Source organism: Grus americana, chromosome 26 (assembly GCF_028858705.1).
Source record: "Grus americana isolate bGruAme1 chromosome 26, bGruAme1.mat, whole genome shotgun sequence".
NCBI classification, from domain to species: domain Eukaryota; kingdom Metazoa; phylum Chordata; class Aves; order Gruiformes; family Gruidae; genus Grus; species Grus americana.
In genome coordinates, this window is record NC_072877.1 from 4,190,337 (window position 1) to 4,259,082 (window position 68,746).

Genomic DNA, 68,746 nt, shown 5'->3' on the forward strand with positions numbered 1-68,746 from the left:
ACCCTTCTCCTGCTCTGGTTTAAAGGGACCCACCTGCCCCCACCCAGCACAGGGCTCCCTGGGGGTGGGTGCTCTGCGGGGGTGGTTCTGCCTCCCCAGGGGGTGGGCAGGGGAGCAGGGGTTTGCTTTTGGAGCTGTTCCTGCTTTGCAGACAGCAGGGGAGTGGTGTGGTGTGGGGGGGCATGGCATCCTGGGGTGCCCCCAAGCCTGGGAGCCGGAGGAGACACCCCCCTGCCAGGTCCTGCTCAGAGCACGGTGGTCCCAGGTAGCAGCGCGGGGCTGTGACAGCTCACGGGTCAGGTCACCAGCAAAGGGGGGGCTGCGCCCGGGTGCTCCTGCCCCCAGAAAGGGAGAAATGGCTCCGTCCTGCCCGCGCACCCTGGGAGCACGCTGGGGCTGCCCCGGGCTGATGCCTCCGTCTGTGGGGGTGGGCTGCTGCAGACCTGCCCCCACGCACGTCTCTGAAGCACTTCCACAGGCCTTGTCCCTCGGGGATGCTCCTTTCCGGGGGTGCTCCTTTCCGGGGGTGCTGCAGGTCAAACCCCAGCCCTCAGCCTGCTCAGGGTGATCTGCCCCACGCAGCCGATGGACCGGCAATACCGGGAGATTCTCCCACGGCCACTCAAACGCTTTTCTCCCCCTCCCGAGCGCTGCAGACCTCTCTGCCCCAGGTCCCGGTGCCCGGGGAGGCTGTCACTCCTGCCCTGGTACGGACGGGAGTCGGGAGTCAGCCGGGGAAGAACAAGCTCCGCCAGCGAGCCCTTGGCCACGGAGGGGCAAAGACACGTGTCCCCCCCTCTGCCAGGCTCACAGGAAGGGGGTGCCAGTCCCGGAGAGATCTCAGCCGGCACCTGGGGACCCCGCATCGCCCCGAGCCCCTCTGCATCTCGGGGAGGGATCCCCTCCCGCTGCCGGGCTCTGCGTTGCACGGGGCGGTGGCAGGCCTGGCCGAGGGACAAGTGCTGCGTTATTCTGGCAGCCTGGAAAGTTTTCAGGGTGTTTGGAGAGTTTGGAGTTGAATTTCAAATTGTCAGGGGCTTCTCCGGTCTCAGTACAAGAGGTAGGCAGAAAATTACTGAGATAATACCCTTAATTTCCTGCAAATGGGTAATGTTCCCTTGAAAGTCTGCCACTCCACTAGTCCTTAAATACATCTTTGGAGAACATCTTATACCACGTAATACAGGATAATGAGGGAAGTCGCGTTCTCCCGCCCGGTGTTCCAGGCTTGCGTCTGCTCCAACTTCTGAACCTGGCTGAACTCTTCCTGGCAGTGCGAAGCTTGTGGTGAAATGATAAGGCAATAGCTCCTGCGGCGGCTGCTTTGCCGGTCCAGAGAGGAGCAGCAGGTTTGTCCAAAAGGTCCAGCAGCTGTTGAGCATCCCATGTCGCTCAAGAGATGCCTCCTGGCTGCAGATGGCTCCGTCTGCTGGGCTCAGGCATCCCCCAGCCCTGCAGCCATCTCGAACTCACCCACCGCCGGCGTCCTGAAGCGGGGGCCCTCAGCACAACGTATTTCCTCCGGGTAACTGGAGATCCAGGCGAGCTGCTCAGCTCCGCGGCCCCAGCAGCTTCACCGGGGGTGTCAGGACCTGCGAGTTACCCGGCCGAGGCGCAGGAGCATGACGAGGGCTGTTCTCTGCTGGTTTTATGGTCATTAACAGTAATTAACAAAGGAAGCAGCCCAGGGCCACGGTGGGAATGGGAAGCCAGCCCTGGCGCTCGGCTCAGCCCCCATCAGCTTGTCCCCGTCCCTCCCTGCTCCCTCCGGGCACAGATCCTGCACCAGTTCCCGGCAGCTCCCTGGGGACACTCCTGCCTGGCAGCCCCTGCTCGATGCAGAGGGAGAGGAGGAGGCTGGCGGGGTGTCCTGGGCGGGATGAAGGCAGAGCCAGCCTGCGCCTGCCGCAGAGGGAGCAGCACATTCTTCTGCTGAGAGGTTTTGCAGATGGAGAGCGAAGAGGGGGCTAGCGGGGAGCCTGCGGCATCACCTGGATGCTGCGCTTCGGCCACCCGGCCGTGGGCGAGCTAAGGGCGAGCGAAGGTGCTCCCCGCAGCCCTGTGCTCCCGGCTGTGCTCTGCCGTGACCACGCCACGCTGGCGTGTGTGCGAGGGGTCGCTTTGCGTCCGTTTTCCTCCTCTGTTTTTAATTTAGAAAGATCTGGAAGCTGGGGCTTGCTCTTCCCGGGCTTTGCCACGGTGACCCCCCCCCCCCCAGCCGCACGGCAGAGTCGTCAGGTTCAGTGTTTATCCTGAAAGCGAGCACAAATCGTGAGCAAACCCACCCTTCTCCCGGGGGAGCTGGGTGCTGGAGCCGGGCGGAGGTGCACGAACCCTGAGCAGTCTTGTGCCACTGAGACATCTCTGAACAAACCCATTTTTGGACCAAAAAGCCCCTCGTCCTCCCAGCAGCTTCCCCCCAGCCCTCACAGGTCCTTGGCTGCCACAGGGTTTTGGGGGGGGGGGGGGGATGAGGTTCAACCTCTCCCCCACCCCAGCAGGCAGCCAGTCCCGGGTTTGGGAGAGGCAAGTCCTTCCCGGGTGGATTTGTGCCGCAAAGCTGCGGAGAGGAGCTCTGGTCCCCCGTGCCCCTCAGCAGGAGCCTGCAGGGCTGGCGGCACGTGCCCGAGTCTCGGCTCTGCCCGGCATTCCGGGACCCCAGGTGCCTTCCCGGGACCCCCGTACCTGATAGGCGCAAAAAGGGCAGAGTCAGCAGTTTTGCTACATGACCCCCCCCCGAGCGAGCGGAGGAAACAAACCCAGCAGAGCCCCATAAATTACTGGATTCTGTTCTGCAACATCGGGCAAATTAAACGGTGCAGAGATCCAAGGCCGTGTGTGCTTTGGCGTGGGGAGAGCTTTTCCAGCCATGCCGGTGCCAAACCCCTTTCAGCCCTCCCCTCGGCTCCGGCTCCTCCACCGCTTTATCCTTCCCCCGGGCATCCCCGCGCTATCGCTGCTCCCAGCTCGGAGCCGGGCTTTATGGCACCCGCGTCTGCCGCCCTCCCGCCAGCGGACGCCGTTCCCGGGACGGGGGGCAGCGCCTGGCCCTGGAGACGGGGGATTTCTGCTGGATGCTGGTCAAGAAACGTCTCCTGTGCCACGGCCAGTCCTGGTCCTTGCATCAGCCTCTTCCCCAGAAAGCTGTAGGGGAAAGATGCACTGGTCAGCACTTTTATAGCAGATTAATATTCAGAGGGAAAAGCACTGATTTAGTGAGGCCCAAGCACAACAAAGGCTGAGATTTATAGCCTCCTGTATCGGAGCATTGCATTCCTAGCAGGCTTTCTGCCTCTGTTATAAATTTGTAACAAAGGAGACGGAGCCTTACACCAGCTTAAAGTAATGTAGAACAAGGGCTCGACGGCCAAACCTCGCACGGAGCGTTACGGGGCGCAGGCGACATCGTTCCCCGGGTTGTCTGCCAGGGATGGTCCTGTCCCACCTCTGCCCGTCCTCGCAGCCCCACGGCGCACCGGATGGAGCCCCGGCTGCGGCGCAGGGGTGCTGGGGGGGGGGGTGCTCATCCTCTGCCCGTGCTGCAGGGCTTCCCACCGCCGCTGGAGCTCAGCCGCGGTGCTGCCACCGGCCTCGGTGCGGGCTGCGCTCGGGATTTGGGAGCATCCCAGCCCTGGAGCCGTGCCGCGAGGTCAGCCACGGAGCGAGGCGGCGCGCAGGGGAGCGGAGGGTGCAGGATGCCTTCAGAGCCCACCGCACAGTGGCAGGGCTCGGACAGGAGCAGGAATTGTCTGCGGCTGCCCCGGTTCATAACCGATGTTTTGTTTGGATGAAATGAAGCCGATCCGCAGCGTTTGACAGGGTCTGGTGCGCGAGCTGTCAGGGCGGTGATGTGCAGCAGGGGAGAGCCTCGCCGAGAGCCCAGCCAAGTTCCCGCCTCGGGAGGGCCTGGAGCGGACGGTGTGACGGGGCCGGGACGCGTGCCAGGACACCGACAGCCGCCGGGCAGGGGCACAGACCCCCGTGGGCGAGGGGTCCCTGCCATACCTGCCCTCCTCTGCCCCTGCGGATGGGGCTGCGAGGCGGGGGCACAGGGGCATCCGCTCCTGGACATCCCCGGGGTTTTGGGGAGCCGAGCCCCGGGTAGATGATGGCTGCCGCGGGCTGCTGCCAGCCCTCCCCGGGGGCTGCGGCCACAATCCTGCTCCCGCTGAGCTTCCTGCGGTGTCCCCCTCCCCACCTCCCGGAGCGGGGGGAGCAGGGTTGTTTCCTCGCAAGGAAGCAATTTACGGCTGGAAAGCTGCCCCGGCTTTGCCGCCACGACCTCCCTCACCATCGGCCGCGCTGCGAGAGGGGCTGTGCGGGTCCGGGGGGTGCCAGGGGCTGCCAGCACCCCTCTGCCCACCATGCCTGCCTGTGGGGCTGGGGGGGGGGCTGCCTCACTGCTGCAGCTCCAGGGCGCAGCGAGGGGCTTGGGGGGAGCCACGTGCCCCCTCACAGGTTGCCTCCGCTGCAGCTGTGCACATCTGGCTCCATCTTAGCTCAGCTGTGGGTGGCCAAGGGGGGGGGGCTGGAGCTGGACCCCCGGATCCCGCTGCCTCACGTGGGAGCTGACCCCACAGCTGGGTGGGACGCATGGGGTGGAGGGGTGGCCGGGGGCGGCCGGGAGCGGCGTTGGCCCTAGGCGAGGGGGGGGTCACTCCCCACGTGCCTGCCGAGCCGTGCTCCAGGAGCCGGGCCGTGGGACCCCGCGTCAAGGTGGAATCGCAAAGAAGGTTTCCTGCCACAGCTGGCAGCCGGACAAAGCCCAGCTCAGCGCCGAGCGGAGCAGCCAGGTCCTGGGCCCCGGCCAAGAGATTGTCTCGGTCCTGCACAGCCGGAGGGCTTTAAAAGGAGAGAAAGAGGAAGGCGAGGAGTGGAAAAGACAAAGGATGCTGTGAGAGCCAAATGTGCCGTCGTGGGCCGAGCGCTCGGCGGCCACCAATGCCCGACGCCCCCGGCCACCCGCTCGGGCTCCCGCAGGCAGCGGCTCCGGATCCCCCATTGCTTTGGGGTCGTTTCCCGAGGGACCCCATCCCATCCACCTCCTAAGTTCAATTGCAGCGGGGAGGGCTCAGTGCTGGGCAGCGCCGGAGGAGCCACACGCCGTCCCCTGGGCAGGGACCCAGCAGCACTGGGCGAGGGGGATGGCTTTGGTCCCGCAGGTCCCCGCACAGCCCTGACCATCCCACACAGGGCTGGTGGGATGAGTCCCAGGCTTGCTGGAGTCCTGCTCCGTGCGGTGTTGCGTGCTGGCTCTGCAAGCGCGGGGTGCCGACACCAGCGTCGGGGTATCTCCATCTCCTGGAGCTGCCCACGTGAAGAGGATGCCGTACCGGGAAGAGCAGAGACGAGCCAGATCTCCCTGCTCCGGGACCAGCATCTGGGCAGCTCGGTCCCTGCAGACCTCGATGGGCAGCGCAGCATCCCCAGGGCTCTGCAGGAGGGACTGCCCACACCCAGGGCGCTGCGTCCCCGAGGGGATGCGAAGGGGGCACCCGGCTGTAGGTGCCCGGCCCTGCAGCGTGCATTAGCAGCGCTGCTGGAGTCACTCTACCTATTATCATATTTAATTGCCCTCCTGGTAACCCCAGGAAATGAGCAGAAGATTGTGATAGCAGCAGTTTCTGATGATGTAAACACGAGCTCCATCTCTCCCCGCCGCCTTGCCAAGTCGGTCCCAGGGAGAGCGGTGATTTATGGAGACCCCCAGCCCCGCTCCCCCCGCTCCCGGCTGCCTGGGCTGCGAGTTTAATCTAGGACTGTGAATTCAACATAAATCACTTGATTAAAAGCTCTACTTAATTTAGGAGGGGGGGCGGAGGGGGGGGTAGAGCGCAGCCGATCGATTTAATTTACACAGGGAAATAGCAACAAGCAGATGCTTTTAAAAGGGCCAGTGAGGCGGATGATGCTGCAGCCGTTTCATCTTAACCATTTAAGTGCTCGGTAAAGGGGCCGGCAGCCTCTCGCCCCCCCCCAGCTGAGTTGCCCCCCAGCACCCCTGCCCGGACCCCACATGCCCCAGCAGCTCGGGTGGGCCGTGGGGTGCAGGATGTCCCCAGGATGCCCCGACCGAGGGTCCTCAGCAGCATCTTTAACAGCCCTGGGCTTCTCGGGCAACGAAACGCCTTTCCCAGGGCCGGCGGTTTCTGGAGGCAGCGGGTCAAGTTTAAATGCAAACAGGCTGGGGCTGGCACCAGCTCCATCCTGGGAGGAGAGAAAAAGGCAGGAAAAGCGGAGAGACGGAACCAGAGCCGGCAGCGGTTACATCAGGAGGGGAGGGCTGCCCCAGCCCGGCCGTGTCACCCCGAGCCCATGGGACCGCAGCACCTTCCGCAGGGTCCTCAGCTGGGGATCCGCAGGACCCGGTCCCTCGGCGGGGAAGGGACCCACCAGGCGACACATTCTGACACTGTCACGGTCGTTTTGGTAGCAAAAAGGAGGCACGTGGTTTTTGGGTTGTTGAATGGGAGAATATTTCGATGGGGAATGGCGAAGCCGTGAAGAACAGAGTTCCCACAAAGCCAGTGCCCATTCCTCCCTACCCTCTGACCGTCGCTTTCCCAAACCACTCGCTTGGATGAGCTTTAGTCCCCGGACCCCTTGCAGCCCCTTTCCCACCTCCCACCGCTCCACCCAGGGACGGGGCCACGGCTGGCAAAGTCTCGGTTAAAGTCTTTAATAATTACAAGAATTCCAGATTCATTACAGAAGAGTTTACAACAAATAATATTTCTCCGTACAAAGGCAAAATAAACTTTTCAAGTAATAGCGTCCTGGCTCTGGAGTCTCACTGCCAGTGACGGGGAGGGATGGGGGCACACGCAGCCCCTTCCCCAGCGAGGGGCTGCCCCCGGCCAGGGAAATGCCCCGACCTCCCCCCCCCCGGCACCGCAAACCGGCACCAGCTCCGTGGAGCAGAGCTCGGGCAGCCGGGCACCGCAACTGCCTCCGGGATGGAGGCCGGCGGGCACGGACGGGCAGAGCCGGACGGCGCGGTGCCCCGGCCGAGGACGCTCCCCCGGTAAGGCACTGGTGGGCATCGCCCGGGGAGCGGGGCTGCGCAGGGCACGCGTCCCCCCGGCCGGGGCACGGCGGGGCTGGGACCATGCACCGAGCCGGGCTGGAGGGGTTGGTGCCATACGGCACCGCTCCGGTGTCCCAGTGCTCCGGTGTCCCAGTGCTCCGGCGTCCCTGTGCTCCGGCGTGGGACCAGCGTGACCCCAGCCCCCCCCCCCGCTCCTTCCCCAGGGAGCCAACCGCCGGGGTGGGGGCTGCAGCCCCTTCCCCAGGGCACCGTCCCGACCCCTCACCGGCACTGCCTAAAACGCAGGGCACACCCGCGCCCCGGCACCCCACGCACCAATATGGTGCCGCAGGCGCTTGGCAGGCGGTGCCCAGCCCCGCCAGAGCCGGGGGGGGACGGGACGGGTCGCGGGGGCCAGGGAAAGGCCAGGCACGTAATGACAACGTATTCCCAAAAGGCATCGACACATTATTATTGTTGTTTAATACAACCCCATATAAAACTGAAGCAGCAGCAGCAATTCTTATTGAGGGACCTAAACTGAAATAGGTTTAGAACATAATTTAAAAAAATAAAAACAGCAAAAGTAGCAAAATATATGAACTTTTTTTTTTTTTTATAGCAACTGATATCTACCAGCCACTAGTACCTTACTACCAAACTGGTATATCTCTGGTAACAACCCTTTTAAAAAGACATGTAAATATATATTCATATTTATACATATTTTTAGCTATGTACACAGGACTTTTGTGTTTAGCACTGGTGTGTTTGGCTGCCTCTATTATCAGTGCTGAGCAACGTAGACGCCGCGTCTCCCACTTTCGAGGTACCGAGGGTTTGGTCAGCAAAACCCATCTCGGTGCTGGCACTGCTGAGCTGCGGGACCAGCCCCGGAGCATCTCCGGCAACGAGCGCCGCGCCGGCAGGAGTCCCCGCGCCGCGAGGCTTCCAGCACGCCAACGCTCCCCGGCCGCAGAAACCCGGCGCTGGCCTCGGCTTCGCGAGTTCTCCACGTCGCAGATAAACCCGGCTCTCCGTGCCCTGCCAGGACGTGCCGTCCCAGGAAGGGTGGCTGGCTCCCGCACAGGGTGCTACCCACGGGAGAGGATTTCAGCTTAACCAAGTGGAAATATTCCAAGCACAGATTTGATGGAAAAGAGGGGTTTTTTTTTAGGGGGGGGAAAAAAAAAAGGGAACACCAAAAAAACACCAGAACGAAACCTTTGGGCTGCAGAGAGCTCACAACTAAGGCGGCAGGAGAAGCTGGCATGAGAGGTGGGTGGTTTTGGTTACGTGACATGCTACGGTTGCGTCTCTGAACCCTTTCTGCAATAGCTCAGCACGACCGGGCTGCGCAGGCAGCGCCCGCCAGCGGCAGCGGGCACGGGCACGGGCACGGCACGGCAGTCCCCGCTGGCAGTGCCACCCTCAGTGTCGCTTCAGTCCGCCGTTGGTGTGCTGAGGGGGGAACTTGGGAAGGCACGGCTCGTCTGGAAGAGGGTCGTGAGAAAAAACAGAGTCCTCTCCCGAGGAGCAGGTGGAGCTGCGGGTGTCCGGGAAGCCGGGAGAATACTGATCCAGCGGCATGGAGAGGTCCAGGTACTCCTGAGAGGGACGAACCCCGAGGATGGGCTCAGGTGGGGAGCGGGCATCCCCGCGGGAGCGCCCAACCCCAGGCAGGGCGAAGGTGGGTGCGGGCTCGTGGGCGCTGCCTCTCCTACCTGGTTGGAGGTCATGGCCACGATCCTATCCAGGTCTTCCACCAGCTGCTTGAAGGTGGGTCTCTGGGAGGGGACGGCGTGCCAGCAATCCCGCATCATCATGTACCTGGGTGGGCAGAGGGGAGGTGAGGGCTGAGCCCGGAGCCAGCGGCTGGGGACCCCCCACCCACGGGAGCAGAGCAGCACCACGGGGGATGGCGTCGGCGCTCGGGCTGGGACCCGTGGTCAGCAAAGACGCCGTTCCAGGGATTTAGGGCTAATCCCCTGCGTTGGAAGGAAGGGAACTCCCTGCCCGCCCTCCCAGGGGCACTGGGAAGGACACGGGGCTGTTTGGGGAGGAGGACGTCCGGGGAGCTAAGCTAGTCCCTGCTCTGGGGTCACCCTGGGATTCACTCCTGCCGAAGGGAGATGTTGATTATTGCCAACAGACTGAGCCGGTGTTTTTGCAGGGCTGGGAACCGCTGCGAAAGTTAACTCCGAACATCTGCCTGTCCCCCCCCGCACCTGCCTGCTCCCCGGAGCACTTGTTGGCTCCCAACCCCGCGCTGCCGCTGCAGCCCCGGGGCGCAGGGAGGGGAAGCGGTGCCGATCCCCCGGGGCCGAGTGGGGGGGCATCGGGATGTCCCCCTCTTTCCCCGTCCCGACATCGCACTCACAGCTCGTTGGTGCAGTTGCTGGGCTTGTCCATCCTGTGACCTTCCTTCAGCAGCTTGAAGAGCTCCTCGACCGGTACGCCGGGGTAGGGCGAGCCGCCCAGCGTGAAGATCTCCCACAGCAGTACGCCGAAGGACCACCTGCCCGGGGCAAAACACAGGGCAGACGCTGGGGCACCCGGCTCCCGTGGAGCTGGCACCCCCGCTGCAGAGCTTTGGGTACAGTTAGAAGTTCGTTTGCTGGGAGGGACAAGCACTAACAGCTTTAATTCACTCTGCAAGACAAACGAGTCCCAGCGCCAAATATAATTTCGATGCAGAATATTTGTCTGCTGACGCTAATTATATTTTCATTAAATTACGACAAATTACATCTGGTGCACTTCGCCACGGCGCGTTATCGTGTTCACCAGCGGGCGATGCTACGCGAGCGGGACACGACCTCAGCAAGATGCTGCGAGATGCAGGCAGCGATGCAGGCAGCGACGCAGGCAGCGACGCAGGCAGCAAGAGCGTTGCTGGACGGGGTGGCCAAGAAGGACCACGTCCCCCAGCTCACAGCAAAGCTCCCAGCAGACCAGCGAGAGCTCCCCCTGCGCCGGCACTTTCAGCTCCCCGTCTCCCCCCGACCCAGCCCATCGCTTGCAAAGCTGGGCAGGGAGCAGGCGCCCCGCGGCCGCTACTCACACGTCGCTCTGATGAGTGTATATTCGGTCGAACAGAGCCTCTGGGGCCATCCACTTCACCGGCAGGCGACCCTGGCACACAAGAAAGCCCCACATCAGCTCCGTGCCAGCAGGGAGCGGGGGGATCCGGGGTGGGGGGGCAGCCCTGCACACCCGTGGCACCGCCAGCGTGGGTTGGGACATCCCCAGCACGGAAAGCACCGCTGCCCTCGCCCACCCCGGCAAAGCCCCCTTGCCCACCACTCACGTTCGTTGTCTTCTTGTAGTAATCTATGTGGTGGATGTCGCGGGCCAGACCGAAGTCAGCGATCTTCATCACGTTGTCCTCGGTCACCAGGACGTTCCTGGCCGCCAGGTCCCTGTGGATGCACTGACCGAGCACGGGGCCGTCAGGTGGTCCTGAAGCCCCCAGATGGTTCCCCACGATGAACAAGGCTGGGAGGGAAAGGTGCATCCCCCCTCGAGCCCAGCCGCCGGGCTCCCCATCCCACCACGGCCCCCCGGGAGCTCCTCACCTTCTTGGAGGCCAGGTACTCCATGCCCCGGGCCACCTGGTAGGCGCAGGAGACCAGGTCCTTGAAGGAGAGCTGCTCCTCGGGGACGCGGGTGGGGTTGTAGCAGTACTCCATGCCAGGGGGCCGCCGGGCTTGCAGGTACTCCCGCAGGTTGCCCTTGCTGGCATACTCCACGATCACGTAGAGCGGTCCTGCACGGACGGCGGAATGAGCGGCCGGACCACGGAGTGGGGGTGCAGGGTCAGCCCCCTCCCGGCACGTGGATGGCAGCTTTGGTGGGGGTGGGCAGAGGGGACACTCCCTCCCCGCTCGCGTGCCCTCACCGTCCTGCGTGCAGGCTCCCAGCAGGTTGATGATGTTCTTGTGCTTGCCGATCATCTTCATCATCTCCATCTCGGAGATGAGGTCGGACAAGTCTTTCTCTGTGGCGTCGGCTAAAGCGGTGGAGAAGGCAGCGGTTGGCGGGGGGGGACGGGACCAGGCTGGGTCGCCCGCGTTACACACCCCCAGCCCCAGCTGGGACCCCCCCCCCCTTCTCGCCGCCACTTACACTTGAGCATCTTCACCGCCACCTTGGTCACGCGGTTTGGCTTGTCCTTGTCAAGGCCGATGGCTTCTGCCAGCACCACCTGCCCGAAGCACCCTTCTCCCAGGGGCTTGCCCAGGATCAGCCTGGCGGGAGGAGAGACCCTGACGCGGGGGCCGGTGGCCACGGGGGCGGGGGGAAGCAGGTCGGTTGCCGTTGGCAAACGGCATCGATGGTGCCGCCCTCCTCGCCCAGGCTGCTCCGGCAGCCCGTCCCCGGGGCAGAGCGCACCCAGCAGACTGGGACCTCACCTGTCCCGGGGCAGCTCCCAGCGTGGGTCCTCGGGGAGCTCGTACTCGGAGACGCCGGCCAGCATGGGGGTGCCGCTGGAGGAGAGCCGCGAGGGCCGGACCAGCATCACGCCCGAGTTCATGGAGGAGCTGGAGTCGGCCGACACCTGCAGCGGGGACCGTGGGTTACCTTCACGCGGCACCGGGTGTCGCGGCCGGCTGTCCCCGCCGGGATGCTGACCGGGAGCCTTCACACCCCAACCCTGCCTGCAGCCCCCCCTGCCTGCAGGCGTGGGGCTCCATCAGCGCCGCTTCTACCTTGGACCCAGACTAAATAATTTTTAATTTGTTTCTGGCATGCCGATACCACAAAATATACAGCCTGGGAGTCCTCCTGTCTCCTCAGCGTGTCAAAAATGCTCTTCTCTGCTTGAACATTAAATTGCTGCAAATCCTTCTGGTCCTCCTCACCGCCCCCACTGAGCGCTGCCGAGCAGGGGACGAGGAGGGGCCGTGCAGCCCCCCCTGCTCGCTGTGCTGCCGGTCTGGGGCGCAGCCCACGGACAGTCCCCACCCCGCACCACGGACGGGCACAAGGCTGGAGACGGTGGCACGTGCAGGAGCACGAGAGGCTCCCGGCTCTCCCCCCGCATCCATCCTCACCCAGAACCTCCCCCCCCCGGGAAGGGCAGGTGTCCCAGGAGGGGCAGTAGGTGCAAACAAACCCCCTCTCTACTTTCTGTTACCTGTCTGCGCAGGGGGATGCTCTTGGCCAGCTTGTGCACGGCCAGCTGGCTGTTGAAGTCCGTCTTCTTGGTGGTGCTCTTCATCTTGTAGATGATGACGGTCACCACCATGCAGGAGATGAGGAAGGCCCCGGTGCAGTAAATGATGATCTCCAGGTAGAGGGGGGACGTCATCATGGCCGGGGTGTCTTCAATAGCTGGGTCGGCGTGAACAGGGCGTTAGCACCTGCGAGCCCGCCCGGGGCCGAGGAGCGGAGCGGTGCGGGGGGGACCCCCCAGCTCCTCCCCATGCCCAGCGGGGACACACTCGGCATCGCCGGAGGTCTCGGTGCGGCGTGCAGCGGGGACCGGGGGGGGCTGCCCACCCACCCCGGTGGGGAAGGCGTGCATGCACCCCTGGGCTTCTCGCCCCCGCAGCCGGGCAACGCCTCTGCCGCATCCGCAGGCACGTGCCTGGGGTGGGATGGGCTGAAGCGGGGGGCAGTGCCCGTGTCCCTCCCAGGCCGTGCAGGACAGCAGTGCTGGGACGGCAGAGCTCTCCTGTCGCGGTTTGCTCTCCTGCATCTCCCGCAGGGATGGGCCGTCGTAGGACCCCTGGGGACGGGTCCCCTTCCCAGCTGCTACGCTCTGCCCACACTCGGAGCTGCCAGTCCCTCGGGGCCTGGGGGTTACCCTGAGCACGGACGGAGGGGGCCGTCCAGCAGTGCCCGGGGCCGCGGGAGTCCAGGCGTTACCGACAACCCCCGGGAGAGCTTGGGGCAGAGCAGCCAGAAGCATCTCCAGTGACAGCGATCTGCTGTGGGACCCCCGGGCTGACGGGGAGGAGGGTCCTGTCCCCCACCGTGCCATGGGGCAGACCCCGCTTTGGTGGCCGCCGGCGGCAGAGGAGGCGTCAGTGCCGCGAACGGCTCAGAGCAGCTGCAGCCACGTGGCACGGTCCAGCACGGCCGCAAACCGCGGTGAATCTGGCAGGGTGGGAGCTGCCATGGCATCCCCTGACAGCACCCCCAACCTGACCCCCCCACCCCCCCGAAGAACAGAGCCTCAGAGAGAGGTGTGAGAGGGAGTCAAAGATTTCTGTCCAACCTCCGAGCACACCCGGCTGACAAAGCAGTGGCTGATAACGGGAAGTTTTTGGCTGGAAAGCAGCAACCACACAGCACCCCAAAAACTTTCCCGGCTGCTGTTATCAGGCTTTGGTCCGTGCAGCATTGATGCCCGAGGAGCAGCATCAACGGGGATGGGGCAGCCGTCCCCGGCAGCGCAGCAGAAGCGACACACAGCCCCAGCACGGGTCCTGTGCCGCAGGGCAAGGCCAGCTCCCCGCAAGCGGGCAGCACTGCCAGCACCCCCCAAACCCCGCTGCCACCCGGGCGCTCCGTGCCCCCTGAGCGGGCAGAGCCGGCCTTGCCCTGGGGCTCAGGACCATCCTGCTCCAGCAGAGCAGCCCCTGGTTAAGTTCCCCCAGGTATGCATCGCCCGGGCCAGGGAGAGAGCGGGGGGGCAGACCCCAATCGGGGGGTGGAGGGAGGGCACACAGCGGGAGACGCGTGCCCCGTCTCACTCCGGGTGCAGAGAGCAGCCCTGCAGCTCTGCCGCTGCACGTGAACCCGCGCCGGCTGGGCAGGGGCTGGGAAACGCTCTCTCCCGGACCGCAATGCATACATTGGAAAGGAGGGAGGAAAGGGAGAGGAAGAGGAGTATATACCTTCGAGAACTGTCAACCATGCAGAGTGATGGGAGATCCCAATAGAATTACCCGCCAAACATGTATACTCCCCAGCATCCTCAAATGAGACATTCCTTAAGTGAAGGACTTCCATTTCTTTGTCTGTTGTGTTAACGCCAGCCGTCTAGAAGGAAAAATGGAAGCAAAAAACGGAGAAGCAAACGACATGAGATCTTCTGGGAAGGTTGCCAGAGAGGAGGGAGAGCCCAGTCTCATTTGCCAGACCCCCGGGGAGCAGACAGAGACCGCTGCAGACCTGCTAGAGAGACCCTCAGGATGACCACTCATCCAGACGGACCTAAGGAGACGCTGGTTAAAAACCCTTCACCAAACTGAGCGTCCTGCCCATCTGAGCATGCTGGCAATGGGCTACATGGAGAAATAAACCTCAGGCAGAGCCGGCCGGCTGACTGGCACGACACAGGGAGGCACGAGGGTGGAGGTGGGAGGACGGAGACGGGAGGACAGCACAGACGGGGGGATGCAGCACCACCATGTCCCCAGCCACACGCAGACGGGGTGCCCGGGCTGGGTGCAAGGGTGCGGGCTGGCCCGATGGCAGCACACGCAGGGACCCGGGCTCGGTGGTGCCGGACCCACCCGGCTCCCGGTGTCTGCGTGACGGGGTGGGAAGCACACAGGAGAAACACTGGGACACGGACACACACAGAGCACAAAACCTAGCCGGCCCCGCTGAGTATTTTTCCATGGCTTGTCGCACCAGAAACACAGCAGAAACAAGAGAGCCCAGAGTTTTGTTTTCCACCGCCGGGGACTGACGGTCCGAGGAAACACCCCGCCGGGCGTTCTTCCGATTACCTTTTGCCAGAGGTCTGGTGACAGTGAGCCACGCAGACTGGTTGGCCTCGCCAATATAATTGGAAACCTTACAAACATACTCCCCGCTCTCCGCCTCTGTCACATTATACAGGGTCAGCACCTCCGCATCAGAGCTATTAATCCCCGAGTGCTGGAACAGACCAACAACATGGAGTCACATCGACGCGGTCAAGAAATGGCAGCGCCCGGAGCGTCGGCACCGGCTCTGCCGGCGTGGGGGCTGCTCCCCCCCGGTACCCGCTGCCGGGTGGGAGGGCTGGGGCTGTGCATGGGATGGGGGGGTGTCACGGGTGGCAGGGGCAGGCAGTCATGGGGCTGTCATCCTGCTCCCCCTGCACCCGCCCGGAGGCACGGCTGGGGACGGCCGTGTGTCCCGGGGGTTTGCACAGCAGCCGGTTTGCTCGCTGCGAGCGGGACTCCTGGTGCGCAGGGCGAGCTGCTCCACCGGGATGGCTCAGGGGCTCAGCTCCCCACCTCCAGCACCCTGCTCGCTCCCCAGGCGAGCCCACCCAGCCCGTGGCGTGTGCCTTCAGGGCTTCAAAGGGATTGCGCTGCCTGTATGCGGCCGAGGAGCCGGGCAGCCCTCCCTGCCCACCTCTCGCCCCGTGCTCCTCCGGGGCACCCCAGGCTGGTGACGGCTCTGGGGCTCCGGCTGCCCCGACGCCACTCGGCTGCTGGTCCCCAGCCCCAGGCAGCTCCTCTCGCCCCCCAAGCAGCGCGGCCGCCATCCCGCACGGCTGCCGTGCCCCGCTCCTGCCCCACGGGATGGGCGAGCCTGCGGGGACGTGGGCTGGGGCAGCCCGGCGTGCGGCTTTACCTTCAGGATCTGCACGTAGGGCAGGTTGTCGGGGCCGATCTTGCTGCCGTTCACCTCGATGTGCTTCAGCCACTGGATGTGGGGCTGGGGGTCGCTGTAGACCTTGCAGACAAACTCCACGTTGCTGCCCAAGGCCACCGTCTTGTTGGCGGGCAGCCCTGCCTGCAGGATGGGCCGGTGCGGGGACCGCTCTGCACGACCCGGGGAGACAGGGCACCTTACGACGGGGCTCAGGGTGCTCAGCCGCCCGCCCCCGGGGAAGCGCCTGCCCCGCGCAGGGGTGCGCCCTGCGGCACCCCCACCCCACCACGCATGAGGACCCCCGGGCTGGGGTGGGCACCGATGCACCCAGCAGAACCGCAGTGTCCCCTTGCCCAGGGCCCCCCCGCAGGGTGCTGGTGAGAGCAGCCAGGAGGGGCTGGGACGGGGACAGGTGAAATCCCGGTGCGGGGACGGGGACGTCAGTACCTATCCGGGGGGGTCAGAGGTCAAACAAACCTAACGAGGGCCCCGGCCGTTAACAAAGCGGCTGCCACTGTGGTGAGTCAGCATTAACAAACCCCTTTGTTCACCTCGCTGACTGTTCCCTTCAGTTTGCTCAGTGTAATCAAATTAAATCACATTTTTAATGGTTCATTTACTGGCATTTAGAGCAGCTCCACATGTGGAACTGCTCAGACCAGCCTTCCCAGCTGGGAATTATGGCTAATAAGGCGATTAGAAAAAGTTTCTGTCTGGTCTACGAAATTATTTCCACCACAATTAAAAATCCCCAGAACGGGTTGAGGTGAACCTTCCGCCCCTCCTGCTTGCGGACCCGCTGCGCCGCAGAGGTGCGTGCCGGGGTGGGCGGCCAGCGGGGACGGCGAGCGTGCCCTGACCCCACGAGTGCTCCCCATCCCCACCTTTGCAGGGTGCAGCACCCGTTTCTGCTCGGGTAAGGCTGGGGTGGACGGGGACCCGGGGTAAGCCCCCCCCCAGCCCCGCGCTCCTCACCCACAACATCCAGCTGGTAGGTGTGGTTGATGCTCCCGTATTTGTTCTCCACGATGCACGTGTAGTTGCCCTTATCCGACGGCACCACCGAATCCATGATGATGCTCCAGGTCGCGTAGCGGACCTGGGGGTACAGGAATGACGACAGAGCCCGTTACGTGCAAAGCGCCGGTGGGCTGGAGCCCACGAGCCCTCACTCCCGTTCACGTCAGAGCTGGCTCAGCCCCCTGGCCCCGCCGTACAGGCAGGACATAAATCTCCCTTTGAGGTCACCTTTCCCCTTTCCTACAGAGGGACCGTAATTGCTCCCAGCTGTCCCAGGACAGCCTCGCCACGGAGCCAACTGCGCCGAGAAGCAGATGTTGTGAGCCGAGCATGATGGGCTCGCCCGGCGCGCAGGGACACCCCTCTCCGGCGGCCCCAGCGTGCGGAGGGAACAGACCGGCATTGTTCCCCCGCCGCTGCAGCCCGGGAAGAGCCGCTTCCCCCGGCTGGCCCTGGGGCTCGGACCCACGCTGCTCCCCACGGCCAGCCCCGCCGGCAAGAAGGCACCGTGCCGGTCAGCGGGCAGGGTGCAGCCTGGGTGTTTTACACCCTGCACCCGGGACACCTCTGTGGGTGCTGCTGACCAGGCACGTTCCCTCTGGGACGGTCCCGGTGGCTCAGCTGGGCTGCGAGTGCTCCCCAGGTCCCTCCCGGCCACGGGGACGGCTTTCCTACGCCCAGCCCCTGCCAGCTCTGGCTGCGGCTCCTCCTGGCGAGGCCTCCCCAAGCCCTGCTCCCTGCCGGGGCGGCTGCATTCCTCCCTCCCAGCTGGAAGCTGGTTACTTCCCCAGTGCCGCATTTCAGCCCCATTAGCTATCCAGGGCACCGCGCCGTCACCGTCTGGGGAGCTGCGGCGTTGCCAGCAGCCCCTATGCTCCCCACCCGTGAGCCCACGTCCCTCCCCAGGACGTGCTACACGGAGCCGAGAGCCGTGATGTGGCCGCATTCCTGCTCCGCATCCCTGGCACCTGGCTGAGCCCGCGGCACGCCGGGGCCACGGCCGGATCCCATTTGCGCAACGCGGCGCGTGACTCGGTGGCGAGCGAGCGACCAAAGCCGTGGCCCCGCAGCGCCCAGCCAGGCTGGCGCGGGGGTCCCACCCGGGGAGACACCAGCCGAGGGGTGCGAGCCCCGGGCAGGCTGCAGCCCCCCTCCAGAAAATTGAGATGAGAAAAGGGGATGGTGCTCCCTTGTAGGGTCACCCGGCAGGGGGGTCCCAGGGCTGGAGCTGCTGGCAGTGTGATAGTGGCCCTGGAAGCTACAGAAGAGGGGTTCCACCTCTCCTTTGGGGAGGGATGGAGCTCGGGGGTCCTGCCATGCCGGTCCCACCGCCGGGGCTCTTCTGCAGCAGCAGCAGCAGCAACCCCACTGCGAGACCGGAGCCACGAGAAGGGGAAAGCCAAGCCCCGGGGGGGGGGACGGGGACCTGCTGCAGGTGCTGGGGAAGCAGTGTTGCACCCGCCTGCCCAGCTCAGGCAGCGAACGTGGCCCCCGTGCACGGGCCAGGGCATCCTCCCCGCCAAGCCGGGACCCCTGGGCTGCTGGCACAGCTCCTGCTGACCACTGCTGGGCAACGGAGGGGCTCTGCCACCCCTGCAGCCCCAGGGCTGTCCAGCCACCCCCGGGAGCCCCCGCGCCTGCCGGGGACGCCAAGACCCCCTCTCCTCGGCGGGGGGATTAGGCGAAGCCGGCAAAGGCAGGCTGGCTGCGCCCGCCACCCCCTCCCCCAGAGGGTGAGCTGGTGCAAACATGACCCAGAAGCAGGTCACTGCCGTAGGGGCTATTTTGCAACAGGAATGTCAGAGGGGCCCATCTGCCCCCGCCGGGGGCTGCGTGGACAGGGGGCTCGGTGCCTCTTAAGCTGCAGAGCCCCTTCCTGATCCTCCCCCTCCCCGCGCCACCCCAGAGCGAGCCCTCCGGCCCCTCGAGGTGCGCAGAGCCCGCAGCCGGGCAGACCGAGCCCGGAGCAGCTGCCTGCAGCAGCGGTGCAGGCAGGGCCAGGGGCTGCCTCCCCATCGCCTCCGCAGGGTGCTGCCCTGCACCGCCCCGGCCCCCCCCAGCTCCGGTACCTTGTACCCCCCGATGCGGTGGTCAGGTTTGAACTCCTTGCCGTTCTTTAGCCAGCGCAGCGTGGGGTTGGGTGTCCCACTTGACGGACACTTGAATTTCACCGTTTTGGCGGCGGGGACGGCGTGGAGCTTCTTCTCCATCTTCTCGGGATAGGTCCAGTACGGAGCGATGGCCTCTGGGGAGCAGAGCGGGGGTCTCAGCACGGGGCACCCGGCCAAACCCTCCAGGGTGTCAGCCACAGGGAGCTCCGGCATTTTGCTCGTGGTTTAACCCCGAGGATGCCCAGGGAAGCCGGAGAGGTGCAGGCAGCGGAGCCTGGCTCTGGCAGCGGGGGAGCTCCCAGACACGGGGTGTCACCCGGCCAGGGTGAGAGGGGCAATGCCCCGTGCACAGAGGGGTCTCTGCTTTGCGAGGCGCACGCTCAGCACGCGTGGCTGCAGCAGCAGGTACCCCAACGTACCCGTGCCGGCACCTCCCCTTGCTCTGACCAAGCTGCTTCACGCGGGTGCACCCAGACCTGCTCCCCCCGCCACCGCCGGGTGCCCTGGGCTGGAGCGGGAGCCCCTGCCCACCCTCACCTGCCTTTCTCCATCCCCTGCAAGCGTGCCCAGCTTCCCACCGCCACCCCGCAAAGGCCAGGGCGGCACCAGGGGCAAACCCATCTCACACATACGGTTCGGCTTGGTGTTATCTGCCTCCTTCTCCTCCGAGGAGGAATCGTCTTCGTCATCATCGTCCTCCGCGGAGGGGAGCGCATCTGCAAGAAAAGAGATGGTCCGGCTGAACGTTCGGATGTGGACCCTTCCCTTCCCGAGAGGGGCCAGCCGGGGACCGGAGCATCGTGGGCTGGTGGCGCGGGACTGTGCGGAGCAGGGAGGTGCGGGGATCCCGGGTGAAGGCTGTGCGTGCCCACCGGCACAGCCAGGGCTGACAGTGCCTGCCGTCCCGGCGCTCACAACCCGTGGAGATCGTGGAGCAATTTGCCCCCAGAGGTGACTCCGGAGCTCCACGCTGTGTCCAAGCACGGCTCCTCGCCCTGCGCCTGGTGCCACCAATCCCTCTGCGGCAGCAGCCAAGACCCTGAGGGCACGGAACCACCCCAAGCCTTCCACAGACACCGCCCGACCTCGAGCGACCGTTCTTCTCCAGCCTCACGCTCCGTCAACGCCAACGTGGACCTCGGCTCACGCTGGTGCGTGCCCACTCCTGCGGGCAGCCCCCAGCCCCCCCAGCCCCATGCAGACAAACAGGCGACAACCTCCAGCTGCTTCTCCCTGCGCCGCAGCAGGCGAGAAATCACTGCACCGTGCCGGTAACTCCTCCGGGCACCCCCAAAACGCAGGTCTGCCCCTGAACTCACCGCGCCGCCGGACAGATCCGCGCGTAGCCGGTGCATGTGCCGGCGAGCATGCAAAGGCGTGCGTGGGCAGCCTGCTCCTCGCTCCGCAGCCCGGCCCCGGGGCTGCCCCTTTTCTGTGAGCCCGGGGCCGCTACGAACCTGAGACGTTCACGGAGAAGTAGGTGGTCTCGCTTCCCGAGGGGCTGTTGGTCATGCAGGCATAGAGCCCCGAGTCCTCGGGCACCGCGTCCCTGACCTCTACCTCCTCCCCGGTAATGCGTGTCCGGTTGTTCTCGGCCAGCTGGATGCCGTCGCGCACCCAGTTGATGCTCTGGACGTCATCCCTCAGCCGGCAGCGCAGCTGGAGGAGGTCACCGGGGTGGGCCGAGTAGGACTCCACTTCGATTTTTGCTTTGGGCAGAACTAGAGGAGTTAGGAGAGAGAAGAAGAGAAAAAAAAAAAAAAAAAAAAAAGAGGAGAAAAGAAATAGAGACCAAAGGAAACCATGCTGCTGCTGCTGCTGCCGCTGCCACGGCTCTGTGTTAATGAGGCAACATGCGCTGCTGCGACGCTCCTGCTGCGGCACCAAGGACCGGCTGCCCCGGCGAGCCCAGGGGAGAGGAGCCGGCGGCTGCGGAGCGGAGGCAGAGGCTGCGAGCACCCCAAGCAGCACCAAGCGCTTCACCCCCGCAGCAGGACCCGCTCGGTGGCTGGGGAGCTCGGAAGCCCTCGCACCCCCCTCGGTCTCTTACCAAGCACTGCTCGGCCCGGAGGGAGCGTGCCAAAGCAGGGGCTTAGAAACGGGGGAGAAATGGGCAACTTGAGACGTCTCAGGCAGCGCTGGCTGCTCGAGCAGGATCCAGCCTCTCCCAGGAGCATCCCAAATCCCTGCTCGGCTCTGCCACTGCGCAGGGGCCCCAGGATCCCCACCACCACGAGCGGGCAGCCAGCAAAGCAGGCCAGGGTCCCCATGCCACCAGGACCCTCGCCCCGGTTAGAGCGCTTTGGGGCAGGGAGACCAGGAGGACGAGGGGGCTGCGGCAGGACAGCGGGCAGCGGAGCGAGGGGCTGCGAGAGCGGCATCGCTGGGAAAGGTCAGCCCAGGGGAGCTCCGGCAAAACAAGGTGCCGGCCGTGGCGTTCCCGGCCGCAGCGACCCTGGGCAGGGAGAGCTGCAGCTGCTCCCGATGTGCCGTTTGCGTGAGCAGCACAAAGATCCTTTCTCTCCATCCCGCTGCTACGCGATCTTGTCTCTCCTGGCCCTGGTAGCGCAGACACGGCTCCGTCCTCAAGCGCTGCCCTCCACCCTCCGTGGCGAGCGGCTCTCCTGGTCCCGGGCTTGGCGCAGACCACGCGGTTTCAAACCATCTCTTCAAATTCTGTGGCCCGAGGCAGGCTTCAGGCTGTTGCAGCTCCACAGGTACCGGGGCTCCCTGCGATGGCGCGGGGCGGATGAAGCATGAGCATCATCTCAGGAACGCGCAGCAAGGACTGGCGCGCATGGCTCCAGGTCCTGAGCGCAGCACGAAGGGGCACACGGTGCTGCTGCGGATGCTGCTCTCGGGGGCCAGAGCTCCTTGGCAGCATCCTGGAAGAAAGCACCGCATTTCCACTGCGCCCCCGGGCCGGTGGCAGGACAGCTTCGAGCGGGCTGAGGGCGAGAACCGGTGGTGCCGTGGGGGCACGGGCCGAAGGTCTCCACAGGGAAACTGCTCTGTATCGGAGGGATCCAGAGCGGGGGCTGGAAAATCACAAACCCAGCAGAAACGGTCTGGAAACGTTCAAACTTCAGCTGCTCTGCAGCTCAAGGGCTGTTCCTCCACGGACCGAGGTGCCTGGTGGGCACGAGCAAAGGCACAGCTCTCCCTTGGGACCCACGCAGCCCCCAGCGAGGAGCGCGGCAATTTGCAAAAGAGCGGCTAATTACAAACCCCCGCCGCATCCAAGCGTGCGCCGGAGGGGCTGTCTCGCTGCAGAGCTAACCCACGTTAGCACCCTCACCTCTTGGTGCCCACCGAGCCACGCAAGCGCAACCTCTTCCCCCCCTTCCTCCGCAGCCACGGAGCCGCTCGTCCTGGGCTCACAAGCTGCCGAAAGCCGGCACAGGGTCTCTGCCTGTGCTAAACCCTCCTGGTCAAACATCCCCCAGCCGAGCCAGCGCAGGCAGGGAGCGCAGGCTGGCAGCAAGCAGCGCAGGGCTGGGGCCGGCAGCAAGGCACCGCTCCTCCCAGGACCCACCAGCAGCTCCGTGTTGCCAAAAACGAAAGCTCAGCTCTTCAGAAACTCTCATTTACTGCATCGTGACCTGCGCTTCACTTTCTGGCCGCTTTTCCTCGTACTGATGAGAAGCTTCATAGGGAAAACATCTACGGGCAGCTCGAGAGCTTCTCCTTTCGCTTAGCACTTGAAGGAAAGCAGCGTGCTGGGGAAGAATTCACTCTCCTCAGATGCTAGAAGACCAAAAGCCAGGGCTCCAGATCCATCAGTAAGAGGTTACAAAGCATTTTAACGTGGAAGGTGAAGACTGGTGGGAGTCCCTTCGGTGGCAGGGAAGGGTCTTGCTTTTGCAATCCTGTTTTCCCCTGGTTTTCTCTCGCAGCCTCACAGGACGAGCAGTTCTGGTAGCTCTGATTTGTGTTTCAAGTGATTAGTCACAGGCATCTTCCAACGCACACAATGCAGCCGCGATGTCCCGTCGCCGTCTGTCTGAACATCACGCGACTCAGTCACACAACATCCTCCTGCCCGTCCTGATTCCCTCCTCAAACAGAGCAAGGTCAGCGAGCGATAAACAGCCACGAAAGCCCAAACCAACACGACACGCGGAGCTGCAGCCGCAGCCGTATCTGCCCTTATCTCGCTCCCTCCGCCACCCCCCTGCGCTCAGTCTGCCCCTCCCCACGCACCGCCAATATTCCTTATCAAACAGAACAACCTGCAGAAGGTGACTGGAGCTGCCGAGGACCCCCACTGCCCCCAAACATCCCCTGATGTCCCCATCGCCTGTCCAAGCCACCCAGGTCCGGAGTCCGGCGTCCCACGGCTGCGGTGCCGAGGTACGGTGGGTGCTGCCGGACGTGCGGGGTCCCGCCGTGCCGCAATTGAACCGATGCTGGGCCAGGATCAGTTCTAGCCAGCAAAACATCGCTGTGGTCCAAGAGCTCGCACGGGTCACCTCCTCACCGAGCCTGCCCTCGGGACTGCCACGGTCTCCTGCCCACCAGCTCGCCCAGAAAGGTCTGCGGGAAAACCTGCCCGTGCTGGTGCGGGGAAGCTCCTGCCAGCCCCGCGCTCCACAAACACCTCCCAGCTGGACCTGCAGACTGGGGAAGGAGGCGGCCTGGGGGTAGAGAAGGGATTTGGATGGATGGAAAACTTTGAGCCACCCCAGTCCGACGCCGGGGCTCGGGGAGGCAGCGCCCCCGGCTCAGGCGGGTCCCTTCCCACGGGCACAGCGTCGCACGGGTCCCCGGGCACCCCGTGCAAAGTGCCGCCGCTCCTTCAGGCCATCAAACCGCAGGCTCTGCTGTGCCGAGGAGCCCGGGCAGGCGGGGGCCGGGGGTCCGCCGGCGTGTGGCCAGATCACTTTTCAAAGGCAGCAGCCCCCTCCCCCAGCCCCTCCGAGTCAGAGGCTGCTTTGCATTAACAGCATGACGGGGACGCGCGGAGGCGTCGAGCGTGATGGACGGGAGAGGGGAGGCAGAGGGCAAGGCAGGATCCTGCCCTTTGGTAACCCAAAGCACATCTCTGGCACTCAGGGAGAAGGCGGAAAACGCGGCATGGTGGGAACGGCCTGAAAACGAATTCACAGGCTAATGAGCATGTCCAGGTTAGCTCACCCTCCGGGCGGGAGCGGGCTTGGACGATGCTGCTGTGGGGCGGCCCTGGCAGGCAGACAGCACCGCGGCCGCCGGGACGTCCCTGCCGGCACCGGGGCAGCCCGGCTCGCACGGCAGCTGATGCACAGAAGTCCCCTCGGAAACGCAGCCTCCCTGTAAATCCAGGGATTGCAGCGGGTGCACCCGGGGCAGCGCGGTCCCGGGCTGCCTCTCACGCGGGAGCAGCCGGCGGTGCGAGCAGTGTTACCGGTGTGCCCTCCGCGTATGTTAATTAGGGCGAGCCCGTTTGATCGCTGGACTCCATCAGCCTGAAACCTCTCTTTCATAGGTTCTGCTTTTCTGTAACCTAAACCAAGGCACCAGGTGCAGCTTCTCCGCAGAGCCGCCAGCCCGGCCGGCTGCTCCCATCGGGGCGCGAGCAAGCCCCGAGCAGGCCACGTTAGCAAAAGTTTAATCGGCCAGACAAACGCTTGGCTCTCCTCCCCGGGCCCTTGCCTGCCCTAGCGCTGCACGGCGAGGCTCTGGGTGCTCCCAGCATCGCACAAAGGTCGGTCGGCGCTGGGTAATCCCTGGGGCGGGTGGGATTCCTGTCCCCAGCCAGGCTGCAGCAGCACTGGCCGGGAGCTGCGTGGCTGCAGGGGTGCTTACAGCAAAACAGGGCGACGGCAAGGAGGAGACCAAAGCAAACCCCAGCAGCGCCTGCTGCTCGCCTGCCTAGAGAAAGCAACGAAACGCACGTTAGATCTGGCACGTCTAAACTATCTACTGTTCCCTTTTTAACTTACACCCTTCAGGCCGGGGAGGTAGCACCAGCTTCCCAGTCTGGATCCTGCAAGGCAGAGCCCCGTCCTGGTGCAGCGGGGACAGGGGTGCTCACAGCCCATGGGGAGCCCCGATGCCCTGGGTGAGACGAGGGGCAGCTCCAGCCCCGGCGGATCGCTCCTCTGCTTTCAAACGAGCACCGAAAAGTAGACGCACGCTCCAACAGCCAGAGCAGCCCGCGGTGGTTTTATTACTTTATTCCAGCTTTGAAATGGAACCGAAAGCGGAGCCGAGCCTGGCGAACGCCGGCCAGATGGAGAGTGTCACCAAGTGCATATAACTGTCACCGGACCCCCCCGGGGCTGTCCGGGGACGGGACGCGGGGCAGCAGCCCTGACGAAAGGAGCAGCACAGATTAACCTTCACCCCCAGTTCTCCGCGTGCCCACAGCGGAGGAGCCAGGCGCGCAGCCCGGGCTGTGCCGGCGATGGCGATGGCAATAAAGCGGCCAACAAAGCGGCGCGGGGACAATGCGGGCGGGGGGCGCGGGGCCATGGCCGCCGGTTGCCCTGGAGACCCCAGCGGGGCTTTCCGAAGGTATTTCCTGAAGAAAAAGCACACACATGCCTGGCAGCCCCGCTAATCCCAACAGGAAACGCTTACCGGGACGCGGGGATTGGCTTCTTTCTTATTTAAAAAGCTCTTCTCCCTGCCGCGCCCCCACAGCCCGGGATGGGGGGGGGGGGGGGGGATGCCCCAGCAGCATCCCTGCATCCCCGCTGCTCCCGGGGCGATGCACATCCCTGGCTCCCCCTTCCCCGGGGACGGGCTGCAGCAGGGAGGTGCCAGCAGGCACGCATCGGGGGCACAAGGCATCCAGGGATCTTCCTGGGGGGCGGGGGGGTGCTCAAAGCACCACTGGCTCCTTCTTGGGGGGTTTGGAACCACCAGCTCTTCCTGACCAAGCCGCCCCGGGAGGCAGCAGCTTCTCCCCACCCTCCGGTCCCTGGATGCTTCCTTGGCAGGGAAAAGGGGATTTATGTACCGCCCCGGGCACTCCCGCTCTTCCTAGCCTGCACGTCAAATGAAGCAGCACTTAATTAACAAGCGTGTTGGTAGTTTGCAAAGCTGTCAGAATAAATCCACCCCTTCCCCCCCCCCCCCGCCCCCGGGACACCCCCAGCCACGCTCAGAGCTCTGCAGCAGAGAGGAGCCCCCGGGCGCAGCAGCTCAGGGCACAGACACCATCGACTCCCCCCAGGCACGGGACAGCCGGGGGTCCTGCCTGTCCCGGGGGGGCACAAGCAAACACCCCAATCCGCACACGTGCCTGTGGCTCTTTGCAATATCCGATGGCTTCGCCCGGGCCCTGGCTCGCTGCCGGCGCAGGCAGAGTTTCCATTCCTCAGCCCCGGGCTGTTGCACATGGGGGCTCGACAGCTAGCCAGCCCCCAGACACAGGGACACCCCCCGCACCCCCTTTGCGTGGCTCCGCTCGCCGTGGGGCAGCTCTGCAGCCCAGGCTCTGGCAGAGCGCTGCTGCTTTTCCCAAAGACTCATATTTCTTTTTTTTTTTTTTTCCTCCTCAATTAAGGGCCGGAGTGACAGCATCCAAGTGGAAAGGCGGGAGACAGGGAACAATGCCCGCTCGACAGGCTGGGAGGGGAAGGCCCACGTGCGATGCCCCAGAGGACACGGCGATGCCTGGGGGGGGAGCTGGGGACAGAGAGGCTGCAGCAATCGGGGTCTGGGGGAGAGGAGGGCCTGGAGGTGCCGGTGGGGGCTGCTGGGCCCCCCAACCCTCCCCAAGCTCTGGTAACGATCCTGGGCTGCTGCCATCAACAGCAAAAGTGCAGGAGGCTTCACGGCTTGGCAGGGGATCTCTGAGCTGCTCGTAGGGCTCCAGTGAGAAGCCGGCTACTCCAAACCCGATCCCCTGGGGCAAAGGGTGGGGAGACAGAGCTGCAAAAAAATAAGGGGGGGGGGGGCTGGACAGCAGGGAAATGGGGAGCGGGGGACACAGCCGAGGGCCAGCAGTGCGCCCGGGGAGCAGCGGGGACAAGCCAAGGACCCTCACCAGGGATGCTGCGGCTGGTGACAGCATGTCCCAGGCTACAGCTGTGCCAAAGAGCCCCAAACATCTTTGCTGCTGGGAGAGGGGGGGCAGACTGCAGCCCCCAGGTTCACGTGCAATGCTCCTGCCAGTGCTGAGTGAGTTTTGGGGAGGAGGAGACAGCACAGCCCCACGCTCCCAGAGGTCCCCAGAGCTGCCCAGGCTGAACACGCTTCCAGCCCTGGACTCTTGGCTCCTGGTGGGTCTGGAGCAAGACCCCCCCCCCCGGACGAGCCAGGCACAACAAAGCCCCGGGAGCCAGGGCCCCCGCTGGCCCCGCAGATGGGGCCGGGGGGCGGTTAAGCCTGTGGCCAGCTGGGCGGCCGGCGGCACCGGGAAATGGGGCAGCCCTCCACCCCAACGGGGACTCGGCCGCACAGGGAGGGGGCTGCAGCGCTGGGCTCCTCTGCCAACCCCCCCTGCTCCGGGGGGCAGATGCATCCCCCAGGAAAACATCTACTGCACTGGGGCGGCTGTCGGGGCTCAGTGTACCCCAAGGCAGGACACCCCCCCCCCCCCAGGACACGGCAGTGCCTGGCTCCCCATGAAAACCTGCTCAGCCGCTCTGCACCCCCAGCACCCCCCAGGCAGGGATGATGCAGACCCCGAGTGGTGGAAATGCCTGAACAGCAGCAAGGACAATAGCAGACAAGGAGAGAGGGGAAAAAAAAAAAAAAAAAATCCCCTCAGCAATTTTCTGCAGGTTTCTATTTAACCTGAAGACAAAGACCGGCTTTGTGAGGGAGGGTGATGGAGGTTGCTCATGGAAATTTCTTGGCTTTTCCCCTTAACTAGGGGTTTTTTACCACCTCCAAATTTAGGTAACTATAAAATGCAGTAAGTGCCCATTAATATTTTATTTGCTGCAGATTTTTGAGTAACAGGAGCAAGCCCCTGACAAAGGCAGAGTTCCCAAGCTCCCTCCCCACGCCACGAGGAGAGGCGGGCCAGCCATTAAAAATCCTCCTCTGCAGCAAGGCAGGGGCCGCTGGCCGGGCGCGGGGGATTACTCGCTCCCTGAGAAGGGAGCTTAGCCGCCTCAGAACCGGGAGTAAACTGAAACCCCATAAACATCCAGAACAAAGTACGGGAAAGCTGCTGCCTCTGCTGCGGAGGGGACCCGAGCGCAGCCCCGCTGCCCCCCGGCCGGCACGGGCGATGCTCGTGAACCGGCGGCGATGTGACATGGGGGAAGGACGGCGAGCCCAGCCCCGGGGACACGATGCCCCACGGCATGGGAGCTGAGCCCCCACGCACACCCCATGGGACCCCAAAATCTTCCCCAGGGCAGGGTCCGGAGCCCGTCCTGGCAGGTGACCTGCAAGGTGCCGGTGGCACGGCCCTGGCTGCGGGTCCTGGCTCAGGACCGGCTCTTCCCATCCCACACGTCCTGCCGGGAACATTTTGTTCCCACCAGCCAGCCCTGGAGCCAAGGGACGGACTCTGCCCCAGCCGGGCTCCTGCTGTGGCACTAATTGGGCCGCCCTGGTGAGAACCGTGTCGGGAAACGTTTCCAGAGGTTATTGTTAGCCCTGGCATGAGGCTGGCGAGGAACCAGCTCCCTCCTCTCCAACCACTCCTCCTCCGCCGCCGCCACCGCCTGATGCTGCTCCCCAAACCTTCCAGGGGCTGCAGGGCTCCTGGAGCACCCCAAAACCCACCTTTGCTCAAATCAGCCCTGGACCTGAACACCCAGATCGCTTTCCTAACGCGTAGCCGGGGCCGGTCTGCAGCGCTGCTCTCCCTGCGGCACGAGAGCCATCCTTAACCCAAATGCCACCAGGAAACCTCTTCCAGGAAGAGCAATCTCCTGAGAAAAACATGTTTACCGCTGTCAACCGCATTATTGACAAAAGGAGGGAGTGAGCGTGCCAATGGAAAAATCTCGGAGATGGTCCCTGTGAGCGATGCTCTGCCCGGGCTCGTCTCCAGAGCCTGCAGCTCCCCAGGGACCGTGCACAGCTCCGGCTATCTCATGGGATGTATCCATCACCCAGGATACCTGCTGCTCAGACCGGAGGCACCAACCCTGGCCCGCCGGCCACAGCATCACGGCGTACTTCCAGCCGGGATCTCCCGGCCATCCCCCACTGCGGCAGGGATGCAGGGACCCCAGCCGCAGCGCGGTTTGCTCGCCTGGGCCAGCTCCCACCCCAAGCCCTGAGCTGCGAAGGGACCGCGGGGGAGCGCTGCTGCTCACCGGGTACCGCACAGCGCCGTGCCCATGCTGGCAGCACCAGCAATCGGCCTCTTGGGGTTTTGGTGGGAGGAAGAGGGAAGGGAGAGTGAGCCTTAAAAGAAAAGCAGTACCCCACAGACCAGACATTCTTGGGTAATTAAAACCAAAAGGCAGTAAGTCAGAAGTCTTGCGTGGCGGTGCCTGGTCTGTTTATTCTCTGCCTCACCGAGGGGAAGGCCAAGGCTTTGAAATGCTGGAGCGGTGCTTTCTGTTGGGGCCAGCTGTCCCCAGGGCCAGGTGACCCACTCAGCCCATCCACTGCACCTCGGGGTGCCACCAAGCTCCGGACCTCGCGGGGTTGCGGCAGGAGCAAACCTCCAGCCCGCTCGTCGGGGGCCACAAGCCCTTGCAAGACTTCTAGGGGAAAGCAGCGAGGAAAAGCAGGCGGGATGCCCTCGCCTGGGGTTTTATCTCCAGCCCCAGCGATGCCTGGCAGAGATCAGGGCTGCAGGAACTGCCCGAGCCAGCCCCGTGGGCATTCCCCAGCCCGGAGCAACGCCGCAGCACCCCGGAGGTCTCTGCGCGGTGCGTTCATCCCAGGCACTGCCAGCTGGCAAAGCCTGCACCGGTACCCCGCTCCCAAACCCTCGTGCCCACCTGCTGAGCCCAGGATCCCCCTCCAGAGTCAGGCAGGGGTGGGAGGAGGCGTCACAGACGTCTCAGGCTGCAGGTCGTCACAGGGAAGTAAGTGCCACCACACGCAATGACCGCCCCCACCGGGGACACCGTCCCTGGAGCTTTGTATCCTTCAAACCAACAACATCGGGTTTTGCCACAATTTCCCTCCTGGTTTAAAACGTTCGTGGATGATGCCGGAACCATGCACGCGCTTTTCGTGCCCATGCAAATCGCTGTCAGCAGACACCACGCGCCACGTCCCCACCGGCACCAGCCGACAGCTCCGTGGCACCGCGCCGCTGCCAGGGGACGTGCCCGCGTGCCCGTGCCCCCGCTGCAGCCCCGCGGCTGGACCTCCTGCCGCCCTCTGCCTCTTCTGCAAGGGAGACCAGCTATCTTATCGCCGGAAGAGAAACGCAAAGGACGAGGGAGCCGGGCGCTCCCCGGCACGGGCGCGGTGGTTTGGCCGCGGTGGTTTGCTCGCCTTACCTTGGTCGGGCAGGGTGGGTGCCGGCCTGGCAGCTGAGAGCGCGGCTGTGACCAGCACAGCCCAAAGGATGAGGCACCGCCAGGTAAACATCCCACTGCTGCGGCTACTGCTCGGCGACTGGGCTCCGCAACTCCCACTCCATGGGGACCCCGGGCTGGCCCCGGGTGGGCGCGGGGGGGGTCTCCGCCGGGCTGTCAGTCCCTCCGAGCTGCGAACGAGGAAAGCAGAGTCAGGGCAGGGTGAGATGCACCCCCACGTCCCACCATCCACCCCCTTTGTGCACAGCACGGCTCCGCGGGTGGGACGCGCTCGCCATGGCCGGCGATGCTCCTCGAGCATCCAGCCTGGACAGCGAGATGTCCCCGGACCCGCGGTGGCAGGTCCCTGCGGACCCTTCCGTAGCCTGAAGCGACCCAGCGCTGACTGGCAGGGTTATGTTGTCCTGCATAAAAGCGCTGATGTATCGAGAGTAAAACTGCTGGCGAAGCAGAATCGAGTGCAGCGAGATTTCCCAGAACGGTAGGAGAAATTTTCAAATGCCGGTTAAAGACAGGGAGATTTCTGCTCTCCTGCTTTCTTCTTCCTGAGCTTAGTTTCTGCTGGAAAGAGGAACTCCCATACAAATCAAAACGCCGCAAAACTTTTGAAACAAAACCCCCCTTGGCCCAAGCTGGGGGCATCACAATGTGGCAGCTCCCAGAAATTTCTGAGTTTTCTTTAACTTTGCTCAGATGAAAAATAATCTCAAAATCTTGACAAGTTCTGTGGGGCAGGAGAGATGTTTCCCTGTGGGAGCACACCTGCAGTCAAATGCCCTCCTGCCTCTCTCCCTTGTTTCCACAACATCTTTTGCCCCAAACACCCCAGGCAGTGCCAGGACCCAGCCCAGGACCCAGCCCAGGACCCAGCCCAGGACCCTGCTCTGCTGCAGCTGACCCAACACTTGGCTGCGGCAAATCCTACATATCCAGACCAAAATCTGACATTGTCCATGTCACCGTGCACCCCGGGCAAAGCAGATCCTGCTGCAAACGCCAGCTCCCTCCATCCCCTATAGGATCTATAGGGCATGCACGCAGCCATCCCCTATGGAAACGCCTTCCCGGAGCCGAAGGGGTTAGCCGGCGCCTCGGCCCAGCTCCCACGTGCGGCGGATCTCTTTCCACCAACAGCTGTTTTTGGAGCGGCCGTTCGGGGAGAAATCCCCCGGCTTCCATGGCCAACACTGCAATTTGCTCTCGTCCCTGCCAGCTCTCACGCCGGGCTCTCCAGCTGCCCGTCCCCTCGGGTCCCCGTCCCCTCCCCGTGCCAGGGGATCGCTCCGTGCGGGGAGGTGTCAGAGCCGGGTTCTGGCGCAGGGAGAGCCAGCGGAGCCTGATCCCGGCTCAGGGTGCCCCGGGGACGTGCCGTCCGTGGCTTTTCATCCCTCCTCCCCTCCGACCATCCCTCCTTCCCACCATGCCGGGAGCGTGGAGCTCTGCCAAAAACACGTTTGAGGGGGACGCTGGAGCCAAAGCCCGAGCCCAGCCGCCCCTGGCCAACTGTTCTCAGCAGCGTGGATGTGAGCAAAACCCCCCGCGCTCCACCCCCGCGACACATCTGCGACTCCGCAGAAGCCTGGGATCGAGGTCCTGACACTGGCTGTCGTTAATTGTCCCGCTGGGCTTTGCCGAAGATCTCGCCGGTGAGATCCCTGCCCAGTTAATTGCACAACCCGAGCACGGCCGTGCTGGTCCGGCCAGGGTGCTGCTGGCGGCGGATGCTCCGAGAGAAGTGCAAGGACCAGGGCGTGGACAGGATGATACCATCCCCAAAATCCTCCAGCAGCCAGAGCAGCTCCCAGGGGTGCAGCCGTACCTCCATGCCCCGTAGCCCTTGCCGAGTATCCTGAGCTCACCCGGTTCCTCTCCCAACCGACTCACGCTCCCCAAAATCCCGTACCAAGCCGTTCCCAACCTGCCGTGTGAACCAGCACCTCCTTTTACCACAAGGCGTCTGTCTAAAGTATGCGCTGTTAAAAACAGTGAGTAATAACTGTAGTGAGTAATAAGCCGCTACTCATCCTCCCCACGCACTCGGTCCGTCGGAGCTCCGGCCTCTCCTGTTGCAGCAAGGGAGCGAGACCCTTCGCTCCCCGTGCCCGAAGCGCCGGCTTTTCCCTGGGGATGGACTGAGCACCCACCAGCACCGGCCCCAAAGGGCTCCTGTTTAACACCGGGCACTGCCAGGGAGCACAGACCCCCCCCCCGAACAGCCTCTGCAGTGCAAGGAAACCCAGCGGGGTGCAGGTCTGGGGGCTCCGGCCGCCTTCTCCCTCCCCAATTGCTCTGGCCGGCGCAGGAGCATTTGGGACTCAAAGTATTGACACAGGCAGCAAAAAGCGGCACCAAGCAAACACCGGCATAATCTCCAAGTGCCAGCGCTCCCAGGTGCCAGGCAGCGTGCTTTAAAATAGTTATTGAATGTTAACAATTTATCAGGGTTTGGAAAGGGGAGGTGGAATTCTTCATGAAAAAAAAAAAAAAGTCTTTGGTATTTCTGGAAATTATTTTCTGTCTCTAAGTGGTTTTGTTTATCGACAGCACATGCTCCCCGGAACATGCCCTAATGCGGAGCGTCTGCGTGGGCCTCCCGAGCCGGCCCTGCGCCGAGGGGAGGGAGCGATGGAGGGATGAAGGGAGGGCTGGAGGGAGGGGAGCGCAGCGCCTCCAGAAGCAGCAGTTCCTGAAAAATGAGTCAGTGCTGGCTCGGCGCACAGCAAAGCCCTTCTCCAGATACACCTCGGAGCGGGCGCCTTCCAGCTGATTCAGGGGCTCGACAGCAACATATTTCCATGGCGTACAGCTCACTCGGCAGCTAAGAGCTGCCCCGCTCTGGGACAGAGAGGGAGGGAGGGAAGGACGGACGCGTGCCAAGATCCAGAGGGAACGCACGACCAATGCTCGGCTCCCCGGGCAGAAAGGGAGGTGGCAGCAGCTACGGCTTTGCTAGGAGGCAGACAGGTGCAGGGCAGGGACGCATCCTGCACACGGGGGTCAAACCAAGCATCCTGCTGCCTCCCCCGGACAGGCTCAGCAGCACCCTAAGAAATCCGGGCGTTCAGAGGAATGGATGCCGAAGGAAGGGGCAGTGCAGACCCGTCCCTCCCTCCCAGGGAAAAAGGGAGCCCTGAAACCTGCCCCTGCCCCCCCGCCCCGGGGGCTCCTCTGTGCCCATTCGGCACGGAGGCGAGGAAGCGGGGAGAGTGCTCCTACCTGTGCAAACAACGGCATGGCTCTTCTCTGTGTTTATACAGCTTTTATATAAATCCCAACAGGAAACCATTTGCCCGGGAGGACGACAGCTCGAGCAGGGTGGGTCTCTGGCTCCCGCCGGGCACCGTCCCCGCTCCCCGGCACACTGCAATTTACTGCTCCGGGGTGGATTCAAACAACTAAAAATGGAAGCAGTGAGAGAGGAGCCAGGGCTAACTGCCCCTCGGAGACCTGCCTGAGAGGCTGCAATTACAACTGGCCATTACACCCACGGAGCTATTTCAGAGCGGTGACGGACCCCCCTGTGCCCCCTCCCAGGGGCACACGCTCCCCGCACACTCGTGTGTCGGGGAAGATGCTCTCACGCCGCCTTCGTACGCCCGAGCGTTCATGAGAAGCAGCCTCGTGCAACCTGCCTGCCCTGCTGTCCTCGGGGACCCCGAGGGCTGCACTTTCGCCTCTCGCCTCTCCCACGCCCGTGAGTCACCAGGCTGAGCTGTCCCAGGGACGCGGCACAAGACGGGACCTTGCACACTCGGACGGCAGTCTGTGCCAAACATTTCTGAGCTGAGTGTAGCGGGGAAGCCCCTTCCCATCCCGCAGCTCATGCCCAGGAATGCATCCAAGGTGCCAAAAGCAGGAGCCGGTGCCGGAGGGGGGTGCCCAGGCTGAGCCTGGGGGTTCCCGCGATGCTGTGCTGTCCCGCAGGGAAGCCCCGATCCGATCCCCCGGGAGCAGGCTCCGTGTGCTCGTGCGGTGATGGGGGAGCAGCTGCCACCAGTCGGCTCGGTGGGGTTAGGGTGGCTCTGGACCGGGGCAGCTTCGCCTCCGCTCACGTGGCCGCTGCCTCCCCGTTGGAGCAGAGCTGGCCCGTGCAGCATCCACCACGTCAGAGCGTCCCAGAGGCAGCCAAGCGCCGGGGTGCCTCGGCGCCAGCAACCAGCATGTAACGCAGCAGACAGAAAAACAACAGGGCAAGGCCAAATGCAACAGGGAGAAGAGTCTGAGCTCGGCTCCCAGGTCTGCAAGGCTTCAGGAGCCCGTGGCGGGGGGGCTGCACCCAGCTCGGGGCCACACGTCCCTCGGGGTGGAGAGGGGGTGACCGCCAGCAGGAGACCTCACCGGACATGGATGCACCCCAGCTCCAAAATACAGAAAGGAAACTCAGTTTTTCCTCTAAGGCTCAACACAAGCAGCCCTCCAGGCACCCTTGTGGAAGAAGGGCACGCCAAAGGCAAAATTCGTGGGTGACACACAGAAAAGCCTTTCCGTCGCCCAGCACTCGCTGCCCCAGCCTGCGGCTCAGGTCAGGAACCAAGTATTTGCTGAAATAAAAAGCAAACACAACTGCAAATGTAACTATAGGGAAAAACTATAATGCTTAAAGCAGACGCATGCTTGGAAAAATAAATATCCAACTGTGCAGCACACATACTGCGTTAACCCTTCCCGGCCATACGTGCTGCAGCCTGCCACGAGGCCTTACAGCTACCGGGGTACGTATCCCTAAGCACCAAGTTCACCGCACGCTGTGGGCATCCAGCGGCGAGGGAGCCCGGCACGTGGGGCAGGAGAGCCTCATCCACAGGTCTCTAAACCCAAGTCAGTTTTAAAAACATCCTCGAATTCAGGGATCCCTACCCGAGGGCTTGATTTTTCAGATGTACAGAGCATCCACTGGTACCCGAAAATCTCCACTGGGCTGGTACCACTGACTGCTCTGGGAGGGACTGGTCCAGGACAGGGACACTGGGACACAACCACAGCCTGCTGTCCCCTGGAAGAGGCAGAGGCCTGTTATCCAGCCTGGGAAGGAGCTGGATGGAGGTTTTGCTACATCCAGCTCCTCCAAGGAAAGCTGCTGGGAGGGGAAGGACACACGCTCCTCCAGCAAACATATCCTCAACTGCTCGCATTTGCCTTCGTGCCCAGAAGGAGAAGGTCCCCAATGGGGCAGAAAGCTGAATTCCTGGGATGGGATGAGCATCTGTGACCCAGCCCCAGTCGAGTGGCCCCTTCCAACAGCCAGGGCTTGGGGGGCCAGAGCATCACGGGAAACCGGCTGGGGCTGGAGGCAATACAGCTCCTCGTTCAGTTTACATTTTTTGGCAGATAAATAAACAAACAGGGAGCTCAGGTTCACACCTGAAAGTGTCCCGGGCTCCTTCCCGGCACTCCCATGGCAGGCACCTCGCACGCAGCAAAGCCCGGAGCTGATGGATGCGCAGGCGGGCTGCTTTTGCAACGGTGCTGCTCCTGCCTTCACCCCACCAGGGCAGAAACTAGTTACTTTAATCCTTTCCGAGCAACACAAGGAAAAGGCAACAGTGCATGCCAGGCACCGCGGAGATTAAGGGAGGAAGTGCTCCTGTGTGGGGAAAATGGCTGCTAGCCAGAGCGGTCGCGGGGTCCACGCTCCTGCAGCATCCCCAGGGCTGAGCAGGGCGGCTGCCCCCCTGCACCCCCACTCCTCTGCACGCACACTCGCGTCCAGCTGGTCGGCACCCAGAGATCTCCAGTCAGAGCAAATCACCGCCCCCGCCTGAACACAAATCCCAGTTTTGCTCTGGCTGGGACCCTGGCAGACCAGCAGCCTCCGAGCCCGTCTGTTTTATTAAAGCAAGCAGTTGGGCAAAACCGCACTGTTAAGGTTTAAACATTGATGGGAAGGAAGCTGCACCAGCCAGCCGTGACACTCAAGACACGGGGCAGTAACTCAACAATCCGGGCAGAGAAGGGAATCGGGAGGCGGCTTCAACACTCCTCGGTGTAACCTGAACGCGGACACGCTCTGCTCCTTCCTCGCACAAGGCCAGCTGGCTGCGACCGCGGCTCACGGCAAAAAAAACCACAGCAAAGTATCACAAACACCGCAACCAAAACCATCGCTCGAAACCCACCCCCGTGCTGAGGGCTGCGCACATCGCCCAGCAGATAACCGAATATCGCACGCGTAGCTGGCCGCCACGCCGCGCTCCCTCAGCGTTCGCCATGTACGAACGAGAGCGATTCCCAGAGACCCACAAAGAGTTTGGATAAAGGAGGGTCTCGGAGTCCCCCACCTCCCCGCGGGCAGCTTGCAAACACAAAGGGAAACACCAACTCCAGGACCGCGTTATTCCGAGCACCTCCGTCCTCAGCGACCACCGCAACGCCCCAGGATCCGAAAACTTAAACAAACCCAAACCCAGCTCCTTTTCCATCTTTTCTTTTTTTCTGGAAGCCGCGAGGCTCCCGCTTAGCAACTTTTCGGGAATAGGGGCCAGGCAGCGACTCGGAAAACAACCCCCAGCCCCCCCCCAGCCGGGGTCCCCCGTAGCCCGGAGGGGGTCTCGGGCCCCAGCCGGTCCCGGGACCGGGGCTGCGGGGAGGTTCCCAGCCTCGGCTCGGCCCGAAGGACGGGCTCGGACCCGCCGCGTTTCAAAACTGCCGCCCGCCGAGCGGCTCCGGCCCCGGAGCGGCTGCAAACCGGAGCCCCCTCCGCCTGCCACCCCCGGGGGCTGCAAACGGGGGACCACGACACACGCACACCGGACGGCCCCCGTGTCCGCAAACCTCCAGCGCCCGCAAACCGGAGCACACCCCCCCCCCGGTATCCCCAAACCCCTAGCGCCTGCAAAACCGGAGCCCCCCCCGGCGCCCCGGGGCCGCCGTCGAGCCGCCCCACCACGGGCGACGGGCGCACCGGGGGAGAGGGGCGGGGGGGGGGGGGGGGGCCCGGGCGCGGGGGGTCCCCACGGGACGGGGGTGACCCCCAGATGCCGGATGGGGCCCCCGCCGAGCGGAGCACAAAGCGATGCCCCGCCGTCCCGCTCCCCGCCGCGGTCCCGGTCCCGGTCCCCCGCAGCCCCGGCTCGGCGCACGGCGGCAGTACTCACCGGAGCCCCGCGGGCGGCGGCGGCGGCGCGGTGCCCGCCGCTCCCGGGAACAATGGAGGGGAGCCCCGGCCGGGGCGAGAGGCGCAGCCCCGCCGCCGCCGCGCTCACAGCGGCCGCCCCATGGCGGGGCCGGCCCCGAGGTGGCGGCGGGAGGCGCTCCCGGAGGCGCGGCCGCCCCGACGAGCCGCCGCTGTCCCTTGCCTCTGCCCGCACCGCCTCGTCCCCGCCGTCCGCCCGCCGCCGCCGGACTGAGCCGCTCCCGCAGCGCCCCGCCACCTCCCCCCGGCTCCTCCCCCGCCTTCCTCCCACTCTCCTCCTCCTCAGCGGCCTGATGGGGCTTGTAGTCGCCGCCCGGCCAGCCCCCCGCCCCTTCCCCGGAGCTCCCGGCAGCCTCCCGCCAGTGTGTGTGTGTGTGAGAGTGAGTGTGTGTGTCGGGGGGGTCCCCGCCGGGTTTTGCAGCCGGTTGTCGCCCCGAAACCAGCCCGGGCTGCGCGCAGCAGGCGCTGGCCGTACCGGGGCGGGATGCTCGCCTCCGCGCTCTCGGCCGTGCCGGGCAAGCCTCGGGGCCCGTGGCCAGGCAGGGGCAGGGGCATTGCCTGCAGCCCTCTGTTTTCCCTGCCCGGCACCCAGCCCAGAGGCAGCAGCACGCAGGCAGCAGGTGAGGGCAGAGCTTTGGGCAGCCCAGAGCCCCCCAGCCTAGCCCTCCTGCAAAGCAAGGCCCCAGGGCACCCGCTTTCTGCCAGCAGATTTTTAAAAGGTTGCCAGACCCAAATCCTTCCCGGGAGCCATCCAGGACCTACTCCTGCTGCAGTCCCTGCCCTTCCCAGCTGCCTGTGTCAGGCAACTTGTCACCGAGGTCTGGAGCAGGAACACGGCAGCTCTAACACAGAGCACCCCGAAAACTCTCTTCATGCACAGACTCCTGCTCAGTCTCAGCTGGGACCGTGCTGGGTGCCTGAGCCAGAGGGCAAGGTGGGATATTGCCAGACCAGTGACCCCAGCCTGTCTTCTGTACTCTCCCACGCAGGAACCCACCCCACAGAGCCCCAGTGTGGGAACTCGGACGAGCTCCCCCAAAGCCGGGCTGGCTCAGGGTAACACGGATGGTGCAGGGCGGTTTGGCCTCCATGCAGGAGGCACAAGTATGGGAGCAGCCCCGAGTCAGACTCCGAGTCAGGGCATCCCAGGATGAAGACGTCTCTGGCTGGCAGTGAAAGACCTGCGCGAGGCAATGTGTAAGTGATTAAGTTATAACAGGGAAGAGGACAGGCTGAATTAGCCCTGTCAATCACCAGAGCTATATTTGAACCAAATGCTGGGCATCCATCTTCAGGAGCAGCCTCTTGCTGGTTCAGGCAACTGTTCAGCTTGTCATGCCAAGACCCACTGGATATTTTCTTCCCAGGATGACAGATGTGTGGACGTGGAGAAGGGGGGAAGGTAACACACCTACCAGGACACTATTCTCCCAGCAAGCTGAACACGGGGAGAGGTTTGATGACAGCAGGGCAGCAGAGCTGACCCCAGCCCCCCACAAGCAGAACTCCCTCCATGCACCTTTGGGGTGGCCCAGGCAGCAGCTCTCCCGCAGCCCTGCTTTCCTCTCCCCTCCTTGCCCGGCAGCCAGGATCCAGGCCGCTTCGTGCCGAAGGTGCCCTGCTAGCAATGCTGCTGGGGCTGTGCCTGGCACCCACACGAGCTGGGGAGCCGCCGTGCACAGCAGCTCCTGACCCCGCTCTCCTCCAGCACAGCCGTGCCTCCCGCTCACCTTGTGTCCCAAGACTTATTAATGTTGGCCCTGAAATGGACCTTATGGGATTGCACCCTTGTGATGGAAAGGGGACGGGCTCATACCTCTGCTGCTGCTGTTCCTTGGGGATAGTTTTCTCTTTGACTGCATCAAGGGGACACAAGTTCTTGGGCCGTTATAAGTAAAGGTGTTTGCAAATGGCAGAAAATGGGGAAAACCATCCCCTGCATCTGGGAGGCGCGAGGGTTTGGCTGCATCCCTGGCCTCAGCATCGCATCGGGGCTCGGCACAGGAGTGACCACGAGCTGTCACCATCTGGTGGCATAAGCGGAGCATGAGCAGGTCCTCCAGGATGGACAGGGAGATGAACGCCCCCCCAGAGCGGATGGGGGACTGCTGAGGGCCATGGCTGAGACTCTGAGGAGCAACAGGGCCCCGGGGACCAAGCTGGAGCTCACTGCCTGCCTGTATTTGCAGGGACAGGCAGAGGGCTGGGGGACCGTGCCTTGGCAGCAGCAGGCAGCACCAGCTCCCACCAGCTTCTGACCGTTCTCCGGGACTGGGGGGGTGATGTGCTGGGCTCTCCCACACACGCGTTTGCATTGGTGATGCAATTTCGAGGCAGTGCAGATGCTAATTTCACCTGAATCTGGGCTTGTTTCAGTTTAGCTGCAGTTAATCAGGAACGGGATTAAGAAAAACTTAAAGCGGGTCTCAGTTACCACAACAGCTGAACAACTTACTGCCTGGCACAGGGCTGTCCCACTGCTGCTCCCCTGCTCTCTCCTGCCTCCTCCAGAGAGCCCTGCAGTTCCCCGGGCTGAGCCCCCTTCTTGCACTGCTGATGGGGATTGCTCCTGTTGTGGGAGCTGCAGGTTCTTAATTAAAAGTAATCCTTTCTGCCTGGGAGAGTGAGCCAGCTGCTGCTGAGAGACAGAAGGTGGTAAGGCCCACAGCAGACTGGCACAGACACCATGGGGAGATGTTCCCTCTGCATCACAGCTCCTGGCCCCAGGATGGCTGGTGTGCAGCCATGGTCCAGACCCTGTCTCCACACGCGGTCCTGTCCCGAGCTGGTGGCTGGGTCATTCACTGCCGAGGGGGAGGCACACTGCGGAGCTGCCCTCACACAGGAAAAAGCCAGAGAAAGCGAGGCTTGTGAGGCCGGGGCTTGCAGGGTTTTGTCCTGGCTGCAGGTCCCCCCTGTCCCTGGGGACTCTGCTCCCAGAGCCTACAGCTTCCCTGCAAGCCCTCCTTCCTCCCACAGCATAGGACCAAGCACGGGGCAGGGTGCAGGGGACGTACGTGCTGGCACACATGCATCCCCTACCCTGGATGGACACCCAGACACGCACTGTCCCATCTGCATCCCTGCGTGGGGTCTCACATACACCCCCCCCTCCAGCTCGGTGCCTGCACGCTCAGCAGTGCCAGGCTGCCCACCTCTGCCTGCACCCGCCAGCCCAAGGCCACAGGGTAGCTCCTCTGCCGCCCACCGGCTCCAGCTGCAGCATCAAGAGGCAGCAAAAGCCACCACGGAACCCACGCCGTCCCTGGGGTCGGGCACAGGAGCAGCAGTGGTGATGGGCAGGGGGAGCAGCCCGTCCAGGCGGGTTTCCCCATGTCTCCAGAGTGGTTCCAGTGGGAACCGGAGTGTGAAGAGGGGGCACAGAAAGGGCTGAGCTGGAGGAGGAGAGTCCCAGCACAATAGAGCAGCTCCCCCCTGACCTTGCCTTCCCAGTTAAAGATCTGCAGCTCTCCCCTCCTCCCCACTACAAAGGGGCTCTTTTCACTCCCTAATTCTGCATTTAGAAAACAAAAGCAGATGCATCTAGTTTAGGTTTGGAGAGGGGGAGGCAAGAGCAAATGCTGAAGAACAAAGAGCTTTCCTTGACAGATCCGACTGACAAAGACTTTGTCAGCTCCATCTCTCCCTGAAAAGGCCGGAGCACATCAGGGCGCGGGGCTCCTTGCAGGCAGCTGCCTGGCTTGTGGCTTCAAGCCTGTGGGAGAAAGGCAGAGCGCACATGTGCGCGGGCGCTGCTCTCCGCAGGACGTGCACGCGGGTGCTCCGCGCTGGGACGTGCACCAGCCCCGCCGTGGTGAGTGCTGAGCGTGCACTCATGTTAATGGGAGTGCCGTGGGATGCAGCCAGACCTTGGGGTTCAGGCAGGACGCCCACGTCCACCCCGGATGGGAGCCTGCACCGAGGGCGGGCTGTGCCTGTGCCACCCTCCCTCCTGACCCAAGACAGAACCGTTGCCTCCTCTCCGCCGGGCAGCAGGGTTTGCTCAGCGCTCTGCAGAGACTTCCAGGTGTGTTGTCTGACCTTGGCAAACCGCTTCCCGTCAGCCGGAACGTCTGAGTCACGGAAGCGGCTCAGCGCGCTGCCCCAAGGCCAGCCGCTCGCAGGTTGGCAGCAGGGCTGCAGGGACGGGGTTTGCCCGCACCACCTCGGAGAGGAGCCGAGCCCCTCTCGAGGGCCAGCAGCCAGCCAGGCCACCCTGCCACCGGCCGGCAGGACCCTGCGGGGAGCTCTCAAAACACCAACTTTCCCAGGGAAATGTGACATGTGAAAATCAGCAACACCGGGGATAAAGCAGCAGCTCCCGGGCATGATTTGGAAGCAAAGTGCTGCCTTTTACAGGAAGCCCCCTCTCTCGCCTCTCCACTCCAGCTCAATAAAGCGTTATTAGTGGCTCTGGCTGCAGCTACAGGCGCTGCCGGTGCTCAGCTGGACTTCGGCTGCCCGGCCATGTCGGGTCAGCGCCTGTGGCAGCATCTCTCGGCTGCACGCAGCCCCGGCCCGGCTCACACCATGCCCGCCTGGGAGCAGCATCACTGGGATGCTCCTGTGCCGGGGTAAAGCCATGGCACGGGCGAAGCACTGGCTGCAGGGCCAGCCGGCTGGCTGCCCAGCACTCCCCTTGCTCAGAGGTTTCTTTGCTATCAGCATCGACCCAAACTGGCTTTTTCCTTCCTTGGTTGCATCACAACAGCACCGTAATATCCCCCATCCGCTACTACTTGGCTGCTCTTCTGATGGAGATGAAGGGAAATGCATTCTTCAGAAGCCCCTGCCTGCCAAACTGCCCGAGCATCATCGCTCTCAGAGGACAGACCAGCTCCAGGGCCAGAGACGCTCAGGGCACCCACAGTCACGCTGGGGTCTGCCCACAGACACAGCATTTAGGAGACCTAGCAGGAGCTGCTCACGGAGAAACCAGTGCTGGGAGCTGGGCAGGGTCCAGCCCCTCCAGCCAGGGCAGCGAGCTCTGCTACCCTGCAATTGCCAAATACCAAGGAGCTCATTAAGACGTCACATGATATTTTATTGTCTGCAGACAACAATTGGGCCAGACAGTTGCACGCTGGTGTTTGCAGCCAGGCCAGCAGTGAGGCGCATCCCCAGGCTGGTGGCCCTCCAGGACAGGGTCCGGCTGCCACCCCGGGGCTGGGGGAGAGAGGAGGTGGGGGCCAAGGATGCTCAGTGCTCTGCATCCCCTCGGGCACTCCCGGCACAAAGCTGCAGCCTTCCCCATGCTGCTTTTCTCCAGAGTCACCAGGTAAAGGAGATGAGATAGAGGGCTGAACCATCCATCTGAGAAAACTGTTGCCCAAGAGGGAGCTGCCAGGTCTGGTTCACGCAGTCGGGGCTCATCACCGGGGAAGCGCCTGGGGCAGCTCTGGCAGGCGGTTCAGCCCCGCAGTAACTCACTGCAGCAGATAATCCATCGCAGAGGGCCTGCAGCCTTGTCTCGCCTTCAGCCCAAGAGAGAGGCTCTTTAATTTGCTCGGAGGAGAGCAGCGCGTGGATCATCCGTCCGCGAGGACGATTATTCACTGCAGTGTATCTCTTGTACCAGGCGGGCTTGACTTCTGGCCCCCGATTGATTTGCAGAGGGAAATTAATTATGTTTGTTTGACATTGCCCCTCTCGCACTGAAGCTGAGCTGGTGTATGAATGTCACGCTGTTCCAGCTGGGCTCTCTCGCAGGGCTATGATGTGTAATAAGCTGTCCCAGGAGACCTCCAGCGCTTCCCATTAGCCGCACTGATGCTCCGCTCATCCCAAGGCTGCTGAGGCCGCACGACCAGGCAGGCTCAGAGACCCAGGGATGGAGCGGTTCAACCCTGGATCCATTCCCTACGAGGCGAGAAAGGGACCGGGCTCTCCGGTGGGTGGTGGCTGTTAGCTGCCCTGGTGAGATGAAATCAGGACACCCTGATGGCTGCCCAGTTCAGCCGCTATCTCAAGGGCTGGGGCAGGGACAGGGCACTGCCCATCCCCTTGGCTCTCCACCCTGAGAAAGGCTCCTGCTATCTTTGGGTCAGGCCCAAAAGATCTCCAGTGGTAGATAAAGGTGCTGAAGTCGATCGGAGTAATAACAACAACCTCCTCTGGCTGTTATCTTGCCTTAGCAGGAGGAAGAAGCTCCAGATAACAAATGCCTGTAATTTGCAGCATTTACAGTGATACAGGCAAAGAGCACAAGACAAATCACTTGGGCAGGTCTCCTCCGGCCCTCGAGGACACGCTCCCTTATCGCAGCCCTGCAGCGGCACCCACAGAGCCCAGCCCGAGTGCCAGCCCACGGGGGCTGCTGCAGCCCCTCTCCTTGCTGGGAACCAGGGACATGGGGACAGGTCCCTCGAGCCGGTGGGATCAGTGCAAGTTTCCAGGAGCAGCAAACAGGCTGGAATGCCACAGAGATCTGTTCTGCTGCGGCGTTTACTTCTCCAGGAAGGTTGCCATCCCAGTTCTTGTGCTCCCGTGCAGGCTGGGGTTGAGGATGGTGCTGGCAGCTCTTCCTCCCCAGGGCTGGACACATTTTGCCTTCTTGTTGCTGCAAAGATTCTGCCACTCGGATAATCTGACAATAGCATTTTCTGCACACTGTCATTTAGGAGCCCAATGGCAGCTCCTTTCATCAGGAGAAAGGCTGTAATTATGTGTCATTACCCATGGGCTATGATTTTTCTCCCACTACCTAGAGCTGTTTTTTTCTTTCAAGCAATGCTTGGGTATTTATAGTGGAAAAGGCCACAGCCAGGAACAAAACAACCGGGATGAGGAACTTTCCCCTGCAAAGGTATAAAATCAAAGCAATGCAAGGCAAACTAACAGGTTCAGAGCCTGGAAGGAAGGAAGGACCCAAGCAGCTGGGTCCTTGTGTTGTTTGCCCAGGCCCTGATGAGCGAGGGATCCAGTGGATCCCCTCACTAGAGCTGCTCTCACACGTGCTGCTTTGCAAAGCTCAGCATAAGGATGGGAGGCAGAGGGGCCAGCTGGGAGGGAGGGGGTGGTTGCAGCTGCACTGATGGAAGTGCTCCACAGCACGGCCACGCTGCCTCCTCATCCTCCTCCCCATCATCCAGGGCCTTGGATCCCCTGGATTTGGAAGCAAGGTGCTTGGTGCAGGGCTCTCCCCACTGCCAGACATGGGAAGAAGAAAGTTTTGGGGGAGTCTTTGCACCCTGAAGGACGAGACTCGGGCACAGAGGGCAGGAGGAGCTCTGCGCTGCCTGCAGCGGCAGCAGGTCGTGGGATGCAGGCAGCAGCTCCTGCCCAGCTGATCTACAGCCAGGACCTCACCGCATCCAGGCAGCCTGGCACCCAACCTGGCAGCAACCAGGCTCCTGGGGTCTGCAGCCCCTTTCAGAGGAGCTTCCTGGGCACATCTGAATATCTCAGTAGCCAATTTTCCCTGGGCTCCCAGCACAGGCTGCCGGTCCCCTTTAACGCAGGGAGTTTTCTCCCAGTTCGCAGGCTGCTTCCTGTCTAGACAGCCCCAGAGAAGCTGCTGTATTTATAGACCAGGGCAGAGAGCTGTGCCCGCTTGCTTTGCCAAACCCACATGAGCCTGATGCTGCTGGTGAGGCCGGACGAAGATGCCTCCCACACGCTGGAAACAGGAGGAGGAAGGCAAAGCAAACCACAGACAGACCCTAAACTCTGTAACCCCCTCCAGATTGCAAACCCCTCACCAGATTGCCTTCCCGCCCAGGACCGCCAGGCTCCTCTTGCCCTTTCCCAGCTTCTTCATCCCTCCCTGGAGGAGCATCGCCAGTCAGCGTTCCCATCGGACTGATGCACCTTCCCAAGCACTGCCGGAGCACGCCTGTCCCCTCGTGTCCCACCCCCAGCTGCCCCTCTGCCAGGACCAAGCCCCCATCAATCCCCCAACACCGCACATCTCTCGGGTCACACGCTCTTGCTGCTCCTGCAGCAGCTCTGCAGCTTCCCCGGCTGCAGCCTGGCCCTGCGCAGGAGCCTGCGGGTTGGAAACACGCTGTTGGGGTCACAGGTGCTGGAAACCTCCGCAGACACCTGAGGGTCACAGCTAGGGCCACAGGCACTCTTCAGGGTGCCTCTGGCAGGAGAAACACCCTGTCCCCGCCCACTGCAGAGCACTAAGCTAGAAGGAGCCCCTGGTGATTATATTTAGTTTTTTCCAGCTCGTTTCTTTCACCACCTGCTTTCAAAACCCTTCCTGCCTTGCTCACCCTGCCCTGAGCAGCCCCATCTCCTGCAACAGCTTGTCCTCCCCATCACCTTCTCCAGGTCCTTAGAGACCTGCCCAGACCCACCACCCTCACTGATGGAGGGCCACCAGGCAGGGCTGCAGCACGTGTCCACGCAGCTGAGGTTTGCTCCCAGCTGGGGGGGGGGGAAGGTCCCCATGCCAGCCCTAAGAGGGGTCTCTCCAGCCCCCTGCCCCTCCCACAGCAGGGACCTAACAGCAGCAGGGCTGCCAGATCACATCTCCCATCAGGCAGGGATGTAAACTCAGGAGCAGGGTTAACCCCTCGGGAGGGGCAGCAGGAGATGCACGCCTGCTCCAGCCCCCCCCAGGCCTTGCACTCGCCACCCCAGCAGTCCCGGGGTGGGCAGGGGACTGGCTCAGCATGGGACCTGCAGCTAGAGAGGAAGCCATCCCCACCTCTCCCCAGGACCTTACCCTGCTTAGCAGCCTGTAAGAGCACCTGCAGTGCTGGGGCAGGCAAGTGGGGGGGGAGAGAGAGAGAGAGCAAGGGCTGCACAGATGCATAAAAGCTTCTTAAATTAAGCTCTTATTGATTAATTCCTTTGGGCTTAATCTGCAGGGGTAGGAAGCATCCTCTGGTATGCTCACCCACAAATATTTAACCTTAAAATATTTATCCTTCTCTTTGCTGATGGGCTGTGATTTCCAAGAAGGCTTTAAAGCCTGTTTTAACTGACACCGGGCTCAGCCTGGCTCAGAAGATGGCCCCGGCAGAGGTTTCTGGCTGGCTCATGGGGAGCCCTTGCAGAGGGGTTTGGTGCCCAAAGGGTGGGAGCTCCCATCCCCACTGCTGAGCACTGAGAAGGTGACGCTGGGGGGACCCGGCCAGGCGGGCTGCAGAGATGCGATGTGTGAAGCCCCTTCAGCTTGCCCTGCCTCCGCGCTGGCAGTGGCAGGGGCTCTGTGCAGGAGGAATTAGAAGAACAGAAGCCGAACCGGGTTTCCAGGAAGCTTCCCCGTGATGGATTTATAGGCACAGTGCCCTTTTTACAGGAGTTCACGCCGAAAACAAGCTGCAGACGCTCTCCTTGGGGTCTCCAGCAACAAGCCCAGATTTACTGCTGCCGTCTCGCAGCGAGCACTGGACGGCAGCTGTGCTCCGGCCCGGGGGGTCGGTGGCTGCGCCCACCGCTTCCAGTGCTGCAGCTACTGGGGATGGCTTTGCCGAGCCGAGCTCCAGCTGATCGCGCTGCGCGGGGCAGCCCCCCATGTCTGTCCCCTCGGCAGCCGTGTCCCCACGCTGGGAGTGTGACCACCGCAGCCACCGGGTCCGGGCACCGCCGCGGAGCACAAGGGTGTCTCTGTGCAGAGCCCGGCCCCGTGCCCCTGCCGGGAGGGCAGAGGTTTTCCCTGTTGTTCCTGACAGACCCCAAGGTCAGGCGTTTGCAGGGAGAGCGTGCCGGGAGGCTGCAGGGTTGGATTCGGCACGCTGAGGGGGGCCCTTCACCCGGGGGTGTCTGTCTGCTCCCGTCAGAGGACCTGGCTGTGCCAGGCAGGCGAACGTCTCCGAGTCCTTGGGCTGCTCCTTCCCTCGTTCCCCAGGGAATTACCGCAGGGCTCCACGCCTAACACGGCATTGGGAAGTCTCAGCCTGAGTGTTAAACTGAGACTTGCAAGGCTCTGCTTCTGAGCCGCCCTTGCCCCCAGCAAACCGTGCCTCCGTCCGTGGCTGAAGCACTCGTTCCCCCGGCCCGGCACGCTGGGATAACCGAGCAGCCGCGGTGGCACGGCCGTGCGGGGAAACACCTTGCCGAATTCCCGGGGAGAGCTCGGTGGCTCTGGGAGCCCCTGGCTGAGCCATTAGCTTGTCGAGCGGCGTGCACCGAGCGCGGTGGAGGCGAGAGCGGGGCGAGCCCGGCCGGGGAGGGAGCCTGCGAGGACAAAATACAGGCTCTGTGCGGGCTGCGCGCGGGGGAGGCGGGTGATGCTCCAGCCTCTCACAATGCAACCCCCTCTCATCGCAGCAGCCTGAGCGACATGAGGGGTGACCCTGTTGCTGTGGGGTGTCAGCCCGGCTGCTGACCCGCTGCGGCCTCGTCTCCAGCAGCTCTGCGTGCTGCGCTGCGGCACCGCAGCCCTTCGGAAACAGTGACCCCTGGCTATGCCCTATTCAGTAACAAAGGCAAATTCATGCTGAATAATCATGCAAATCACTAGCCCAGGAGCCCGGAGGGGTGCCCACGTGAGGGGTTCGCTCCTGTTGACAGTCGCTGGGCAAAACAGTCCCTACCCTCTAGCAGGGCGATGCCCAGCCCGGACAATCATCTCCCTGTTTGTGTAACGTAACAACCTGCTGATGCCAAGCGGCCCAAACCTTCCTGTGGATGCACCCCGGGCTGCCTGGCTGCAGCTCTGCAAGACGTTGGGCCACCTCAGGTGACAGGGCATGTGGGGACAGCGGCTGCCAAGCCCGGTTCCCACGGCTGCCCGTCCCACCCGGGGGCTTTGCTGTCACCCATTCCACCGCTCGCTCCCAGCCCGGCTCAGCCTCCCGGCCGCAGGGCTGCCCAGCCGCTGGTGCCCTTAGCTGCCCTGCACAGCCACAGAGGAGCCGGAACGTGGAGCAGATGCTCGGAGAGGTGGTGACAGCCGAACCCTGTCCCTGTGTCCCCGTGCTCCGGTGGCAGCCGGAGGTGCAGCTGTCTGGGCTGCAGCATTGCCCCCCCCAGCACGCTGGGTCCCGCCGGACCCCCGCGAGCTCTGCAGCCCTCCCTGCCCAGCTCCGACCCTCCTCGGCCGTGGGGGCTCACCCCCTGCCCAGACACGGGATTTTGGGTGGCCTTGGGGACTGGAAGCATCACGGGTGCTATGTGTGTGTGGACCCCAACGCTTGGAAGCTCTTCCCTGAAACGCCTGGGAAGAGGCTTCATCCCACACCGGTACTTCCCGCGCTCCGGCCATGCGGCGAGCAGCTGCAGCCCCAGGCAGGAGGAAATGCTGAGCTGCTGGCAACTCTCAGAAATTCCCCAGACGTGCTGTTCAGTCCGGTGGCAACCTGCACAGCGTGGCGCAGGCAGAGCTGGGGGAGAAGCCACTGAAAGGGTCCCTGGAGCACGCCGAGCACTGGGGCAGGGCTTGCAAAGTCCCTGCCTGCCCTGCCACAGCTCTATCACCTCCATCGCTGTCTGGCAGGCTACAAAGCTGGATAAGGAAGGAAAGCCCCCGTGTCTTGGTTTGGGAGCATCCTGCCTGCCCTGCCTGCCCTGCCTGTGTGCGGAGCTGCCAGCGGGCTGGGTAAACTAAGGAGATTAGTGCTGGGATTGGAGCTGGTGTGAAAAATTACTCCCGTTTTGAATGGATAAAGCTGCTTTTCTCTCCTTTGCGCTGGGACCGCGGAAGCAGATTCAAAGTTTAATCCCTTCCGCCTGATCCTTCTCGTTAGACATAATGTAATTAACGGGACGGCGAGGAGCTGCAAAGCTGTTTGTGCTCCAGGGTCACGTCGGAGAACAACAGGGCACCAACTGCCGCTGGAGCGGGGTGGCCAGCCGAGGAACGTGGGGGACTTGGCACACACGGAGCCTCCGCATGGAGGGTGCACGGCACGGCACGGCATGACACGGCATGGCACGGCATGGCACGGCGGCAGCGGCCACGGCCACGGCGGTGCCTGCCAAGGGCTGCAGGAGCTACCCGAGGAGCTGCCCCCACGCTCATTAAGAGGAGGACGTGGGGCTGTGAGCCAGGGCCGGCAGCCGGGGCGGCCGCAGGAGCTGCGTGCATCCCTGCCTACGCCCGGCCCACCGCGATCCCGCCGTGCTCCTGTGCTCTCCGGCACACGGATAGCTGGGGACTGGCAGGTCTTTGGCATCCCACGGTGCAGAGGTCACTCCCCCCCCGCCCCAGGCAGAGGGACCCTCGTGCTGCCGGCTGGGAGAAGGAGCCACCTGCAAGCCCGAAGATATCACCCCCGCCACACCGTCCCACTGCTACATCCCGTCGGACGGCTGGACCGTCAAACCCTCCTGGGGCTGGGCTGGGGATCCCGGCAGCGAGGGCCCCTCGGGGGGATGGAGTGCCCTCTCCCCCCCCCAACAAAACAAGGGGGAAAGGTCCGGACCAGGCAGGGAGCCCCCAGCCCCCCTCCGGGCTGCCCCCATCGCACCGGCCCCTCCCCACCTGTCACCCGCCGACTCCGCGGCCCCGCTGGAATAAAAGGGCCCATTTATTTGAGGCGTGCTAAGTAACTCTGCGCGGCCCCGCTGGCCTGGCTGAAGACACCCCTGGCTGTCCTCGGGAATGCTCCCGGGGTGCCAGCTCCAAAGGCAGCTGTGGTGGGCCTTAGATCTTTATGGCCAGTAAAGGGGTCCGTGGCTAATTTATGCCCCTCCTATAATTTACAGCCTCTTTACAGCTGCTGTAAAATGACCTATAAATCACAGGCAACATCATAGGCCAGAGACAAAGCCCCAGCATCGTCACCTGCCAGCTGGCCCCGAACAGGGGGCTGTCGGGGGACAGAGAGGGGCTGAGCCCACGGCAGGTACATCCATGCCACAGCCAGGCACCGGGAGCACGGGTCGGGGTGTATCAGCTGCAACCCCGCGAGCTCGGGGAGAGGGGGGGTGTCCGGAGGTGTGCAAAACACACACAGCCCCAGGTCCGCTCTGCCTGCGCTGTGCCGTTGCAGCCGCATCCCACGCAGTGCTGGCCGGGGGCTTCCCAGCCAGGGCTCCCGAGGTGGCCCAGGGTGCAGGCAGCGGGTCTGATCCCTTGGCTGCAAAGCTGGGGGGCTGTCTGTCCCCCCCTCCACACCATCTATGCAGCTCAGTGGTAGCGTGAAGTTCAGACCAGGCAGCAGCGTGGGCTCACGGCGAGCGCGATGCTCCTCGGTTTGCAGCCCCGCAGCCCAGCGTGGAGCACCACAGCCCGAAAGCAGCGCTCGTCCCACCCTGCCCCCTCCTACAGCCCCGACGCAGGACCCAGGCTGTGCCACTCCCTAGCACCGATCCTCATGCGCCCAGATGCTCAGCTGGCCGCGGACCAGCGGCCCCTCGTCCCCCCATCGCCGCCTCCGCCAGCCAGGAGAGCCCGTTCGGGATGGGGTCCCCGCTGACCGCCCCCGGGGCTGGGACAGCAGATGCGGCGTCGAGGGTCACTTGAGTCCTTGTGGGGTCCAGGGTGGAACCGAAGGGAAACTCGGTGGCTTTGCACGGAAGCGCTTGCGGAGGCTTCTGCTCCCAGCGCGCTGCAGAAAGGGCTGACTCAACCGACGGTGGGGAGGAAGCAAAAACCCCCAAAGCCACGGCATCCGAGCTGGCAGGAGGTGGTTTGCACTTGGGCCTGAGCAAAGGCTCTGAACTCCGCTCTGCCTCTTCCCGCGGAGGCAGCAGCCCGTGTTGGCTTTGGCAGGGCCGAGGTTTCTGTTGCGCAAATCCCTGGCCGGGGGGGGGGGGGGGGGGGGAGGACGGGGCTCAGCTGGCGGGGGTGTCGCATTCCCGGCACAGTGCCTGCCTTTGTGCCCAGGTGTAAGGGCAGAGCAGGTGCTGCCGGGGCACCCCCCGGCCTGACATTCAGCATTTGCTAACGCGAAACGTTCCCGAGGGCTGCGCGAGCCCCATCTGCCCGTGACTTCGGGGTGCTGCGGTGCCCGTCCCGGGGGGATCCCGTAGGATGCAGCGGGGAGGGGAGCTGGGGCAGGGGGTTACCCGCAGTTCTGCCCCTCGCCGGGGCAGGTGCCGCACAGCCGGACTCGGCCGCTCGGCCCCGTGCCGTCCCCGGTGTTTATTTAAACTTCCTCCAACCCCTACGTACGCTCCTATTTTTGCCAGGCGATGGGTCCGTGACCCGGGAGCGCGGCCACCGGGCTGGGTCTGTGTCCTCAGCTTGCACCTATGCCCGTTCCTAAAAACTGGGCTTGGCGCTGGTCCTGATCTTCGCCCGGGCTTTAAATAGCAATCCTGCTCAGCTGTGTTTCTGTATATATATACATATGCATATATTTATATGCACCAATTACAAGCTACAACAGTGTGCAGGAAAACACAGGTGGTATTTTTAGGTGAAAAACCTCCTAAAGGGACAATGGCCCAAGTTTACATCTGGTGTCACAAGCCTGGAGGCGCTTGGCTGCTGCCTGGCGGGGTTTGTTCCGGGCGGTATAAAGAAGCAGAGGATGGGGGGGTGCCCCCAGGCCTGGGGAGAGCCAGGACCGGGGGGCAATTGGAGCGGCCAGCGTGGGACAGACCCCTGTGCCCCCTGCCCACCCCTCCTGGCAGCCCACGCAGGCACTGCCTTGTCTGCCCGAGCTGCCGGGGCTGATCAAGGCTGCTGCTGTAACGCCATTAACCCGGGGCGGTCGGGAGAAGTAACGCCGTCACCGAGCTGCAGCGTGCGTGCTTTGCTGGCCGGGGAGTGGGAATCAGAGCGGGAATAGCACTGCCACCCGAGGGGGTGACAAGGACCCCGAATGCACCCCCTGCGCTGCAGGCTGTGTCCCCCGCTGTGCCCAGTGCTCTGCAGGCGATGGAGCGGGCTCAGGCTGCACGGACATGTCCTGCCCGGCGCAGGGACCCGCTCCTCCCGACCCGGCTGGTGCATGCCTCGCACCGAAGCCGGCAGCGGCTCTGGCAGCATTGCCGAAACCAGCGGCAGCGGGAAGAGAGGAGCGGTTTTGGTCTCAATTGCAAGACCATGGAAAAATTAGGTGGGCAGGAGGGGACTGCCCAGGGACGTGTCCTGCTCTCTCCAGCTGCAGCAAACCGCGATCCCATCTGGAGCACAGGGCGAGTCCAGGCACCGTGATGCCCGCTGTGGCCTTGCATCGGCACGGTGAGGGGGGAAGCGGTGGGGAAGAGCGGTCTGGGGCCGGGGCTGCTGGGATGAAGATGCTGGTAGGCATGTGGGGCTGGGCTATGGAGCACATTTCTGAAATGTTTTCGGTTATTCTGGTTAAAAAACAACAAACCAGAAAGTGACATTTTATCTGCAAGAGAGAATGTGAGGTTTCAGAAAAAACCCTGCACATTTTCTCTTCTGCTTTGTTTTGACAAAAAAGCCAGCTCTGTGTGAAAACATCTCACTGCCTTCTCATTGCTGCCGTACCTGCAGCAGGCTCCAGGTCCGGCAGTGCCGGGAGCCACCGGTGTGCTCAGCACGGTCAAACCGCCGGATCGGCCCCGGACCCTGCCGTGCCGGACCCCCGGCTCAGCCCAACCCGTGCCCCCGCTCCCCCCCAGCCCTGCTGCGCTGAGCCTCTGCGCCCGCGTCGCTGCTTGTCGCGGCACAGCACAGCAATTATCTTTTGGTCACTGTGGCTTTGCACAAACACTTGCACGGGCAAGCACGGCGGCTCTGAAGTGGTCACCGATGGTTTTGGTGGCTCACGCAGCCCCCGGCCATGTACGGCCCTCGGAGGGGGCTGCAGTGGCGTGGGGGGGGGGGGGTGTCCATCCGGGAGGTCACTCGCTGCTGCTCCTCGTGCGCCGCAGCCTGGAAATGGCTTTTACAGCCCATCTGCTAGCGAGATTTATCAAAGGCTGCGCACACACGGCTGCTGCTGCCGGGAGGGTCTCGGCGGAGCCGGGGCACGGGGTGGAGGCTGCTGCTTGCAGCCGCGGGTGAGGCCCCGTGCGGAGGCTGCAGGCTGCGGAAGAGCTGATTGATGGGCAGGATAATTTTTCAACATCTTACATTTCATTTCACTGGCTTAGCAGATGCTCAGCCTCACTTTCCTGGGTGTTTCTGCAGGAACAACCTGCCACCCTTCAGCCATGCCCCGCTCAACTTGGGCACAGGTAACAGCCCCTGGTCTCCTTCTAGAGTGGATTTTTTCTTTTTTTTTAAATCTGAGTGCTTTGCCTTTTCCTCTTTAGGACAAAGGCTGCAGCGGTGCCAAGCCCGTCCCTGCAGATGCTGCTGCTGTCTGGGCACCTGGGAAGCAGCCGCTTGGCCCCGGACCCTGACAGTTCCAGGAGTGGGAAGCAGTTGGCCAAATCCATTTCTGGCACAGCTGCCTGGGCAGCGGTGCTGAGCCTGGGGGGGGAGACTGGATGTGCCCGTGTGGCTGCTAACGTGCTGCGTGGCACGGAGGAGGGCGATCCCCACTCTGTGTGCCCTTTGCATCGTGCACCACGGTGCCTCCGCCGGGGAGTCCCAGCGCAGCCAGACCCGCCGTGAAGAGCTGAGGGTTTAGGGATAAAACCCAGTTTGGCTGCTCCTGCGTCCCAGTCTTGTAGAGTTGGAAATTGGGCTGCACTGGGCAGAAATCCGGCACACGGTGCAGGGCAGCGTCACGCGTCCTGCTGCTGCCACCCTGCACCGGGTGACCGCCACCTCCGCCTCCGGGTGAGCTCCCACAGGTGCCCGAGGCTGCTGCCTTCCTCCGCATGTTTTCGTGGGCAGGATGGGGCCCCTCGGCCTCGATTTACACCCGGGAGGAAGAAGCGTGTGCAGGGCGTTCATCGCAGGGATGTGCTTTCGGAGCAAAGCTCCTAATTATAAGGGCCGCTCTCCACTGTATAATTTAAGATGAACTCAACAGACACGTCTAATTTGTGGCCGTGGACAGATTTAACCTGCAGGACGGGTGCCAGGAACCTGCCCCTCTGCAATGTCTGGGCACAGCTCCACTCGGCTGCGGCGAGGGGCTGGCACAAGCAGCCGGGGGTTGGCACCAGCCAGCAGCAGCCGCCCCGGGGTGCAGCCGCTGCTTGGGGGTGCCTGGCTCCCCCAAATGCCCAGCGAGGCGGGTACCGAGGGACGAGCCAGCCGGCTCTGCCGGGGCCCCGGGGCAGCTGGGCTGCAGGTTGGGCTGGCTCAGCCTTTCCCTGGGATGCTCCGGGGCTCCGTGGAGGCAACGCGAGCGTGAGCTGTGCCGGGGGAAGGTCTTGCTGCTCTCCTTCCTCACCCTGGTCCAAAATAGAAATGCAAAAGAGGGATATAAGGGGAAAATGATGTCACAAAAGTTGCTGGAGGGATGGAGGGAAAATCAACAGGCGTGTTATTGGAAGCGAAGCCACCCAGAGTTTTCTAAGCAGCTCTTGCCAACAGAGAGCTCGCTGCAAAGTGGATACCACGCTGCAGCCCGGGCTCTCTGGGGTCTGCTGGCATATTTACTCTGTCGGGCTGCTCTTACCACTTGCTTTTGTTTGGCCTTTTCTGATGAATTATTTAGCAATTACGCTATCCGTCGCTCTGACACCTCCGGTACACGCAGAGTCTCTGGCAGATGGGCGCTGATGAGCTGACGTGTCCTGATCTCCGGGCTAGAAGGTCGCGGTTTCCAAAAGCAGAACCTGTTTTCCTTTCTCTGCTTTCTCTCTTACCAGCAGACAGTTGAAAACACTCTGTTTTCCCCAGACCATGACCCACGGTTCTGGGAACTTCTGCATTTCCCCAAGTGAAGCTTTCTTTGTTTTGTGCAGTTTTTTTTGCACCCACGGGCAGAGCTCCGGTGCTTTGCGGAGCAGAAGATGGACATGTCCTGGCGAAAGGCTGATGCCGGGACCCTGGCACGCTCAGCAAGCGTGGGGCTGCCCGCGCTGCCCCGGGAGAGATTTCACGCCCTGGGGAGAAGGCAGGGCTGTCTGGGGCGGGCTGTCCCACAGGACCCCCGCAGTTCTGCAGCGCTGGCAGCAGCGCCGTCCCGGGCTGATAGCCGGGTAGGATGGGATGCATCGAGCCAGGCTCGCTGGACTGCTCTTAATGGGATCATCTCTCGCTAATGCACAGGGCGCTCGGAGACAGGCATCAATCCTGATATTTACCAACTCATTAAATAGGAAAGAGGAAATTAAGAGTGAAAAGCACCGTTTGCAGGAGGAAGGAGCCCAAGGGAGGGGGGAGATGCTGCACTTCTGTCTGCGGGAACCGCTGCGGTGGGAGCAGCAGCCGGTTCAGCAGCCCCAGCGGTAACATAAACCAGCGTGCTGTGTTTTCAGACTCTTGCAAGTGCAAACTAATGCATTATTGACAAGACTCAGGTAAAGCGGCCTCTCACACCTCTCCTCCCTTCCCACTGCTGTGCTGGGGAGGGTCCCATGTTTCTCTCAGGCTGTGGCATCCGGGCAGGCTGCAGCGCTGGGCTCGAAGAGGCAGCTGTGGGGCAGCAAGAGCCTATTTCTTGGAAGGCCCAAAGGAAACAGCATAGAAAATTGGGAAAAAATATCCACCCCAGTGCCCCTCGAAAGCTGTAGAGCAGCCAGCATCACCCTGGATGGGAGCAACCTTGCACTGTGCAAGCACAGGTGTCCCGTGGGGCCACCACGGCGTGCAGGACAAAGAGAGCTTCACAGTAAAGCAGGAGCGATGGGAAGCGGGTCTGTGCCCAGCGCTGCCGAAGGCACAGCACCTCCTGCCCCAGCCGTGCTCCCGGGGGGATGCTCACAGGGGGCCAGAGATCCCTGCCAGCGCTGGATCCCCTCTGCCGGTGCTCAGCTGCACGTGAACCGGTGTGTCAGCCTGTGTTAGTGCTCCGGCTCGTTAGCATGGTGTCTGCACTCCCGCAGCAGCACACGGGTGAGGGTCCTGCAGCTCCTGTCTGCAGCGGGCGCAGGGCTGGCTGGGCAGCCGCACACCGTGGTACGCTGCTCCGGGTGCGCAGGCGTCTGTATCGGCAACGCCTGCCTATAAACGGACCTGACGGTGTTTAATTGCTTCCTTTTAAAGGGTGCTAACAGTGCAAAGGTTAATATGAACTGTTAAACTCGCAGTTTTGCGCAGGCTTTTTTATGCTGCCTGATGGATGCTGTCAGCCCAAGGAGCGCTCCTCACTGGCGTGGGGCACGAGGCTGGGCACGTCCCTGCAGCCCCTCTGGTGCCACTCAGCATCCAGGGACCATCCTGGGAAGCCATCCAGGAGATGCAGGAGATGCAAAAAGCCCTCCTCTGCATCAGGAATCTCGTGCACTGGTGCTGAGAGCCTTGCAGGCAGGAGCAGGATCCCCAAGAGCCCTGCAGGCAGGGGCCAGGGATTTGTCCTTGGGAGAAGGTGCATCCATGGGCATATTCCCCCTCTGGAAGCAGGCGTGTGGCCGTGCAGTCCCCAGCCCGGGTGTGTCCTGCAGGCGTTCAGCGCTCTGGCCCTCATCCAGGGAAGCACTTAAGAGCATCTCTCTTTAAATACAGGAAATTCTCTGAAAATACTTAAAGTCTGTGGATTCAGATTTGAAGACCAGAAGCAGCCACGAGGTCAGTGTGCCCAAGCCTGGCTGATGGGTCTCCTGCATCCCCAGGGTGTGCTCAGCACCCCCATGCACCCCGATACCCAGGGACGGAGATGGGGCTGCTCCCCGTCCCTCCTCCCCTCATCATCCTCGCTCTCACGAGCGTTTGCTGTTCCCCAGGGAAACGCCGAGTGCTCCCGGCTGCTGGCTCTCGCTGTGCCATCCTCTGTGCGGTTTGATTGAAGAGCTCTCCAGTGCCTGGCATTTTTTGCCCATGGAGGTACTTAGTCGCTGCAATCAAGCCGGCACTTCGTCTCCTTTTGATGAGCTGAACAAACTGTGCTCTGCAAGTCTGCAGAGCAGGGTGGTGCCTGGGCTAATCAGGCTGCGTGCAGCACCCCGCAGAGATTCAGCACCCCGTGGAGATGCCCCGGTGCCGGTGATGCTGCTCCCGCTCCCTCTGCCCGGTGGGGGACGTGAGATGGGTGTTGGAAGGGCCCTTGCCTGCACTGCACAGGCAGCTGCCTGGGACGGGCAGGGAGGGATTCCTCAGCCTCCTGGCTCGGCTGAGACGCGGCTCTGAGCCTGCCCTCAGCCCGGGATGCTGCGGAGCTGTTGTATAACCAAATACCCCACAGATAACGGGGAGCGGTTGCTAAGCAGAGGGTGGGCTTATTAAGGGTGCAATTACAGCACAAAATTTGCTTGTACTTTAGAGCCACTGCCTCAGCCGTGGGGCTGGGGAGAGCCTGACCCCAGAAACCTGGGGACCCCCAGAACTCTCTCCCCAGGAGCTGGCAGCCCTCCGCCTCCCCCAGCCCCACCGGCAAGCAATCGGGCATGGCAAACTTCAGGAGCCGCAGGGAAGGGGCTGGGCCGCTGGCTGCCACGGGTTTCTCCAAACCGGAATTACTGAAAAGCAGGAAAGGTTTAAACCCTCCTCTCGGAACAAACACAGGAGGCCTCCGGGTGCTGCCGAGACACGTTGCCTATAAATCAGGGTGATTAGTGGGTTTATAAAGCCGGGGAGCATCGATCCAGGCTGGAGCGCTCAGCCACCACGCCAGGCAGCCGACCCATTGATCAGGCGAGGAGCTGTGTGCTGGCCTAATGGACAGAGATGTATTTGCAGAAACATCTTCTTAGATTGTTGCTGTGGGGTTTTTTTGCTTTTCCAGAATTGTTAAATCAATCGCCCCGGCCCCAGGGTCCCTCACTGCCCAGTCCTGACCCCACAGGGCTCTCCCCAGTCAGTGCTGTGGCAGCTGATTTTGGGGATGCAACTCAGAAATCTGCTGCTTCTCACCAAGAAATGGGAGATTTGGGACTTCTATACTTTTCTTCTAACTTTTTTAGACCCACATTTTCTGCTGGAGAAAGGCCAAGCTCCCTTTGCTCTCCTGCAGGACACAGACACCCAGACACGCATGTTTACGTGTGCACGTTCTCATATGCATTTCAATGCATACCTCTTTAAATGTGCTTTTTATTTAAAAAATCCAAGTCTTTACATGAATGTTAAATACGCTGCTGGCTGTGAACTGCAGCAATGGAATAGGCAATGGCAGCGGGCTGGGCATTACATCCTCCGTGAGGTTTGGGTTATACGGGTATGAAGTCAGACCCCCTCGTCCGTAACGTGCTAAAGGGCATCCAGGCAGGGATGCAGTGCGCCCGCGATGCCTTGGCCCCTCGGCTTCTTTCGTGCCAGGGCGATGCTCGGTTGCCTCGCGCTGCCCGAGTGTTTTTCACGTACAAGCCATCACCCTGCCGTCCGTTCTACCCGCGTGCCAGGCTGTACTGACGCGGTACTGACGCGGTTCTTTCCCGCATCCCCGCTGGAAGCCCTCAATGGGGCTATTGTGGGTCGGGAGCGCTGAGCAGGGACCTTGTGCACGGCTGAACCCTCTCAAAGCTGGGAGCGATGCTGGGACCCTTTGGTGAGCACCGAGTGCATTACCTCAGTAGCACTATTTCCTTTCCTGAGGCCTAATTAGGGTCTGAAATCAAAAGCATAACGACCCTATTTCCTCTCGCTCAATGGAGCTGTAAGAAGTAGGAAAGGAGCCTTCTCGTTAAACTGCCTGGGTGAGCAGTCAACAGAAATGCTGCTGCGCAGCCCGCTAGCGCGTTTTTAAGCAAGATTTTTGTCTTGACTGTGTTGGTACACCTAAATAAGGAGCAGGTTTCCCAACGCAATCTGGGCTGCTGCTGTTCCGAGTTGGAAGGAAACAGGGAAATTCTCCGCAGCTCTCAATGGGAACGGCTGCGTGCTAATGGCGCGCTGGAAACCTGAGCCCATCGGACCAGGAATTTGCTGGCAATAGCGTAAAAAAAAGGCTCTGTCCTGGGAAGTCAAAATGCCGGCAGAATTATTTAGATGAATACTTCAGATTGTCTTCAAGAGAGACACTTCGCAGCGACCGGCCCAGCGGCTTATGCAAAGAGCCATGCAAATCAGGCTGATAAATATGTAGTAGGATGAAAAGGCGACAAAAGGTGTCTGTGCTCTGCCGGGAGAGCTGCAAATGCTGCACCGGCATATGGCCCGTCGCGGCGGGGGCTCGTCCCTGGCATGCAGCTGCCGCCCGACCGGGCTCTGCAACCACGGGGTGCTCGTCCGCAGCACCCCGACACGCAGCCTCTGCTCTGCAGGAGCTTCTCGGCTCCCCAAGGGGGAAAGAGCATCTTTCACATCCCCGGGGGGCTGGGGGGGGGACAGGAGGACCCGCAGGGCTGGTCCAGGCTCAGCTGCCCCTTCTCGCCGGCACCCCCTGCCCTGCAAATGCCCCCCGCTGCCGGAACATTTTGGATCTTGCTGCAGGAGAATTGCCCTGTCTAGAAACCCCACCTCGAGCTTCTCCCGCACGGCGAAATGTCTGTCAAAAACCAGCTGGGGGTGGAGGAAAAAAATCAAGCAAACACCGACTGGATGCTGGGAGAGGATGCAGAAGGCAGCTAAGAATAGAAATGCCTCCCCGGGTGCCAGCCCGGACAGTGCGTGTGGAGAGGCCAACTGCTGCCATCAGCAAGGGACTTCTTCACTTAACAGGTCCGCAGGGAGCAATCGCACAGGCAGCGACAGAGCTATTAGGAGGAAATGCACTGCTGGCCGAGCCGAGCTATGCCAGGTTTCCTTCTTTATTCTTTCCAGTAATCTGTTAAAATAACTGGAATAAATCAATAGCTGCATGCTCGATCTCCCCGTGCTGCTCTGCGCAGCCCCGACGGCTGAGGGATGGCTCTGCAGACATGGTGCTGCCCGTGCACCGGCAGCGGGCTGCGGGGGGGAGAGGGGCCGCATCCAGCAAACCTCCCCGCCAGGGATGCTCCGGGCACGCTGCCGCCTGCTCGGCGCTGGCTGGAGCACGGCAAGGGGCTCTGCACTGCGTCGGTCAAACCCGTCCTTTCCCATGCGAGACGCTTCCTTCGCTCATAAGGCTCTTTGCCAAAAATAAAAAGAAAAAAACAGCCTCCCTTTTTACCCCCCCCAGGGAAAAATATCCTCCTGTGCCACCGCCTCTGGTGCTCAGCTCTGTGGCATAGCCAGCGCAGGGCACCCAGTCTGCTCCTGCTGAACATTTTTCATGCATGGAGCTGAAATTAATGCGCATCCACAATAATTCCCGATTTTTTCCATCTTGGAAATGCATTGTAAATCATGACGTAACTTGGCAGAAAAAGGATCGTGTTTTATTGTGCTACACCCCAAGCATCTTCCTGGGAGCGGGAACATTTAGGACGGCCAGAGCGTCTGTTTAGCTCACGATGGCAGTCACAAATGTGCTGGTGTTGGCGGCCCCTTTCCTTTCATGCCCATCCATGTTTTTCTTGCGTTAGGGGAGGAATGAGAAGTTTTGAGGAGCCGGGGAGGGACACACGTGGTTTTGTTTTGAGCTACAAGCAGCGAAAAACTTCCCAGCCCCGTGGCACTTAACGTCCCGGGCTGGAGAAGCCCAGCATGCTCCGAGGGCTCCGGGAGGACCTTGCAGGCAGTAACTCTTGAACTCCTTGTAGACAGGAAAAACAACGATTTAAACCTGTGCCAGCTCAACTCCTGGCTCCTCTCCGTGGCTCTTCGACTGATGAATGTGACCACCCGAGACTCCAGCTTCCCCCATGCCAGGCTGTGAAGCCCGTCAGGAGCCGTGCTGGAGGACGTGCCCCCCCCTGCAAGCAGCCCCGTTTGTGGACGGGGTGCTGCCCCCAGCCCGGTTTGCTTCCCCCAGCATCACCACCGAGCCCTGCTGCTGCGGTTTGCTGTTCCAGCCCCTGCTCTGCCCCAGCTCGCCCCTGGCTCGCAGGCACGGTGGCAGCCCACACGTGCAGCAAAGCTCCCCGAGGAGGAGGTTTGGACTATCAGCATCATTGATGCTGGCTGCATTCGTGGCCAGAGTCAGGAAAAAGCGAGTGAGCAGCCCGGGCCAGGGCACCCCTGGTTTTACAGCAGGCTGCTGCAAGGTCTGGCTGCGGGGTGAGCTCTGGGTTTGCTCCTGCCTTGGCTCCACGGAGCGGGTTAACGGCCGAAGCCGGGTGTGATTTCCTCCTCTCTCCTGCTCTCCAGGCTCCAGCAGCGGCTTTTCCCCCCCTGCTCTCCACCCTGAAACCATCACTCACCCCGCGCCGTGTCTCCCCCACCAAGCAATGTGTCCCTGCTGAAAAGAGCTCGGCACTCGTGGTGGCTGCCCCACTGCCACCCACATCCATGGCGCTGCAGGCACGGCTCTCAGCACCCGCTGAGCTCACAAATGAATTATACACCTTGCTGAGACTCATTTTTCTTTTATATAAGCTCCCTTTCGGCCCCCTGTGGCTCTGGGGAGAGTTTTACAGGTGTCTGGGCTGCGCTCCCCCTTCCCCGGGCTCAGGAAGCATCCTCTGAGGTACCTACGGGCGATGGCAGCACGCTCCTTCCCAAACCCTCCCCACGAGAGGCTGCCCAGCGTTGCGGGAGAGGGAGGAGGAAGCTGAGCAAAACTTCTTCTTCCTCCCAGCCGCCTGCCATGAGGCCGTGGGGAAGGAAGGGCCGTGGGGAAGGGCTGCGGGAGCCGTCAGGAGAGCACTGCCCGGCGCCTCCATTCCTGGCAAGCCCCATTTCCCAGAGGGTTTGTGCGCTTGCCACAGCCTGCGTAATGCTGCCTGTCTCCCTATCTGCGTTATCATCTAAGTTAGGAAAGGGCTTTTGTTCCGTTTGCCCTGCCTCATTTCACCGTCTTTGTTTTTCTTGCAAAGCCAGAGTTCTTGATTTACACAAAATTCAGCTGGCCGGGTAACAGCGTGTGTGTTTGCATAAGTTATCACCTCCCAGACTCTCACACCCAGAGGGCTGGGAGCTCAGGAAGGCTTCGGGCTCAAAGCAGCCCCTGTTCCTACAGCAAGCCAGAGAAAATACGTCTCCGTCACCGGAGAGTGACGGTGTTAGCAGGTTTTGCTGCTCGTAAATCAGAATTTCCCTAGCAATCGCCCATCTGGTATGTGGCCCCTATTCCCATGGGTTGGCGGCAGAGTGGGGAGGTCCTGAGCCCCCCTGGCCACGATGAGCATCGGTGCACAGGCAGCACCACAGCCCCATCCCAGCGTGGGGCTTTGGGGCTCTCTGGGGATGCTGGTGTTTCCCACCGAGGGACCGGGGGCACCTCCTAAATCCCCCCACAGACACGGATTCACTCATGATCCGAGTGATGAGGCTCCGGCAGCCGCACGCATCCCACCTGGCAGCGCAGCCCGGCCTCTCCCACCACCCTGGGCACCCAAAACTTCCTTCTCACCCCCCCCCCCCCCTTTTGCTCAGACATTTGCTTAGAAAAGTGTGGCATGAGCACAGCTCCATCAGCCCCGCTCCCTCCCCAGCTCCACCGCACCAGTGTCATTTTCTCTGCGGCGCTTCCTCCCCATAATTTACGGCTGGATTGCGGGTTTTGACACTCTGATCACTTGAGATAAGAATTCTCCAGCATTATTATGCAGATGAGCTTATGAAAGCCCCTAAGTGCTTCTTGCCTGTGCAGCGAAGGGGCTTAAAACAAAGCGGTGTTTATTCCTGGGACGTGGAGGGAATGCTAAGTGGCAGCGCTGGGCTGAGCATCCTCTACCCACAACTAGAGCCAGGGCTGCTGCCCCCCGACACCCCCAGCCCCACAGAGCCCACAGGCTGTTGGAAGGGGCCAAAAATGCTTTTTTCCTTACTCCTGGCTGCTTTGCCCAGGAAAGTGGCAATTCAGCCTACCCTTTGAGTTTGGTAGCTTGTCTCAGATTAGTTTAAGGCGCCGCAGTCCCACGCAAGGTGTCTGCAGACAGGGAGGTGGGAGGCGAAATGAATTTACAGTCTGGAGAGGTCTGGGGGGAGATGAATGGGGCACGAGATGAACACGACTGTTTTCTTCTCGCCGGTACGTCCCTGTCTTTGAATTTACATGGAACACCTCAAGTGCTGATAAATAAAAGAGAAATATGCTTCCTGCTGGGCGCGGGTGATTGCGGCATACATCAGCATCACGCCGCCGCTGGCAGGCGGAGCAGGGAGCGGCGCTGACAGATCCCGCCTGAAGACGGATGGGACGGCTGGGCACTTTATTCAGGAAAGATGGAAGAAGTGAAAGATGTGTTAAATGGCAATAACCCCTCGATGAAGTATTTCACCATGTCAGGCACCAGTAAATGATGGCAGTTGTATCCAGCCTTGATTATTTCATGTCTACTTGCAACCCTCCATTAAAAAATGTACATGCTCTCTAATTTAGCTCCCCTACCCATATATTACCTGTGTGGTCGATGTTCTACACAAATGCCTCGGATAATGTAATTATAAGCAAGAGGAAATCACATTTTAATAGAAATCCTATCGGGCAACATGCCATGCCAGAATCACATTAGCAGGGCAAATTTTGTGGGGGAGTTCGTTTCTCTTATTAGGCTGGAAAAAAACCAGCCCTGGGTTTTGGGGACCTGCCTTTCCTCAAGTCCGCAGCAGCGGGAGCGGTGCCGTGCTCGGAACAGGTTGGGGAAGAGGCTCCGGCTGCGGGCGGCACAGCATCCCTGCCGGAATGGTCCTGCCGGCGCTGGGCTGGGAGGATGAAATTCCACTTTCGAGGGTTTTTGCTCTGTTGCAGTCTCCAGGTCATGTTCATGGAAAGTTTTTGCTGCGACGCGCACGGTCTCCTAGAGCCAACCTGGGTCTATTTTCCAATTTTCCATTGAAAAATTGGGCTGTTTTTCAAATAGAACAAGGCCCATTTCCAAGCGAATATGGGCTAGGCTTTGGCCTGTTTTCCAAGAAAAAGGGGATTTTTGCCTCAAAAACATGCCAAAAGATTGTTTTTTCAAGGCTTTTTTTTCTGCATAAAAATTGCAGTTTCATTGAAATTGGAGGAAGAAGGGAGTGAAAATCCTCACTCGAGGCTCTTTGAAAGAGGAGCTGCGGCATGGGGGGCTCATCCTCCCCAGCGGCACGGCCACCCTCCGTGCCGGTTCCGGAGCAGAGGCATGGGGTGCCCTCCGAGCACGGGAATGGAGGAGACCCAGCCCAGCCCCTGACCACGCCGAATTTTTCCCTCCTGTGCCCACTTCTGGGTCATGGTCTGAGAGGCAGAGCTCCAGCGCTTCCCCTCGTCTCCGAGCGTATTCCCTTCCCGGCAGGGTTCAGTGGAGGGTTTCGGGTCTGCGCACCTTCGGCATCCACCCGTGACCGTCGCCTGGACGAGGGAGAGCACTGCCGGGGCGCAGTCCTGTCCAACTGAGTGTTGAAGCAAAGCACTTCCTAAAGAGGTGGGAATGGCCAACGAAGGTCCTCGCCACCGGCCGCATTCAGCCTAACGTGGAACCTTAGTGCCCAGCGCCTCCATCACCACCGGCACTGCCAGGAGCTGCGGGGGGAGGCTTCCTCCCACGATTTGCCCCCTGCGAGAACGGTTCCAGAGCACGGAGGGCAGCTGCTTCGTTGATAGCTGGGGCCTGTCTGGGTTTTCATCCCGGCAGCTCTGCCCTCCCTTGTGATGCACGGTGCTGCCCGGGTACAGGATGGGACACGGGAGGACCGGGAGCTCTGGACCACGGCTCTGGATCCTCCCGGAGAGCATCAGCTGCCAGGCAAGGAGCGGGGAGGAGGAGACTTTTGGAGTCTCGTCCTCTCTTGCACCCAGTTCAAGCAGCCTCAGCTCTGACCTTGACCTTGTGCTCAGAGCAGAGCTCTTGGACATTGCTGAGCACACTCCTGCCCGGCGCACCCCCTCCTCCCCAGCACCTCGCTCCTCTGCTGAGCCTGTGCCACCATTAGCGTCAATAATTAGATCCATTTCTGCTCCAACAGGAACTTTCTCATGCGCAGCCCACGTAATCAAATCACCCTCGAGGCGCGGAGACGTCATGGCCGTTTCCATGGCCCCGGGCAGGGATGGAGGCTGGGAAGGAGAAGGGCAGGAGGGGAGAGGGAGTGCGGGCAGGGAGAGGGAGTGCGGACAGGGAGAGGGAGTGCGGGCAGGGAGCAGGAGTGCAGGCAGGGAGCGGGAGTGCGGGCAGGGAGAGGGAGTGCGGGCAGGGAGCAGGAGTGCGGGCAGGGTGCTGCATCCCAGCAGCGCCGGCGATGGAGCTGTAACTGCAGTGGAGATTTTGGTGATCCTGTGGGAACACATGGGACAGAGCAGGAGGGAAAGAGAGAGAACAGGAGGACCCACTATATTTGCACAAAAAGCTTGTATTTTATAGAGGTTTTTATTGATTTTTAGTGCAGCGGTGTCAGAGATAAAGCCAGTGTTCCCACAGCGTGTAATGTATCTGCCAGTGTGGACCACAGCATCTCCTCCTCGTGGGACAGTCCCCATCACCCCGGCCAGCCCGTCCTTCCCTGTCCGATGTCCTCTTCCCGATGGGATTCTCAAGGGTCTGCCCGAGGAACTGTGGAAAAATAACCAGGGAGCAGCATCCCGCCGCACGGTGTACACACGCCTCTGGCTAACAGGGATCAGGATGAATTATTATGGCAGATTATTCTGTAATTCCAGGATCACTTGCTTTTCTCCGAGGTGTCTGATCCGGCCATAGGGGCAGATGGCATACGGGCTCGGATGAGCCCCATCTTGCTCCTTATGGCCCCTCCAAGATGCCGACACCAACCTCGGTGCTTTGCCCATGCTGGGGGCTGCCGGTGGGGCAGCCCTGGGGGTTTTGCACCGCTAGCTACGGAGAATGCCGCTGGCAGCCCCCCAGCTGGTTCCGCACACGGCGGCGGCTCGGCCCCGGGGGCTCTGGGAGCACTGACCGTCCATGGGAGAAACCCAAAGTTTTGTCAGGCTGTGAGGAGCAGCTGACAGCAGAAGTACTTGTCTGACAGCAAAAGCAAAGCTCGGCTGCCTTTCAATGTGCCATTAATAACGGGCTGCTGCAGAAAGCGCTTGGCAAGTGGCAGCCGTTCCGAATTACGATGAAAACTACTGATAATAACAACCACCTGACCACAATTGACTCCAGTCGCTGAGCTTTCTTAGGGACCTCTGGCATGCTCATATGTAGGGGGGCTCATTTTGGGGTTCTGGGGGTGTTTGGGCAGGGGCAGCAGCCAGAGCTGGCAGCGTGCATTGCCGGGGTGAGCGTGCATTGCCGGGGTGAGCGTGCTGCAGGGCTGCACTCCCCCACAGCGGGGCTCAACCCTCCGCGTTTGGGTGCGCGTAGCTGGTTTGTCACCGTGTGCTGTGGGGTGCCACCAAGGTGGGACAGGGGACCCTCAGTCCCTGGCCACCAGCTCTCCCTGGCTTGTGCACCCCTGTACAAAGCCACCCCAGGGAGGGGCTGGGTTTTTTTCCCCCCCAGGGCTTGCTGTGCACGGCCGCCCCCATCCCCGCTGGGGTCTCTCTCTGTTCCCTCCCTGCCTGTTGCGATGGGCTGCGAGGGGGAAAGCAGCAGCCTGCAGCCCGTGGGTATTCGTGTCTCTTGCAGCTCTGGAACAGATTTATAGTCAAAGGAAAGAATTTGGCAGTTGAGGGCTCTGTAATGAGGACTAAGCGCTTCGCTGTTTCTTAACAAACCGAAAACAGTGCGGGGCTGGCGGGAGGAGGGTGCTGCCCCGGCCCTGGAGCCCAGCGGTGCTGGGGCACGGTGCGGGGGGGTGCTGCAGGCGGGTGCTGCGCGGGGGTTTGCACGCTGTTGCGAGCTCTCTGAAGGGTTTTGGGGGTGGCAATGAGTCAGGGCTACGCTTCCCTCTGCCCGCTCTTATTCCGGTATTGATGCAGCCCCTCGGCAAGGTGAGTGAGTTCCCACCGGCCAGTCTCGCTGCGGGACCCTGCCCCAGCCCAGCTCCTCTCCCCTTTGTTGGGGCTCCCCCAGCGAGGCAAAGCCGCTTCACGACCTGCCGTCCCCACGTCCTGTTCTTTGCAGCAGCCTTGGATCAGTGGGACAAGCAAGGAAAAGCTGCCTGGGGTCTGATCCCGGTGCTCCCCCCAGCAGCCTGTGAGTCTCTATTGATCTAATAAGAAGGATGTTTCTCCGTTTGCTTTGTTTTCTCTGAGGAGCACAAAACAAGCCAGAGCAGCTCCCTTGGGGCCTGAAGCTCCCCTACAACGCAGGAGTTAAAAGGGACTGAGGCTGTAGCTGAATTTGGTGGCTCCGTTTTCCCAGCGAAGCATTTAAAATGGGAAGGGCTTGGAGCAAAGCAAGGGGCTCTCGCGCTAATGGGAAACATCAACCGAGCTCCCTCCCCGCGACATCAGCGCTGTGAACAAGTTACATCAGAAGTGAAATTACTGACTTGCATCTGCCAGACCTCGCATTTAATAACTGTTTTCAGGCAGTTTGAGAAGTCTGGCAAATATGCCCCTTGCTGTAATTCTCATGCGTGACCTCCTCCGCACGGCAGAGCCCGGCCGGCAGCGCAGGTGCCCGCGGCCGTTTGTTTTGCTCACGGATGTTTGGAGGCGATGCCCGAACCCCCTGGTCTCTCTGCAAACTGGGAGACCCCCGGCCATGGGGAGCAGGGCGACAGGCCACGGCTATCCTCAGCCTCCCCTGGTTGGCAGAGGGATCCAGCCCCTCGGGGGAGGCGAGGATGGGGTGGGCACAGCGCCGATCAGACCCCGGGGCAGTCCTTGTGAGCCGTGACCCACCGCGGGCTCTGCTCGGCTCTGGGGAGCTGGCACCGGTTACTAACCGTGTTTGCTGCCGGGTCTGGAGATCATCCATTTGAGAGGGCTTTACTGCAAGCTTCACAGGGTTGAACACCGTTTGATATAAATCTTCCCCACCAGAAAGCCCCGAAGGTGAGACGGGTAGGATGAGCCCTGCGCTGCTCAGAGAGGCTTTTGGAAGACGACCCCCCCTCTGAACCCTTCGGTAGGTGGGGACCGAAGGCTGCGGGGGGGACGCGTGCAGGGATGCTCCCCGGCACCGCCGCTCAAGGGATGCGGGGAAGGGAGAGGTTGAGGAGGGAGCGCTGCGGCCGAGCCCCGATGACGAAGCCCCCTCCGGCGGGGGGGGGACCTGCCCCGGTGCTGCCTGTGTGTGGCCTTTACGGCCCGTGACCAATGGCCCCTCTTAGCCTTTGCCGGCACCGGCAGCCGCGGGCTTTCATCCCAGGCAGGAATGCCAATTAAACTTTGACTTTCTTGGTGTCGCTTACCCAAGAGCTCAACTCTAACCCTTTGCCTTTCGTATCGAAAATCGAGCCCTGCCACGCCTGTTAACATCTGCACAGATGTTTGGAGAGGGAGAGGAGAGGGGGGGAATCCGGCCCTGAAGCGACCTCCTCGCTGGTGCCGCTCCACCCCTCGCAGTCCCAGGGATGTTTGCTTCGCTGGAGAGCTGCAGGCAGGGTGCAGGCAAGCGCCGGAGCCACGGAGACCCAGGCAGGAGGTGCAGCGGAGGCACGGGTGTGCTGCTGGCTGCCACGCACCGTCCCATCAACTTTGGGGTGAAAGGGGGCTCTGCCCAGCGCCGGCGTTATTTTATTAGGAGCTGGATGTGTGGGCAGGAGCAGAGCCCCTGCCTTAGCAGCACTGCAGGCTGGGTGAGGCGGGCTTATCAGGGTGCGTTGCTGTGTTTTTGCACTGGGGAGAAGGAATTTCCAGGGATCTCTGCGTCCCCTGGCTGACGGGTGCCGGGTGGCAGCGGGTCCCTATGGCAGAGGGTCTGTCGTAGCGACTCTCCTGGAATTCCTACATTCTTG

The 68,746-nt window shown here is 62.3% G+C and overlaps 1 protein-coding gene across 2 annotated transcripts; it reads right to left on the reverse strand.

Annotated features, from left to right (window-relative positions):
* Positions 1 to 6,663: 6,663 nt before the first annotated feature.
* Positions 6,664 to 37,462, reverse strand: FGFR1 (fibroblast growth factor receptor 1). Of its 2 annotated transcripts, XM_054804572.1 has the most exons (18): positions 37,196 to 37,462; positions 30,063 to 30,271; positions 20,163 to 20,426; positions 19,338 to 19,421; positions 18,664 to 18,839; positions 16,550 to 16,673; positions 15,554 to 15,744; positions 13,876 to 14,020; positions 12,168 to 12,364; positions 11,443 to 11,588; positions 11,156 to 11,277; positions 10,929 to 11,039; positions 10,606 to 10,796; positions 10,338 to 10,460; positions 10,092 to 10,162; positions 9,408 to 9,545; positions 8,752 to 8,857; positions 6,664 to 8,635 (listed from the first exon to the last, which is right to left on the reverse strand). In XM_054804572.1, exons 2-18 carry the CDS (start codon positions 30,151 to 30,153, stop codon positions 8,459 to 8,461), a joined length of 2,457 nt encoding a protein of 818 aa, XP_054660547.1. In that variant the 5' UTR covers positions 30,154 to 30,271; positions 37,196 to 37,462; the 3' UTR covers positions 6,664 to 8,458. The 2 variants fall into 2 exon arrangements, with proteins under 2 accessions (XP_054660547.1, XP_054660548.1); XM_054804573.1 differs by lacking the exon at positions 20,163 to 20,426 and having other exon boundaries at positions 37,196 to 37,461.
* Between the last annotated feature and the right edge of the window lie 31,284 nt (positions 37,463 to 68,746).

Bases quoted from the DNA above. Each gene is read 5' to 3' on its own strand.
- FGFR1 (XM_054804572.1), bottom strand. From the start codon at position 30,153: ATGTTTACCTGGCGGTGCCTCATCCTTTGGGCTGTGCTGGTCACAGCC. The intron at 11,040-11,155 runs GTAAGTGGCGGC...CCACCGCTTTAG, and splicing joins GGCGGTGAAGATGCTCAAGT to CCGACGCCACAGAGAAAGAC. The intron at 10,461-10,605 runs GTGAGGAGCTCC...GTGCTCGGTCAG, and splicing joins AGTACCTGGCCTCCAAGAAG to TGCATCCACAGGGACCTGGC.